Below are 62,263 nucleotides of genomic sequence, written 5' to 3'. Positions count from 1 at the left end.
AATCTGTGCGTGTGCATTTAACAGATGGAAATCGAGCTGTTTTGCGAGCCACGTCTTTAAATACTTCATTTGAATTTTGAGAATTGGGGCTTCCTGGGCTAGAGCTGCAGAAAGGTTGATAACGGCAACAGCAAGAGCTGCAAACAATGGCCGCAGTTTGTCTCCCCCAAGGTTGTTTTGAACCTTAATAAGCAGAGCTGATGCTCGTCTCCAGGATGTGAAGGGTAGAGAAAATGGCAGTCTTACACTTCAATTTCACGCATATTTCCTTTGTAACTAATGAGGGCCTTAAATATGGTGCCAGACCTGCGGGTCGCTCCGTTGACATTTTCAGACACAACAGCACCCTGTCATTTAGCATGAAGGGCTCCCACCTGCACAGCGCTTGTAGGACAGGCTGACGAGGAACATATTCAGCAACCGAAGCCGCTCTTCACCAGCGAGGGTCCACATGCTACTCCGCTCTCTCCTGGCTGCCAAACAACCGATTGGCGCCTTGAGCTACTCTTCACATCGGACGAGCATTTTAATTGTTAATCCATGTAAGGCAGTTTCACATTCATAAATGAAACATCATATTCTGCATAGATGCAGCGCAAACATTTTCTTTATAACATAATATGGATGTCAAGGCTAATTATTGAGTTATGAATAAAATCACGAAACTAACGTTGCCTTATGGTCTTACATGCAATTACTGTTCATTTCTAGTATGTAGCTTGGTGTCCACGTACCTCGGTAGGCTGCAGAGGTTTTCATGCTTTTACATTTGCACATAAACACGTATTATTGTTATGGGGGTTGGAATATCACATGTAAAAATTTAAAATGAAAGCCAATAGCTGCCAGAGGGGAAAAAACTGAGCCATATGTAAAAATCGGCATCCGTCACGCGCCCATCCCTCTCTTCCAAATGGCGCCCATTTACTTTGAGAGCCAGTGTCACAGGAGGTAATCATTCAAAGAAATTGAGACAGTTGACTACCAGGGTTTAAGACTACAGACAAGAGGCTGAATTATGGGTCTTGGAGGATGTTACCATATATTAAAATGCTCGGTACAAGGATGCAATGACGATGATCTACACAGATGTCAAGGGGCGTGTCAGCAAGTAACTTCATGGGAGTTCAGGAGTATATTCTAAAATTTTCACTAAAGGAAGGGATGTATTCCATTTCTCCAGTGTGTGTGAATGTACACACATGCATGAATTTTCTGTGTATACAGACTCTGTGCAAGAGTAACTATAGTTTTGGTAATAATTACGTTAATAGAAGTGAATAGTGCATATATGGTGGAGTATGGAACCAGGAATAAGTATATTCCATGTACAGGAGTGAGTACAGAGTGAGTAGAAGAGTGAACGTATTGCATGTGTAGAAGAGAGTCTATATCCACGATGCAGTAAATATGGCCTATGTATGTGGAACAATGGCAACACTTGTATTGCATGCTGTTGGTAAGATGCTCAGATCCTGGTGCTCCTGGGTCCTGCCCGCAGCACAGAAGCTCCTCTCCAGCCGTGCCGTGATGGGATGGCCGTCTGAACATTGTAATCTCGTCAGGCACTTATTACCCGACAGACATCAAGGACAATTTCATTTTAATGTGCTCATTAGCCACAACACACTATGGACATAATTGTAAGTCTGACACACAAAAATATTGCCAAAAAAAACAACATTTTTAATGCTTCAGTAGAAAAAAGGTTATATGGATTCATATAATGGGTGCTTCATTGTCAACAACAAAAACAGAGCACAGAGTGCATAATAATGTCTGTGCTGTTTACATGCCAATATTTTACACATAGAGTTTTATATGCTGTCAACTGTCAGTTACTGCAAATTAACTTTCAGAAACGAAGCGGAACTGTCAGTCAGTGTGCCGGTAACCATGGTTACGTTTCATACCCAACGAGATAAAGCCGCATAATGGAATTATGGGAGGACAATTAGAACAGAAGAAGTTAACAATCAAAAAGGACATTTTACAATATGAAACAAGCAAGAGTGCTTATAAATAAGAGGTTACTTCGTGGAATGCCTTAAGCTTAATAAAGTAACATCTTTTGTACAAATATTTAGGTTTCATGTTTAAAGAGTACAGTACACTTTTGTACTAGAATTTTAACCCTTTGAGCACAAGGCAGGAAAAAAAATGATGTATTTCCTCTCATTTGATCAATAACATTATAAAACTATTGTGCAAAACAATTTTTTTAACGTCTTCAAACATTGTGCACCAAGAGATAACCATAATCCTCTTAAATTAACAATATAAAATGATGCATAATTTCAGTCAGAACTGATATATATATTTTTATATACATTTTTACATTGACCTGAATTCAAAAGGCCCCTGATTTAAAGAAACGGAAACGGAGGCTGCAAATTGGAATTTTGCTTAGCGATACAAAAACCAGGACAGCTGCAAATGCTTATATATTGTTGTTTTTTTTCTGTTACATTCTCAGTCTTTTGCCAATTGTTAACAAAAAAATCCCCCCCCCCCCCATCATACTGGTTTTGAACTTGGAGAAGAAGCTCTTAGCCGTACTCAGAGGGTTAAATATTAGATGCTGGATCCAGCACACTTTAGTTGCATTTAAAAAAAAGTGCACTAGATTTTATTATAAAATGCATAACTAAACTGTCCATTAATGCATGCAGCATGTTACATCTGTAGAATGTGGGGAAAAAAAGGAATATAAAATTAAAACCAAGTTACAGAAACTCTAAGAAATACCTCTTCATTTTAAGCATTCTTTTTTTAACCTTCATCTTTTTCCATTTTCAGTAGCTGATTATACAGCACCTCCATATTAAACACTGTACAATTATTAAATAAATTTTAAAATAAAAAGGGGAGAAATGGGGGCCAGAGTCTCCTTTGGAGATAAATTGACATGAAACAGTAGTTATCTCCGTGCAGATTTATTTTACTGCACGTTCTTCTCCTTTCAAAAAAACGACACTTAAAAGGCTCCAGGGAGTACATGGGGTCCTAGGCCAGCTCTACTGCTTTTCAAGCTCACACACATACAAGAGGTGATCTTCAGGAGACTTCCCGTGGGTTTTGCTGAGATGAAGTTTGACGGCATGCTTGCTCGCAAAAGTCCGGTTGCAGAGCTTGCACCGGTACAAAGTGCCAGTGGCCTCCTCCTCCGGGGGAGAGGAGGGGGAGGAGAACACTTTGTCGGGCATGCCCTTGGCATGCCGTGTGATCTGGCTGCCGAGCTGCTCGCCTGACAGCTTGGCCAGATCCCTCAGCCTGAAGCCCAGGTGTGACTCCAGGTGGCTAATGTATGTGGAGGGAGTCCGGATCTGGGAGGCACAGTCGTTGCAAAAGAACACCGGGTGGCCTGAATCGAGATTCTTCAGGAACTTGGTTCCTCCTGTCCTCCTCAGCTGGTACTTGACGTTAGCCAACCAGTGGCTGATGGTGGTCATGGAGAGCCCTGTGAAGCGAGAGATGTGCATCCTCTCCTGGGGGCTGAGGTCTGACATGATGAATTTTCCATCAGACGTCTGCTGCAAGCTTGCAGCAAACTGGGCCTGCAGAATGAGAAGGTGCTGAGGGTTCCAGTTGGACTGCCGGCCCTTGCGTTTTTGGGCTGAGGAAATCTCCTCGGGCTCCTCCAAGGTCATGCCTTCCACATCAGACCTCTCAGATAAACTTGTAGGGGTGGAGGATTTTGACGCATGGCTTTCCGTCAGGTTCCTCAACATGTCGGAAATGTCAGACAGAGCATTCTCACGCAGAGGAGAACTTGATATGAATGACACCACTGCAGATGTCGTAGCCGTTGTCACAGTAGATGAGGGAGAGGCAGATGACGATGTCGAAGAGGATGACAGGAGAGCTGAACCCAAAGCGCTGTTTTTGTCACTCTTGCCTTTCGTCAAATCAATCGGCTGGTCGTTGTTGACGTGATAGAAGTATCGGTCCAGGGACTCTGATTTTTTGGTCTGTGTGGGCGGGGTGGCGATGGCCGCCTTTTCTGCTAGGCTGTTGTTCATTTTGAATAGCATGCTCATGGGATCCTGGGCTGGCAATGCTGGTTTAGCAGCTTTGCCCAAGTGGACATTCATTACTGACTGCAGTGCACTTAAGGGGTTGACAAAGGGCTGCTCTGGAGGGTGATCGGTTATAATGGCGGTGCTACTGGACAAAGCAGAGCCTGGGAGCTTTGCAGAGTCTGTCCCATTTTCGAGGGCCACCTTTTGAAGGTTATCGCTTTTCAAGTCCTTGTGACCGCTGCCATTGCTCTCTGGGGTCTTAACCCTCTTCTCTTTGGGGGAGTCCCCTCTCTCGCATTCCCCGCCCTCACTGCTGCAGGGCGATGGTGTTGCTTGTCTTAAGGGTGATGCCTTCACTTTACGGTCCTTCATCTTCTCCTCCACTTTGGCCACTTTCTCTGTAACCTTCTTGACTAGTTCTTCCATTGCTTGGAAGTTGTTTTTCGGCAGGGGAGATGTCTGTCTGCTGGGCGGAGGGACTAGGGGCTGACTTTTGTTGGGGAGCAAGATCTCTCCTCCGTTAAAGATGTTTTTCAGTGGGGAGTTTTTCCCCGAGGCACCCAGGGATAATTTCATTATGTTAGGCAGCTGGTAGGCAGCATGGATGCTGGTGTAGCCCCCCCAGCTTGGGGCACCATTCTGAGCTTTATTGATAGCTGACGTTACGGTGTTTTCCAGTGACTTAAGGATGTCGAAACCACCATTTGGACTCTCTTCCAAGTCTTCTTCAGTTAGGTAATGGTATTTCGAGGAGATGTGAAACTTCTCCTCTTCTTCATCTAGTGCTGTTTTGTCTTTCTCTCCACCCTCCTTGCTGCATTCCACCTCTTTCTCCTCCTTCTTTATCTCCACACAGAGCTTAGGGGAGGTGCAGGAAGGCGGGGGCACAGGTGGCGGCGAGAACGTCGTGGCTGCCAATGGCACAGACTGAACCTTCTCCCTAGCCGGTGTGACTGGCACCGGGGTAGGAGAGGACTCCATGATAGGCTTACCTTTCTTGATAGCTGAGTTAGTCACCTTAATGAAGTGCCCTGTCACCATCATATGGGCTGTCAGTTCCTGCAACGTGTCATGGGAACTCCCACACTCCATGCATTTGAGTATCTGGGACTTCCGCGATTCAAACTGCCAAGCATAGCTGGCACCGTTCTGGTGCCCGTAGCGGTTATTGGGAGTAATGTAGGGGCTGGAAGCTTTCTGCAAGGTGTCGCTGTGGTCCGAAGGTTTCGGTGTACCGGCAGAGGATTCTGGGGAACTAGGCAGATCCAGCTCGATAGGTGCTCTCTTCCGGGTGTTTGGGATTATTCTGGCTGCCACGGGAGCCACTGGCTCTTTCAGAGGCACTTTCTGATAGTGTTTAGTCTTAATCATATGCACACTTAGGTCCTGCAAAGACTCAAAGGAATGGCCACAGTACATACATTTAAGGACCTTCTGGGCGTCCTCTTTTCCTTCCATCTCCAGCAGTGAGCGCTTGCGTGGTTTGGACCAGCGCTTGGTGCCGTTGCTGTCGGTCTCATGGTTGTCATCGCGGTAGTGCCCGGTTTCATTCATGTGTACCGTCAGCTCCACCAGGGTGTCGTACGCAGCACTGCAGTCCTTGCAGCGGAACTTGCTGGCACCAGTGAATATGGACCCATAGAGCTTGGTACTCTGGCGGTACAGCTGCACGGTGCTCAGCAGGTTGGGCTCCGTGGGTTGTCGGTTCTGGGACACCTGCTGGAGGGTCTTGGCTATGGCAGACTGGTGCCAATCATAGCTTCCGCTGCCACAGCTGCTGCTACTGCTGCTGCTGCTGCTACTGCTGCTCCTCGGCTGCTTCTCCGGAGCCGGATGGGTGAGGTTCAGATTGAGGGATGACCAGTAGGAATTTGTCAGGAAGCTAGTGTAGATAGCCTTCATCTGCTCCAGGCTATCTGGGCCAGACGCGACCTCATCACTGGTCACTGGCAGTGCCTCTTTGACCACCTCCTCCTCATTTTTGATGGAGGCACTCTCGAAATCTGACATGCGGTCACTAGACTCGCTCAGGTGTGACTCGCTGTCCATTTCATGGCTGGAAAACTCAGCGACGGGAGAGTCCTGGTAACATGGGGGATCTTTCATGGGGGAGTCCTTCTCTGAAGACCCGTACTTTACAGGAAGCTCCTCATCCACAGCACAGTCATCCCCGTCCATATCCTCGTCCATTAATGCAGCCTCCTTCAGTTCTTCAGGTACATAGGCTGAAAAACAAGATAACCCAATTAGAGTAAACTTCACTGGATGACAAATACCCGCTTTACAATCTGCAAAACCCTCTAAAACACTTTCAATGGAAAAATATAAAATTTTGCAAATCATAGGTAAAATAATTTGTCAGAATAATTCATATGATATATTTTGTATCATTTCCAGTTATATTTATCAGTGTGTTTTATAGGGTCCTTATAGCTGAATGTGAAAAATTTCCTTCATCACACATAAATAATTTGACAACTTATCCTTCTCAAAAGGCAACAGAAACAGACTTGAAATTAAAACTACATTTGAAATTAATGAGAACATTCTGGAGGTGGCATTTGTTTTTAAAGTGATAAAGTGGTTCCATCAGCCTCAGAGAGAGCAGCTCCTGTCTGTCAACTAATGTCTTACCATGCCTTTGACTCTAATGCACTCCCTAAAAAATGGCATTTAAATTAAGCCTGTGTTTCACAGACCCAAAACTGGAATACTCATGAGTAAAATGAGAGAACATAAGACCTGAACAGAAAGCCCCTCCAAACATCATGCATATATGTTAATTTAAGGGATTAGGACATGTCGGACGGCAATTCTTTAATGGCATTATGGAGATTCGCTGGAGGAAAACAATTAGTTTTGTCTTCAGAATATATACTGAAATATAAAACTGTATAAAATACTAAGTCTTACACCAAAAGCCAGTAATAATTATCAATTCTTCAAAATTAGAATTATTTACATGTGTGTATGGAATGATTTAATTATGTCTGGATAAAAAAACACACGATAGTAAACGTGTGAGTAAGAGAGTTTAAATGCCTGCAGAGGGGGCTGATCAGATGGTGCTCTTTGTGCACGCGTGCAGACACACACGCACACGCACACACACACGCACATGTACACACACCCAGCAACATTCCGCGTGCCATCTGCTTTGAATCAGCTGAAAAGACAGCTGTTTAAGAGAACAATGATCTCGCTGACAAAGCAAACAGACCCAAACAGGGCTCAGATGAAGACGAAACACTCAAATAATTCAAGTTATTATAACAAATACATTTATACAAGTGTAGGTGATGGAATGAATGATTCGGCAAAGCAGAGATGGCAGAACAAGGTAGGTTTGGGGCCAATAGAGTTGTGCATACAAGCAGAGAGGAAGTAACCCCCCCCCCCCATGCACAAACCACACACACACACAAATCCATCAAAGCATATAACCCTGCAACACGTTAGCTTTAGTTTTTCTATACTACAGTACAATTTTCCATATCTACACTATGATTTTTCGGCAGTGTGACTCTAATAGGGCACCAGCAAAGTCTACCGAATTTGAAGAGAGCGAGGGGGTGTTTTGAAAGAGACCCAATGACCATCGACGCAGGCAGCAGCCGGAGCTCAGTGTGCTCAGGTGCTCATCCGATGGCCCCATTTAAAGGCAGTGCTTGGTATTGAATACTCACATCCCTATAAATGTAGGTAGTGTATGTGACAAATATTTAAAACATCACAAACATAAACATAAATTCTGAATTATTAATCGCATCCATTTCAGAGATAGATTATGATCGAACTTCTGCAGTTAATCTTTTAACTTCTTGAGGTTTAAATTATTTTTTTGTCATTTTTAGTCTATTTTAAAATGTTTCTAACTTTGTATTCATTGGATGCACATTTTACCCACGAACAACAGGAAACGGGACCAAAAAGTAAAGGAAAGACTGTTACAAACACTGTTTTAAGTTGTTATCTAGTCATTAGCCATTATGTTGGTCGGTATTAGACTTAATAAAGCATTTCAGTATATTCAGTATAATCATATGGCATTACATTGTTGATTCTAATACTTCATAAGCTCCAGTGAATCTCCCATCTATATTCCACTATAAATACTCTTCATAAACCATCCATAATGCATAATGAACATGGCTATAATGTTAATGTTTGTATAATGTTAATCCCTTTTTCTAAATATTTGTAGCCATGTCTATAATGCTTTATGAATGCATTATAATATGTCATGAATATGTTCATAGATTCTTACAGACATGACGCTCATAGAAAATGATACCAAGACTTGTTTATTCCAGAACAGAATGAATCAGAATTATAATTTGCATTATGCTGATTTATGTATTACTGGCTGAAAATTCCAAAAGGCTTTTACTTCACACTTGTTTAAATACCTTAAAACTGGAATGTTTAGGATTTTTCATTGAGAAGCACAAACTATGAAATACAATACTAGGAAAAAAAAGTTGCTTTCAAGATTTCTTACACGTAAACGTGGGAATAAATTTGCCATATTTCACCGTAACGATACGGTAATGTTACTGTGTGCTGCTCTTGTTTGGCTTATGATGTCATAGAGGGTTTGGGAAGAGTGAGAATTTTTAGTAATTTTATGTTTTTCAAAATGCTTTCTAGGGGTCTACAAAAGATCAGGAATGAAGCTTGTGGGGTGGAGGCAGTGATAATTACACCCGCTTTATTCAATATCAATAGGCAGAAACACCAATGTGATATTATCGGAGGGAAAATATACTCCATAACTGAAGCTTTCTCCCTGTGTGTATGTGCTATATATATATATAATATATGTGTGTGTGTGTATGTGTGTGTGTTGGAGCCAAAGACTGGCACCAAAAGACAGCGAGGAAGAGAACCATAGTCTCTGTAGGTATCCCATCGATCTAATCGATACAGACTCCCCCAGGATGCAGGAAAGGGGCAAGTCGCTGAGCTTACAGGAATAAGACAGCACTGACTGACTTTAAAAACCACATCTACTTAGGTGTGGATTGTGAAACACACTGAATACTACTAAAGAGTAGGATGTGAGACATTCCGATGGGTGACGATTGCTGACGGAGGCCTGGCTCCCTTTTCGTTATTCGTTATGCAGTTTAGCTGTTGGTTTGCTGGACAAACTCCCAGATGGGCCAAACAGCACGCACTGCACATGTTCTGAGATCCGACTCTCTGCTCACACCCTCAGATGGAAAAACGTAATAAAAAAGCTGCTAAGTGCCCTTTCTCGCCTGCCGACGCTCCAATCACAGTTTTTCGACAGTCTGGTTGCTTTTGTTTATTTTCTTCCGCATTTCTTAATTCCTCGTTTGTGATCAAGATGTTGACAGAGTGAGAATTCTGCCTAACGACGTGAATTTGCAGTCCATTTTTAGTCAAAGGAAGGATTCATATGGTATTCGCCACGGGATTAACAAAATTCTAAGACGACGAAAAATATTTGCGCAGCAGCTTGTTTTGCCTATGAAACGAAAGCTTTTATGTGTAGCATAAAAAGGAAGATCGCACATTATTTTTGATCTGAATAAAAATAAGGTGATAGTCATCAAAAACTAAAGAATATAAAACTACCGAAACACTAAAAATATATTCATGGTAGCCTGAGTAAACTGTGTAAGGCAATGTCAGTGGATTAAGCAAAACACTCAGTTTAAATGCTATCAATGGGAAGGCAGCAGCAGAGTGCGATCCGACTGTGGGATTATGCATAAACACTGAAAACGAACACTAATCACCTCCTTATGCCATTCACTTGAAGAGCGTTTGACAGCACATTCATATTGCGAGCTGCCGACTTTGCCTCCTGGCTGTGTTTGTGAGCGCATCTCCCGGGTCTTTATTCGGTGAACTAAAACTATTCCACTCTGTAGTGTACAATGTGAAAACATTTTTTTTTGTGTTATTCACATCATGGCATGGTATAAAACCAAAATTTTTCTAATTAAATCACTGCATTACCTAACAGTTACACATCAATTCTAAAAAAAAACTTTTCATAAAAGACGGTGATTTCATACCTATGGAAAAACAAAATGTATAAATACCCTATAATTATTTTTGGGTTTATCTATAGCTCATTGGCCTCATCCAAGCATAAATTATCCGGTACATACCCAAGGCAACATCTGAAGATCTTATCTTAGCATGTCAAGAACATCTTTGCTTGAAACGATGCTTCTAAACTGTGCTTTTAATTATGACTGCGGCAGCGTGGAGAGCAAACACACTGATCCGAGCCGAATTCTCATGCCAAGGAGGGCAGCTACCACATTCATCTCCCAGTCACCATGGACAGCATTACGGCTGAAGATCATCTTTTTCTGTTTTGCTTGCAGGCATCAAGAACAGATTGCAGAAGCAAACGAGAGGCACGCGTGGGGGAGGGGGGCTTATTTCAGCAGAGCATCAATAGGGTCAGTACAATAACAAAAGTTAAGAACAAGACCCCCCCCCCAACTGAAGGAGGGGCCCTCAGGTCTTTAATATATCTCCATCCATCATAATAGAAGGAGCCTAACAGAAGCGACATACTCATGTATGGAAGGACGAGGGGGCGGAGTCAGGTGTACATCTCCACAGGCCTTAATTCTCCATGATGCGTCATAATCGTGTTAAAGCAAATGAAGAAAAAAAGATTTCACAGCATCAGCAATTATACAGTCTGTTACACCACTTATTATATAACCAGAGATAAATTACCTGTGAGTTTTGCACAATGTCAGAAGGTGGCAATTTATATAACACACGCATACAAACACGCACAGTTACAGTCTGTAAACCACTAAGTTATCCACTAAGGTGTGTGTGTGTGTGTGCGGGGATTATGTTTATATTACATTGTGGGCACCAAATGTTCCTACAGTGTAATAAAAACCTGCTATTTTGATGTTGTGTGGACCATTTGTTAGATTTGTGAATGCAAACAAAAAACTAAAAATGCCAAAACTCTCATGTTTAGTTTGGTAACTTATGGTTAAGGTTAGGGCTGGGTGGGGGTTAAGGTCGCCATGTTGGGATTAGTTTTCCCCCTAGAAATGAATGGAGAGTCCCCACAAGGATATAATTACAAACCTGTATGTGTGGGTGTAATATCATTATGTAATGTCTCTAACTGCTTTTGAGAGGATGGATGAAGGTGAGAATCCTTTTCCTTAAGCTCTGCCTTAAAAAGAAAGGACAAATTACGACTTTTCCTTGAGAACATCTGATTTAAAAAAAACCTTACAAATAGGCTACCCATTAAAAGCTCACATTCAAGACAGAAAGTCTAACAAATATAATCATCTTTAGTGAGACCCTGACAGGTGATGAAGGATCTCCCAAAACCACCACCTTCCATCTCATCAATACAGATGCCGTAAAGTATTGCATTTCACAACCTACACTGTTTTATTAGCCATAAAACAAGCAGACAGAAGTCCGCCATGATATGAAGAAAACATCAACATAGCATAACCAAGGACTCTACCGATTTAGCAAATGCCGCAGCTGTGTCTGTCCCTAATACAGTCACATGGCAGTAAACGGAGGAGCAGCATCTTCATTATACAACAACCATTAAAAAAAGAAACAAAACAAAAGATGAAAACATGACATTATTATTATCACGACAGATAGTAGAGCCTCAAAGCTTATTTAAAAAAAGCGCGGGTACTTTCTGCATCTTTATGTAGCCTTCCCGCAGAGAACGGGTAACTCCTTGACATTTACAATTCACTAACAGGCACCATAATAAGGGGGTTGATTGCATCTTCTGCCGAGTCAGTCATTTAATAACTGTGATCGCTTGCATACGCGCACAATGCAAACTGTCTCCAGCAGCCGTGTTTGGGAGCATGGAGGAAGCCGGGGGCGGAGAGCCGTCACTCCCGGAGCAAGGCTCGGGCCTCTTCTGGCCCTTGGTGCAGAGCCTGGACATTACCTGGCATGCCACCCCCCACCCCCCATTTTTGGGGTGTGAGGCCATTGAGTGTGGTTTCAAACAGAGCCCCTCCCATAAACACACCGATAGCTAGACTAGACTATCCTGAATTGCGACGTTTTCAAGCTAAGAGTCCCTTTTCCCCCAAAGCTCGGCCTTGTTATTCTAACGCCTCTTCCGGGGGAAGTCAGTGAGGAGGCCCGTCTGGTTACTGCAGCAGGGTCCGACAGGCGGCTTTGACAGCTGCGTGTCGGCGAACGTGAGTTTAGCGCAGTGCCCCCCACCCCCCCCCCCCTTCACGTGACGGAAGGCAAGCGCCAGAGAGCGGAGGAGGGGGTAGTCACGCATAAGCAGCCTGTCATTTCCCCCCCACCACAAACCGGTAGCTCACCTAGACAGGTGATGCGTCGGAGGACCCTAGATGCCGGACCCCAAGACCGCATGACGGATCTGAAGGGACGAGCCCACGCCCCTCTCCTGCCAACCGCCCTCGCTGCCAATCACAGCTTCTCCCACAAATCTCCAGGAAGTGACATTTCCATCGAGCCCTGTCAGACACTGTCAGCCAAAACTGACTAGGTAGCACAAACTTCCCCCTGAAAAGCGCATGAGCATGCTTTTCATTGCCCTCTTTTCTTCACTCATCTTTCAACGGTCGCCACAACCTTCCATTTTTCATTCCTGTTTCGTATTTCCATTTATCATGCTTTTACCGAGCGGCTATTATCTAAACTCACTTATGGGCAGAAACACAAAGCAGTCACACTAACGTAGGTTTGTGTCTAGAAGTTACAGTGGGTCTTATTTATCTTTATTTATTTATGTATTTAATACCAACCTTTAACACACGAGTCGCCAACTGCTATCACAATCTAGGCACAAGACCATCTAATCACTTCAATTGATTCGACCCCAAAAAGGAATCCAGCCCATTTTGATTTTAGCCACAACCTAATTCATAAATCAAACCTGCATAAATGTAACTAACATTTGTATTAATTTATGTCATATACATTTTAATGTAGCAGGTGAAAATGCTTTAAACGCTTTTTATTTCCTTTTGGGGTAGCTAAATACTCAGGTCACAAGCGCGTCACAAGGGCGTCACAAGGGCGTAACAAGGTCGGCATGGCGACAATCCACTGCTGGCGATGTCACCTCCAATGCACACAGCATGGGGTTATGCACCAGGCAACTGCTATCTCCTAAAAATGATACGGCGCCTGCAGTTGTGATGTACCACTTGGAGCGGCGTAATTCTTATATGAGCAGTGGCATGGGGGCACTGAGAGGTCAAGGTCATTGTTCCCATGAGGGGTACAATGGGAGCAGGGAGAACGTGGAGCTTTGGGGGGGGTAGGCAGATGGGGTGGATTAAGACTGCCATGCCCTGGGATACGTCGTTGGAGGTGCTGCTTTTGGCTCTGCTTCACAGATCACATGAAAGAGGTCTCTCTTTTCTCACTGCCCCCTCCCCCCCCGGCCCAGAATCATGGGAGGCTGTCAATCTACCATTAGAGAGGAGTCGGGTAATGGAAATGAACAGTTGTGGCCCGCTGGGAGCCTCAGGGCTTGCCGGTCTCTGGGATGCGGCTGAATCTGACTTCAGGTCAGTCCCACGTACACATACCACCCTAACCGAGAAGTAACAGGGGAAATAATAGCCATTTTCCAACGATAATACACAATTTCGAGGACGCTGCTCATGTGATTCAGGTGGTCGGTGGATGTGTCAGGCGGGTTGCCTTTGCAAGGGGAAGCCCTTAATGGATAACTGGCAGGCAAAGGCGGTCTTATTCCTGCTCTAGATTTGGTTTGTCATTGGGGATCCATTACCTGCCATTCCGCTTTGATCTCTTTGGACAGGCCTGATCAAACGATGTCATCTGACCTACTCCACTTGGCAGAAACTTATCCCAGACTCATAAAAGAGGCCAACCTGGCTATAAATAAGATGACATTATTATTTTACTGTCCTATCATGTGGAAGAGACAATTATGATAATGCAGGGGGCCTGTCACGGACAGAAAAGCAAATGGGCGGCTCTCGCACAAATGTATAAGATTTTTGCCACTGGAACAGATATTTGCCCTTTATTTGGAAATGAAAGAGGGAAAAAAAGCTTCAAATAAAAGCTGTAACCTCAAGCAGCTCAGGCCAGATGTGCCAAAGGTGGGAAGCTCAACTGGTGACCTTTTCTGCTGCCCTTTGTCATCTCAAGGTTGGTTGAATTCAAAGTGGACGACGGGAAAATGCAAAGACAGGCCTGTACACTTTAGCCAGGAATAGCAATAAAACATAAAAAAATACATCTCTGGGGTTCAGAGGAGAGAAAAACCGCTTGCAATAAAGCTTGAGAATAGCACAGCTCCGAGGCAATTCTGACTGCAAAACACAAACCATTACGTTTCTGCATTATCTTTTAATTTAATCTTGAATGACTTATAATTCATCACGCAAGGCTTCAACCATATCCAATTATTCTCAGGGCCTTGATTGACAACAAAGGTGATTTATTAAGCTAATAAAAAGTGATATGCACTGGGCTTGAACTAAGAATAACCAGCTGGACAGAGCCATTCTCTCTTTCTTTTTATAAATGCTGTGATTATGCCACTTCCTGGGTAAAAATGAAATCAATCTGGCCTCCAAGGGAGTTGGCGGCTACCCCCAGCCGTCACCCCGACGGTTCCCTTTAAGCGAAAATTTCAGCGTTTCGGCTCGTGGCCCGAGAGAACGCAGGAAACGAAAAAGGCGCGTTTCATGGTGAGCCGTGAATGATTAAACGCTCAGTCTTTGGCCTCACGGATTCCAGCCCTTCGTCCACCAATGAGCTGCTTGATCATTCATTATTGTCGCAAACCCAAAGCCGAAGGCCTTTAACTCGTTACTTAATAAAAGCGTTTTGGAGACAATATTAGGAAATATTAAGCTGTTTATGGCAGAACACATGTGACAAGGCTCCATCCTGCAGTTCTTAACAGACGTCCTTCCCTAATCCTGTATTGGCTCTCGTACTGCAGGATATGCCTTTTCTATAGCTAACACACAATCAAATGACTTGCTGATGGACTTTGATATTGCACATATAGACATTTCTTGTGGTGGACAACGATGGATGGTTTTCTAGGGTTGGATGAAAAAAGAGAGAGTTTGAGATGCCCTGGTACTCTCGCCCCAGCACGATTCATTCCCCCATGTGGTGCTGACGAACTGGGCCACAATTATGGGGTAAAATGCCAGGCTGTGCACATGTACAGCCACAGCCACGGAGCCCTGCATGTGAGGTGCAGCTCAACGTTGGGCGGAAAGGCATCCAGATCAACAAGAGATGGAACGTAGACATGGAGGAGCAGCAGCGTATGGTGTCATCATCATGTCGTTAAGCTACTGCAGACTGGACCCTTGGGGCGTGAGGGGGAGCGGGGGGGGTTGTGATGAAGTGGTGAAAACACTGCCCTCTTCTAATGCTCAACACGACGGGGGGGGGGGGCTGGGGGCTGCAGTAGGGAGGGTGAAGGCTTCCACCACTAACGGTGCAATCAGAGACCACTCCATCAGACGCTGGGAGACAAGTTAGGCGTCAGAGCAGCATGAGGAATGATGGAAAGGACACTGCACTCAACGCTGGCGGTTAAGGATGCCACTTAACAATCATCCGCACCATCATGAAGGACAAAAACTTGCCATATTTAATATACTAATGCAAGCTCATTGGTAGTGGCACAAATTTTACTTTACATTATACATATTTAAGACTGTGTCATATTATTCATTGACAATGACTAAAATATCTGTGTCCAGCTAGCTGTGTGTAGAATGGAAAAGTTATTTAAATAACCTTTTATTCAGTAAAAAAAAAAAAAAAAAAAACAATTTGCTCGTTAATTAAAATAATAATATTTTAACAGGGAAGGGCATAAATGTGTTGGTGAGCCCTGGGCTCACGAAACACAAAACTGTATGTCTGTGTGAGGTCACAAGCAGAGTACCAAGCAGAGTACCAAGCAGAGTACCAAGCAGAGTACCAAGCAGAGTACCAACAGAACTAAAGGTCGATGCAACTAAGACACCTCAGATGTTTGAAGTGTTAAATCAGGGAGCTGCACATTTACCAGCTGCCATATGCAAAAATACAGAAAAACAGGCATATAAAACAACCTGATTTTCCTATCCGGAAAAATAAACTGACAAACAAAATGACAGTTAAGCTGTGATTCTTCCAGCACAAATGTTAACGAGGATGCGGGATTCAAGGGAAGATGCAGGCAGATAGCGGATCTCGAAACAGCCTCACCCTCACTTTACGTTCTCGACTCCATATTTTTCCCATCTATCTCTTTTCCGAATTTCTTACCATAAGTAGTATCACCTGCCTCATAAAAAAAAAATAGTAATAATAAGAAAATTAAACAATTAAACACCTATAGTCTGGAGCCTTTCATTGTAAGTATTGTCGTATTTTCTGTGTTGTTGCTGCACTGTGATTTGTGTGCATCTCATAAGGGGGGGTGTGGGGGAGGAGGGGACAGAACTATCACCGTGGGAGTCCCATGACATATCTTACAAGCTGAGATTTGCCAGTAGAGGCTTTGGGCAGCGAGGGGATCACACTCTCCCGTTCATCTAAATGCCGCCTCCCAACTGCCTCTGACCCGGTGTGTGTGTGTGTGTGTGTGTGTGTGTGTGCGCACGCTCACATGGAGGGGAATGCTACGTGCTGAAATTAAACACAAAAGGATGTAAACAGGATGCGTAATTAAGACAGTACCCAGCCAGACAACATGACTGCTGCATGACATAACACGTACGCGGGCCGAGTGGGGTTTCTGTGGAGGAGACGGAAAATATAGCAGGCGGAGGGAGGAGGTGAGACGAGGGAATGCTGCAAGGGCTTCCGACACAGTGGAGTCCTTCCCTCTCTCCGCGTAAAGGCGCGTTATGCAGAAGGGGGAATTCATCCCATTTTTTAATAGTTTTTTTTTCCCTCTGAAGCAAAAGGCCAGAGTCCTGTAATTGTGAATGACAAAAATCAGCCAAAGTAACCTGTAACTTCGGTCCCCAAACATTTGCTCTTGTCCTTGTCTTCAAAAGCCTAAGTGGCCAAGATAGATAGATAGATAGATAGACATAATTCAGACACACCAAATAGCAGAACTTAACTTACAAAAGGGAAATGTGCAAGGGAGCAAAAAGGCCAACCACCGATCCGGTTGCCTGTGGACACGTTTTGCCTAGCTGGTCAAAAACTAACCAACGAGCAGAATCACGAGACCACAGGTGCTCTCTGTCAGTCATTAGGCTGTCTAGATACGTCACGAGTATGACAGGTCTATGCTGTCCAGCAATCCGCAAGCATCAGGCAGCTTCGTAGCCTCCCCAATAAAGCACTAAGGCTCTTTTGCTATGCAGGAACAAAAATTTGTTCCCGCTCTTTCAAAACAGTTCATCACTTTGTTACAGCATGTAAATTATTTAATGCACTTGGTATTCATAATTATGTATCAAGTCTTACTAGACTTGGGGGAAAAAAGAACCTTCTAAGAGAATGTATTAAATAACATTTATTTTACCTATTTCGTTGGGTCAGAATAATGTGACCAGGAGATTTTCCCATATTTCAAAGAAATGTTAAGCAGGTCCTATTAATGTTTGGGCAAAAATTATTAATGCCGTATTGAATTTTTTTGAAGGATCACTTTACTTAAAAACAAGGACAAACAGGCACTGTAATATTAATACGGAACTGATTGATATATTACTGAAACAGACAGGAAGCATTTTTCTTTCTGCCAGCAAATCTGCAGCAAAAGTGCTCGCAAGATCAAGGCAAACTGGCATTTTTGTGCAAACTTTCTGGCTGTAATTTTCGCTCTGGGATGCAGTGTCACATTTCCACCTGCGCAAAGGCTGGGTCTCGCATGAAGAGATACTCCACCACGTGAGCAACCGGGGGCTAGATGCCCCATTCCATTGTCTACACCATGTTTTGTTTGATTCCCGTGGGCGAAGGGCAGAATCGGGGGCAGTAAAGGAGGGATGGGGGAGCTAATATGAGACCCCTGCCCTCTAGCTACCTTTTTTGCAAGGTTTATAGGTGGATCAAGCGGGCCCTTTATGCTAAAAAAAAAACTATTTTATATGTAATAATATTAAATAATAATACACTGATGCCAGTGCACACTATGGGCTTCAGATAATACAGATTATAGCTACTATAGATTTGCATTTCAGTCGTTTTTTCATTCACAGGAAAATATTTCAAAATGGCAACGGGGGTCAGATCCTGGACGTATTTTGAGTTTAACAAGCTTTGAAGATCTGGGATGAAATGCGGCAGTTTTTAAGGCTTAATTAGTGCCTTGGACTAAGTGGAGCTGCCTTTGAATTCAATTACCTGCCGCCGGGATGGTGCCAGAGGGGCTTCGCGGCACAGGGATGTGGCCGTAAAGGTCAGCCGCGCACCGGCAGGAAAAACAAAAGGCTGTCGTTGGCTGTGTAAACAGCCTGTTAGCCTCGGCGGTACTGCCAATCACAGAAGCCTTGTGACTGCAGAAGATGCTTAACTCCTTCAACCCCTATTGGTCCCTGTGTGGACACCCCCCAGAGACATGACAACATGTGGTACAATCTTTCAAAGACATACATACTTATTTATGCAGATAATCCAACTAGCCACTTTGACATAATCAGTCATATAACATGATTTTCATACACTCAGTAGCCACTTTATTAGGTATACCTAGCTACAGTAGTTAGCACTGACTACAACCCACTTTTGCTTCCAGAACTGCTTCAAGGGTAGATGAGTTATGTATGCAAAGAGGCCTCTTTTCCCACTACTATTGTACTGAGCTGTTAATTTTGCAATTGTGGCCTTCCTGTTAGCTTAGCAGAATCTGACCCTTCTCATTAACAAGGTGTTTTTGGTCAAACGTTGCTGATTGGATATTTTTATTTGTTTGTTACACTGTATCTCTGTAAACTTTAGACACTATTGCACATGAAAAATGCCAGGAATGTGGCTGTTTCTGAGATAATGGAACTGATATGCCTGGCACCAACAATCACTGCATATTCAAACCACAGGTCTTACAGTAGCTGGTCTAATGAGTTTCATTCACTCTTTGGAGGTGCAGGCTACGTTCGTTGACAAGCAGGTGTCCCAAGACTACATGACTGACAAAAGAAAGAAACCCTTACAATTCACTGGAATGATATACGCAAATTACACACACTGCGATATATTCGAAATAGCTCTGATAGGCTATGATGAAGGGGATTAGGGAAAGAGCTTAGAACCCTCCCTGGAAGAGTTAGACCTGCCAGAGCGCCAATGAGGTCAGACTTGTTGGGGATTGGAACTGATATAGTGCTGAGGCGTTGTCTGCTACACGGCTGCACTTGAGTCCAAATATGTAGTGGCCCATTCGGGTCGGTGCATTGGAACATCTTGTTTCTTTGGTATAATGAACATCTTCTTCGTTTGTAAATTTCACATCTCGGTATCAGTACTGCACATCAGTACACAGACCGGGGAGTGGTCTGATCTTTGTGGGTCGGTACACCTACCATAGGTCTGGTCACTCTGATGGCTGCCATACTCAGGGAGTAGCTGTTGCTCTGGCAGACTGACTCCTCCAAATGGTGTTCAATGTCTCTACTTTCATCAGGTGTATTATGGAATTCAGGCAAAGGCACTCTCTGGGTGTCTTGTCTGTTGTCTCAGTGTATGCTCCGACTGCAATGAGCAATGTTTTGATGAGGGACACATTTTATTTGCAACTTTGCTCAGTAGTTGAAGTGGCATAAGGTGACACTCCTCTGCTCATGGGTGATTTCAATGCGACCACTGGCATTGATAAGGCTGGCTATGAGGATTTTGTCAATTCCATGGGTCTGGCAACTGTGATGAAAGTGGCTCCATGTTCCTTGACTCTGATAAAAGATTCCAAGATCAAGCTGTTACTAACGAGTCTGCATGCAGTTTGTGTGAGGAATTTAGAGACTTGGGTGCAACTGCCAATTCTAATGTGATGTAGGAGACCTTCTGTGATAATACCCTGATGGTTGCTGTGGGTTGTGCTGGTGTTACCAGTCTTCCCTGAAGGAGGTGTTTCATCTCACAGGGCACCCTGAATATTATCAAGAGGAATTGCAGTATATGGCTTGATGGCAACTTCAGGCTGTACTGGGAACAGAGAAGGATGGTGGCAAGAGCCCTGAAGGTGGATATGGAGGCGTTTGTTAGAGGAATCTGTGAGCAGATGACACTCCATCTATGGTCTAGTGACCCACGTCCTGCTTACAATAAAACAAGGATAATATAAGCATTATGAATATCCAAATGTGTTCCTGGGAGAGTTGCGGTCAGGGTGGGTGATGGAACGGTCCTTATGGATGACACCGCTGGGCCGGCTACCTTGAGCAGCTGTTTGAAGCTGACCCTGCGACTAGGATGTTGGACATCTCTGGGTCCACAGATCTTGAAGCTGACCCTCCGTCTAGGATGTTGGACATCTCTGGGTCCACAGATCATGAAGCTGACCCTCCGACTAGGATGTTGGACATCTCTGGGTCTACAGATCTTGAGGCTGACCCTGTGACTAGGATGTTGGACATCTCTGGGTCCACAGATCTTGAGGCTGACCCTGCGACTAGGATGTTGGACATCTCTGGGTCCACAGATCTTGAAGCTGACCCTCCGACTAGGATGTTGGACATCTCTGGGTCCACAGTTCTTGAGGCTGATCCTCCGATTAGCTGGGAACCACCTAATCTCCCTGAGCAGGTGGTGAACCAGCTAGGGGTAGGGAAGGCCACGGGGACCTGTGGTCTCCGGGGTGAACTTCTCAGGCTTGTGGTAAGGCTGTCCTCCTGGCATTACGGGCAATCTTTGCATCAGTTTTGGTGACGGGCATCATCCCAACTGACTAGGAAATGGGACTTCTTGTCACTATCTGGAAAGGGAAGGGTGATCACCTGGATTGTGGCAACTACCAGGGGATGACACAGCCATCAGCAGTGTGTCTGTCTCCAGAGAGAATGTTGATGGCATTGAGAGGTTCACTTACCTTGGAATTGATATTCTTGTCTCTGGTGACTTCCTATGAAGTCAGTAGACAGATTGGGAGAGCATGGGGGTCATGAGGTTGCTAGAAAGGGGTGTGTGGCACTACTGGTATCTTTGTAAGAGGACGAAGGTTCAAGTCTTTAGAGTCCTGGTGCTTCCTGTTTTGCTGTAAGGCTGAAAAACATGGACACTATCCAGTGACCTGAGGCTGGACTTTGGTACTGTGTCTCTTCAGAGAATCCTTGGGTACCGCTGGTTTGACGTTGTGCGGGTACCTGAGGATGATCCGGCTTGCAGGACCAGGCTAAGGGGATGCCTTTTGTAACACCTGGCAGAAGCAGATAAACGGCCATTTCCAGAGGGTGGGACTGGACTACGTGTTGGCCTGGGGGGGGTCACCAACTGGAATCCCCAGGTATTTCATTGTGTGGTTGGTGTGGCAACATGCTATTTCAGTGCATGTTTGCCAACCTGACCTGACCTGACTGACCAAGATTTCCTACATTATTATTATAATATTCTCTAAATAGTTTTTAAAATCTTGAAGTATTTAGTTTTTTTTTCATCTGTTGGCTAAATTGCCTGTAGGAAATTAGATTGTAGTGAAAATATTAAATAGAAAATAGATGTTATAAATGATGATATTGATTTTGCTAGCTGGAGAAACAGGGACGTGTACTGTAGTGCGTCGCATGACAGGCAGTCATAGTTATACCTGCTGATGTGCCTCTTGGGTCACTGTTACGCTACGCAATGACGTGTGAAACACTCCCCTTTCTGAAAATGCGGCTTTTCGATATTGAGCTATCGAGACCGGAACCCCCTTGGGTCTGAGGAGCCTGGTAAGTGGCGCAGAGCTCACAGCAAGGGCCCACACCTACATTGTAACAAATTTCCAGTCATTGATCTCCTGTAGCCTAACACCACAAACGTCACACAGCTCCCAGGACTGGGAGGCACAACGACAAAGCCGGAGCGTTTCTGTTAAAATGAATTTGCAGGACATGAATCCCAAGCCCCCTCCCCTTCCACCCGCAGCTCAAATCCACAGTTTAGTGGTCATGTCCGGAACACTGTGCAAGGGGGTGTACCACAATACAGCTGGCCTCCTTGCGAGCCGTGTCCATTTGTCTGGAATTCCACAACATATCACGTAATTGATGGATGGAGATTTACTGCCCTCCCACACTCTGCTTCATCCCGCTCCCTTTTTTTCCTGAGAAAAAATTCCGCGGCTCTGGGTGTACGGGGCCTCAGGAATTTGTAAACACTGCAACCCTTGTTAGAACTGTCTGAGACATGCTCTCGCCGCGGACGTTACGAGCAGCAGCGTAAAGGACGTGCCAGGAGCAGCTGGGGGAGGGCGCCCCCTATCGTCAGTGATGGACTGTCCTGACATGGGGTCGTGACCTTGATGGGCCACGCTCTCAGCGTGGGTGACGGGAATGATGTCGTCACCTTGGGGTGAAGATAAGCAAAGAAGGTGTAGACGCAGTTTGGGGGGGGGGCATTTGCTCAAGAATGCTTTATTTTCACACTATTTTTATAGGGGAAGAGACTTTGAAAAAAGAAAATGACATAATTTACTGAAATCTTTTGAGAACAGTATTTTTTTATTAAAGTATTTGGTATGTGCAATGCTTTCATTATAATGTTTGCGAGTAGAGATGATTAAAAAAAGAGGGAAGTTCTCTGGTATCGGATAATGGCCAATCAAACAGGAAAAATAAGACACACAGTAAGCCAAGTAAGTCAAATCCTCATTGTATTTACCTAGCGGTTTGAATTGAGGCAAATTGTACAATATAATTCTTCCAAAGTGTACACTTGGCAATGTCGTTCTGATCACGGTTTTGGAGTAAGATTTCCTGCTTGCAACAGGGGTCTGACATCTCGCAAGCATCAAAAGCACAACAGCATCTGAGTGTAGTTTTTTTCTGGGTTTATTTTGCCTGTGATCACCATCATTTAAACGTTCCTGATCCAAAAGTAGATTCCCCCCCTTCGTCTTATAGTTCAAACTGAATGACACTGTTAATATTTCATGTGCGGCCTTGTGAGGCTCAGTACTCCAGAACAGGGAGATGGCAGGGAGAGAGTGAGTGAGCGAGCGGCAGGTAACCAGCAAATGCTTCTTGCCCTGGGCGAAGCTTTAGGCTAAATCGTTTTAAGCAAAGTACGGAACGAGGCTGTACTACACCTCCCGCGCTCCCATCACGTTATTTTCCAGTGTTATGACTATTCCCCCAGTGCAGCTGTGAAAAGAGAAACCTCAAATCATCCTGCAGCTTAATCTCCTATCAAATAAAATGGATGAGAGGCGGAAGGGAATGATGCCTACAGTTATCTGTAGAAAAGAGAGGAAAAGAAAGGATGTGCTGATTTCGTCAAAGCTATACCTGCAAGGAAGCCATAAGAGCATTGCTGTTGATATCAAAATCATAAAAGGGTGATTTTATCTACAATATGCTTTCAGTCTACTGCCCCCCACTGGTCGGCAGATATATATAAACCAGTCAGACTACAGTGAAGAAGAAGCTGTGCATAACTTTGATTCATGCACCTGAGTTCCCTCTAGCAGGTGTGAGATAGATAGAGGCAGGTGGTAAAAGAGGGGTGTACGCATCACAAGGGGGTTGACTCTGTTCCTGCCTCCTTATACAGCTCGTATACTTTCATCTGGTCCCCCCAGGAAAAACGCTAGCGGACCTCCTAACCTTCGTGTGTCATAAGAGTATGGATCTGTGCTTAAAAATTTCCAGGAGATTCACAGAGCTCCCTAATTAGAGGGTAAATTCGCCAAAAAAATCCTGATAGGTTACTGCTGGTGCTGGCTGCGGTGAGACGACCCCAGGGAACACTTATCTCATTTCTGTAAGTAATTACGCCAGCACCTGCTGTGTGGCTTCCCAGCCTGTAGTTGGCAGTGCCACACAATTCCCAGTGAGGATTTCAGCAGGGTTAGACTGCTCCTTATATTCACAGAAATCGCAAACCAAGAAGAGGTACTGAGGGGGGGCTTACAATACTTTATTTCTGTGAATAATTATATCCAAAAGCATACAGTTCTACTTATGTGTTAGGGAACAAATACACACACACACACACACACACACAGAGATTTGTAATGATATCTTTGGGGGACTCTCCATTGATTTCTATGGGGAAAACTCTAATTCCAACATGACAACCTTAACCATAAGTAACCAAACAAAATACGAGACTTTTGAAAAATGCTGACATTCTGAAATCGTTCACTGTTAATTTCCTCTAATTAGTTACTAAACAAAGCGTGTGGGTAGGTGGAGATTGTGCGATTTGTTTAATTCTATTTTTAAATAGTTCTCACTGTAAGGGAGAAGGACAGCAGATGCTGGGTGCCGCTCGGACACAGCGACCTCCCCCCCCCCCCCCCCCCCCCCAGCCCATTTGCAGAGAGCTTGGTTCGATGAGGTGTTGCTGGAATCTGTCTGTTTACACATGGTGCTTTCTGCAGGGGAGGTGGTGATGTGGGGGGGGGGGGGGTGAAGGTGTCAGCACTCCCAGGGAAACCCCCAGCGCGACGGCACCCAAATTACACCCCCAGAGAGCGCCTTCATTGGCCGTCCTCCGTGGCGGATTGTGAGGCTGCAATAAAAGCCCAGAGAATCCAATAAACTGAGACTGGCGGGCGGGTCAGACTAGTGATTCCGCGTCGAGCCGTTAACGCAGACCACCACGTCGAGCCGTTAACGCAGACCACCACGTCGAGCCGTTAACGCAGACCGCCACATCAAGCCGTTAACGCGGACCGTCGAGCCGTTAACGCAGACCGCCACGTCGAGCCGTTAACGCAGACCGCCACGTCGAGCCGTTAACGCGGACCGTCGAGCCGTTAACGCAGACCGCCACGTCGAGCCGTTAACGTGGACTGCCACGTCGAGCCGTTAACGCGGACCGTCCAGCCGTTAACGCGGACCGCCACGTCGAGCCGTTAACGCGGACCGCCACGTCGAGCCGTTAACGCGGACCGTCGAGCCGTTAACGCGGACCGCCACGTCGAGCCGTTAACGCGGACCGTCACGTCGAGCCGTTAACGCGGACCGTCCAGCCGTTAACGCGGACCGCCGCGTCCGCTGGCCTGCAGCTAACAAGATACACCCAGCTGAGTTGCACCGGCACGAAACAAAGAACGTAAAAACAATACAAGCCTTGGCATTACAAACTATCCCACTCATGCATTTCTGAACTCACAACACCTATTAGGAAGAACATACACTTTATCGGTGTCTAATTCTTCACACCGTCATGGCCTCCAGTCATTATCCCGCCATATACGGTATTTCGACGGTATTTTCAAGGGCAATGCTATCTCGGTATTATGAAATCTTGCCTATAAAATTCACCACCCCCATCTAACTCTGAAGCCAGGATTTTGGGCATCCCACGACACACAATATTACCGTAATGCCACTCAAGCCTAGAAGAACACTCTACCTTTTCACTATTCCTGCTCCCCAAAAAGCACGAACCTGAACCACACAGTATATCTATCAAGTTCTGTCCATCCATCCATCCATCCATCCATCCTCCATTTTAATTGCCAGGGAGAGGAGGAGCAAACCAATATGTGTCTTATTCTCTTCCCCCTCCGTTTTACTGGGGCGAACCTGAGCCAAGCTCTGGAAGAGGCTGTATCTTTTTTAATTATCTTTACCCACTTTGATTAATTAGGCTGTCTGACAATAGTGTGTTTCTAATGCTATTCACCTGCCATCCCTGACTGACAGACTTTCTGTCTGATTCAAAGTAAACAGCTGCTGCCATGATTGCCTAGCAACCAGGAGGTGATGGATGAGTCCCAAAGATGGATGGCTACAATAAATCATGTCTCCTCTTATAAAACTAGAAAATGGGGAGGGGGTGGCAAAACAAAACAACCCTTTTCTATTATGAAACTTCGGAAGAAGTATTCCCACTGACCCTCCGTCGACTCAGGCCTTGTGTGTTTTTGGTTTTGCATTACGGCGGAAGGTGGGGAGGGGTGGTTTTGCCGCTCCTGTAAGTCTCAGGGTGTGCTGACGAGACAAGCCGGTGCCCGGCGAACGTGGCGAGGAGGCGACTCGGTCTGCCGAGATTCAGCGAGACGACACCGGACTCCTGCAATGAAGCCCTCGCCCGGATAAAGCTGCGGCAAATTTGTACCGGCACCGAGCTGAAAGCACTGCGTAATCCATTTGCACCCCCCCTCCCCCCAGAGATGTGGAAAAAAAAACGAACCGCACAAACAAACCACGCCCACCCTTCACCCTCATGTGGCGGAGCTGCTTCTGAATATCATCAAGGCCGTTTTGGGATGAAAGGCTGGAAACAGGACGTTTGATGATGTGGCCTATTTGTAAAAGTCAACTAATCAAAACATAACAAAACCTAGAAAGCCCAACAACATTATGTAATTTATGAGGGTATTAAAAATACTAACGTTAAAAACTTTATAGTGTACATAGACTCTTGTATATTGCAGCACAGAGTACATATTTCTTGAAGTATCTACAAATGTAAATATTTTCACATAACCAAACAGCTACTGTATATTGTTAAAGAATCATGTTACACAAGTTTGTTTTTGTTTACCGAATGATACTTCGCTTAAATTAACACCACAACACAAGCCATAATACGCATGTAAACTTCTCAACTGTTTAGTTCTCCAATGTGTTTATTTCACAGCAAACAAAAGCTTTTTCCAACGAACATACCCAACATAATCACATCCAGCGAGGCATACTCAGTTTGTTTAAAATGTAAAGACACTTAAATACACTTCCAAAATGGCTACTTTGTAGTTTGACACCCTACATTTAAACACTTTGGTTCGCCAGTGGAAGTTAATGCGTAAGTGTGATGGCCCAAGGGGATTTAAGGGGGAAGAGGGGGTCCTAATTAAGCCCAGCTGTTTCAACTTCCTTTTCCAGCTTTGATGGTACATCACCCCTCCTTTAGCCACAAAACATCATTACAGAAAAAAAAAATTCAAAAAGGAAGAAAACAGAATTAATCGGCAACAAATCACAATTACCATAAGTAACTTTTATTTTACTTTTCAGGCTGATTTTCTGTATCTGTGGTGGGAAAAAAAAGGCAAATGTGGTTATAAAGCGCAGCTGGTTCACTGATATCCGTTAACAAACAGGCAGAGAGCAGAGCCATCCATCAAAGCCCTCACATCTCGGCCTCCGTCTCCGTTCCCACTCTTCCAACTCTCAGGTTACAGCTTTACATGGCCAGTCTAAATAATATTCAGAAATGATAAATGGTGCCTTAAGCCTCGTATCCATCATCAATCTTTTCTTAAGAAACATCCGTCTTCCGTAACGCGCCTTTGAATCTCGTTTAGGTATCCGGTAGCAGGCTGCTGCAGCCTATGAGTGATACCTGTCATGGTTGGGAACGCGATGGGGCAGGGTGATTCCACACACACAAACACAGACACACACACACACACACACACACACACACACACACAGAGACACACACACACACACACACACACACACAGAGACACACAAGAACCAATCAAGCTCATGTACATGGGTGCCCACACATCCCCCACAGGTGATGCCCACCTTCACATACTCTGACAGCCTTGACCAACACCTATCACTGCCCCCCCCCCCCCCCCTTTGTCTCTGTTGTCCCATAATGCAATTTCCAATCTCCCCAATTAGTTTTCTAAAAGCCACACGATACTTTAGGGCTCAGGCTGCCCTGCCCTCCACCTCATTCCACACGGATCAGCGTTCCCCGGACCTGGTGAATGACCCCCCCCCCCCACCCCACCCCCAATCAGCCCACATCCCAGACTCTCACGGAGGGGAAGAAGAGGCGCCCCACACACATGAACCGAGGTGTCTGCCAAGGCCCCGTTTTTGATAAATGACACGTGTCATTCTGTCAGGAGGGACGGAGCGGGTCAATGATGTATAACTCTGCTGAATAGGAAATCGACTGTTTGGCACCGAGCTGCTATTCTCCACGAGGATTCCGTCTCCGGACCCCGAAAATGAAATGCACCGCCTCTCCCCGTACACAGACCAGCCCGGGATTGACGCCTGACCCTGGGGGCCTGTTCCTCCCTCTCCCCCCTCGGCTCTCTAAAAAAAAAAAAAAAGAGGGAGAGAAAGGAAGGAGAGAAGAAGAAGAAACTACGGCTGGCTCAGTGCAGTGAGAGGGCAGTTATATCTATCAAAGTCTGCCCCTACAACAATGATGCCACTATTTCAACCGAAGTGCGTAACTCTGACGGATGCCCATAAAAGGGGGGGGTGTTGAAACACGACCGCCGAAAATGCACACATGGTACAGGATACATTTTTTTCCCCTCTTCCTTCTCCTCTCTTCCTTTCCTAATGCGCAACCCACGGCTTGACATCTGCAGAGTACATTTAAAGAAAAAAAAAGTGTCAGCCAAGCGTGATGCCCCCCCCCCACCCCCCCCCTTTTCATTAGCTCACTGGCAGGGTGGCACTTCTGAACCTCATTACAGAGCCAGGATTTATGAAGCTGAACCCAATGGCAAAGAAAAGGCATCTGTCAATAATTGCGGGGAGCTGCACTCCCATCTCGAGAAGCTTTGAAATCTCATTAAGTATGCAGTTATCAGGCATAAAGATCAAAAACATTACTCAACTCCGACAGACTCGTACCAAGGAACATTAATTAGCAACAGGGCAACAGGACCAAAACAGACTTCCTCTCACACCTGCCTGCCTTCACCAGGGGATTAAAAAACTGCCCTTATAAACAACAACCTCCTCACCCAGTCGCAGAACCAGCCGGCACCAGCTTTTCTCTTTCTCGACTTCCTCTCTTCTCCCTCTCATTTTGAACCAAAAAGAAAAGGGAGGAAAATAATTCCTAGCATCTGAGACTGATCAAGTGCATGAAACAAGGGGGGGGGGGGGGTCTAGTAGAGATAGTCTTGGCGGTGAGAACAGAAAAGGAAGAGGCTGTCAGATTTGAGAAGGATGTCAGCGCTGGCCTTGATTACCCTGGCTATACAGTTCCCAGTCCTTTCATCATGGCTGCCATTGAAAACAGTCTATGTGTCACATGTGGATGACTGATGGGTGCCAGTCTTAGTGTCCCTGCCAAGTCTACAAGAGGAAGGAGGAGGGAGGGTCTGTCTCTCAGTCATCCTGGCAGACGGGGGTCTGAGCTCTTAGGGGGAAGAAACCTAGGCACAGATCTCCATCCAACGACCAGTACCCCCCCACACATCCCTCCAAAGACCCACCACCACCCCCCCGGGCAACTGCCGCTGTACCTCCTCGACATGACAACAACACAGACAGGGATTATTCTGGGGAGCCATATTTCCCCTTCGTGGGGCTACCGGGAGATGTGATCCCTGTGTAACTGCCAGACATTTGAAAAGTGCGCTGACACCACACACGTCACAAAGAAAAAACACAGAGAGAGGGGGGAGGGGGCTAAACCCCCCAAGAACAAATTTAGAGGTGGGCCTAAATCTGAGCAGCATACTGAGGCGGGGGCCAAGATCTGTTAACCCCATTGGCCATCTGCTAACCTTTTAGACAGTTACATTTACATAAGCAACATGTATGTGCAGCCAACACCTGAATTTAAAGAATTTTGCGCTAAGTTTAACCCACCGATTATGATATTGGCTGCACCTTGACTGCACGGGGTTCTAAAATGGAGGACGTCAATAACATCCAACTGATTCACCCTTTGTGAGCAGGATTAGCTGAGGGCGTACCCCACAACCGCGAAGGGTCCACCGAGCTGGGGTGAGGCCGGGGCAAGACCAGGAGCATAGGGTGCTGGGAGGGAAGACGAACGGGGAATATAGCCAAGCAAGCCAATTTAACAAATAACTGCTGATACATCAGCTATTGACTATATGACTATAATGCTCAAGGCAGAACTGTGAATGAAATGACAGCATCAACCGTCTGCAATAAGCTGTGACCCGGGAGAGTGTGAAAGCCCTAATTGACAGCTGTTGAGCTAATGGGAATCATGACAGAAGCTTCTAGATTTAAAAAAAAAAAAAAAAAAAAAACTCTTTATCAACTAGAAAATCCATGGGAGCCACGACTTTCTTCCCTCTCGAAACGTTGTTATTTTTTTGCTCTCGCTCCTTCCCTCTCGTTTCCTCTTTTTTTCCACCTCCTTCATTTGTCTCCTCTGCTTTCTAAACTCCCTTCATTGTTGCTCACTGCTAGCGGTGAGAAAAGCTAAGGACATCCATAACGAATCATACTGTCAGCGGGCTGCTAGGGAGGATCTTAGCCGAGAAGAGTAATGCAGGGCAGGTCTGAGGGGGCACCAATCCGGAGAAAAGGGCCCCAAGCAGACACTGCTGTAGGAGAGAAAGAGAGAAGTGAGAAACCACTGACTACTGACCAGAAAACCCCAGGGCACAGCCGGCTGGTCCACGACTGGCACGCGGCGATGCTACCACGGCGAGACGGCAGCCATGCCCAGCAGAAACCCTAACCCTACTGGCTCTAATAATCCCTTTTGGCCACGGGATACTTTTCCTTCAGGGTCTGGAGGCTCAGGTTCTGTCTAAAGTTGCTGAATGAAACATAGCATTCTGTGTAGATTTCCTGCTGATTCTACATATTAAAGGCACATTACCAATGGGAAGGCTACACTCACTTGTACTGGAGTGTCATCAGTGATGTATATCCTTCTATCACTCGCAATCCATCAGTTGGACAAAAAAACCTGTTTGTTATATCTGGTTCACAGTTAATTTATTTTATGTTAACCATAACTGGGTCTGTCACCAATTTAATATTTCTATAAATCATGTCTGGATACTTATGTTCTGCTGATGCGGTACATTTTGTTTTATCCTAACAGAAAAGACCAGCAACTTCCACTGGGCGTCAGAGTATATCAAGATGACTAAACACCAACGCCATCGACCTATAAGTCTGGCTCAGAGAATGCGGCTTGGGGGAACCCGAAATGTCACGCGGCTCCAGTGTTTCTGCAGTGCCGTGAGAACGACTGTCCGCTGCCGTAACACGATCCGTCCCTCCGAGATGGCTGCTCCACACCGAAAGGATGAAATTTAAAAAATGGTTCCCGTATCGTCAAGCAATAACTGTAAGCCATCAAGGCTTCATTAGCCAGGCTCAGGTTTGGGGGATGCATGTTCTCCAGCAGCAGAGCCGGGAGGGAGGGGGAGCCACTATACGGCAGATGTATAGCGTGAACTTCTGTCCCTGGTCCTTCCTTCCTCTCTCTGGCCACCAGTGCCGACGTTTCTCCGTTGTCACTCTACTCCCCACCATTAAAAGCACCTTAATTCCCGTAAACATGATTACCCAGGTACCAAAGCCCATTTGTCACCTGCAGCAGAAAATTGAGTTAATGCACAACTAAAGGCAAGCAGGACTGTGTAATATCAACTTGATTACATCAAACTAGCTGCAAACCTAATTCGGCGGCATGACAGGGCGCGAAGCTTGTCATCTCCAATCATTAGGGCTGTCAGGAATCCATCAGGTTTACAGCTAATTAGGTGAACACTAATGAAGCTGGCAAAACATCTTTTCTTTTTCTACGGCTGAGTGGACCTTTCAGAACGGGGGGGATGAGGGAAAAGAGAGCGAGGGGAAGGCAGAGACAGAAAGAGAGAGAGCCTGGGTGGTTTTTCACATGAAATTCTCAAGGTTGCCGGGGAATGGATTTCCCAAAGTTCCTAATCAAGGTCCATCATCTGACATCTTTCCCTGCTCTTTTCCATCACTACAAAGCAATCAATTTGTCATCACTCTTTGTGTGCCACAAAGCAGTCATGGTGGACCTTATAACTTGCAGCTGTGAGGCCTGGAAGAGGGTGGAGAGAAAAGGAAAAAAATGACAGGAAGTTGCTGAGTCTCAATGTTTAAAAAAGGCCCCCCCTCTCTCACACACACACCAAATTTGTCTTCATCTGCTCATCAATGTAACATATATATATATATATACACACACATATATATATATATATATATATATATATATATATATATATATATATATATATATATATATATATATATATATATATATATATATGCAAAATGAAGCATTTTGGACATTCTTTAGCCTTACACCCCAAACCCCACACCCACCTCTTTCCTAAAAATGTCCATTAAGCAAACACAACACGATAGTTAAGCCCGGAGTAGCAAGTCGAAAAAAACGAATGAAAGCAGTCACTTCTCCAACTTCTGATTGACCATTAAAGCTACTGATAAATGGACCCTGTCAGAGGATGCACAATTGAATCATATTTGAATCAAAACTGTTCTGGCTGGCCTTTTTGAGGAATATATCCCATCTATTTACTAATTCTATGGTATTACCACTGTGGATACTGTTATTAACTTTGTGCATGATTTCACAAGCATTCTACATTCTACTGGCAGAGTTAAAACTACTTTTATTAGTTTAAATATCATGAGTATTAACACAACACAAGTAAAGTTTTGGAAAAGTTTTACCTGATGTAAATGTGATTTAAATGTATCATTAGTTTTGAATATTGTCCCCTTCTGAATACATATCTTTACATTTGCTGTCCGTCTGTGCTCCTGCTCCTAATGATACTTTTCTACTCTTTTATGCAGAATAGATTATCCATTAATCTGTGAAAAAAGTAACACCTTCCATCCATCTTCTAACTGCACATCCTGGTCAGGGTCACTTCAGGCCTGGAGTCTATTCGAGGTAGCAGAGGGTACAAGTCTGAGCATATACCAGCTCACCTACATGAACACACAATCATACACTGCCGGCAATTTACAGACCCTAATTTACTGCACATTTTAAGGGAAGCTGAAATACCTACCAGGTATCTATATAACACAGATATAGAACATGCAATCTCCACACACACACACAGAAGCAAAGGTAGCATATCAGCCCTGCAGCTGTGAGCTAACAGTGCTCACTGAATCATTAAGCCATCTCCAAACGGAACTCTTTCTTTTATATTAATTAAAACACATCCCATACTTTAATAACACGTATACATGATTCAAATTAAAGATTTCATTATAACATTTCAATATTATTTATAATATGAAATTTTTAGGGAAACATACTGAAAACGCAACTACAAGCTTTCGTTTTACCAAGACTATAACACAACATATCGTGTATTGCTTTTACGTCGTCGCTTGCAATGACAAAATGAAACAAAAAACCGTCCAAGGGGTGCAATTAAAGTTTGTTTTAATGGGTAGTTCAGAGCAGACGTGACGTAATAGTGGCCGGCGTTGCCATGGGGAGGGATTTATTGACGTTTATCGGGAATGAATAGATCAAAGGCGAGCTGGATGACAGGCAATCAATCAGCCGTCAAATCAAAGATGGCAATTGTCCATTAAAGCCTCTTCCAGTCCAGTTACTTCCATTGTCGGTTGAGCGGCACTTCATGTTTTCCCAGAAAAGGAAAATCAGCGTAGGAACTTGGCAAAAGTTATTCGGTTTAAAACGGCAAAGGCAAGTATCAAAGAGATCCGTGACAGTCAGCTGGCACGCAAGACCTTTTCCCTTCGCTTCTTCGTAAAACCCCAAATTATTATACTGTATATTACTACTGTTGTTATTATTATGACCATCAAGAATCCAACAAAGGAAATGGGGGGGGGGGGGGCAGAAACTGAAAGGAGCGGTGAAAATCACCTTCAACCCTCAAGTTCACTTTACCACCATCTGACACTCGCGATCTGCTTCAGGATAAGAAACAATAAAAATTGCCGAGGATTATTATGAAAGTGGTTCCAAGAAGCACTAACACCGTTTACCTAGAACTTCAGACACGGAAAACTTACAAATAAAAATCCAAACTGTGGAAAAAAAAACTGACTTATCTTTCAGTTACTTCAGTCGCAGGTTAGAAAGCGACAAAATTATTTCCCCGATTCCCTGTGATCGCAATAACGAATTTCCCAGCAAGGGAAACCGAAAAACAATAACTTAATACAGTCAACATCCCTTTCCCAGCAATACGTACACGACGATTCGCTTGTACAGTAAAAACATGCGGCCGAAAGCAAGGCGATTCCCGCAGCCAGTAATGATAAATAAAAATATAAAAGCGGGGGGGTAGGAGGTGGAAATGTGCGCCGACGTACCTGCTGCGCGCCGGGGCGCTTGCTGTTTCCTCCGCGGCATGCTTGGTGTCGGATCTCTGAAGAGTTTTCTTTTTTAGCTCCGGAGATACTGAGCTGCTCCGCTCCTCTTTGATTTCTGTGCTTTCATGCACGATAAACCCGAAGGCGCTTTTGGGGGGGGGTTTGAAATAGATCGGCAGTTTTCAAAAAAAAAAAAAAGACAGATAGTGGAGAAAAAAGGATAGATATGAAGAAAAGAGCGGATTTCTTCCCCCCCCCCAAGCTCGACTCTGATATCACAGTGGGCAGACGAGCAGGAACAGTGGAGGGGAAGAAAAGAAAAAACAAAAAAAAAAAAAACCTTGAGCCTGAGTGCGATCCTCAGTCCTCGGTGGGAGCTGCAACAGGCAAGCTAAAGGAAAAGGAGATGATGGCGTCACTCAAAGTCCGCAAACAGGGCAAACATCAAACACTGTCACGTTAACTCCTTCACCCCGAAACGGTCCGCCAGCAAAACCGTCAAGGGGGGCACCGTGCAGTCCTTCCCAACCGCGAGAATAACGCGGAATAACAGCGACTACTTCGCTAACTCTGTGGACAAAAACCGTCTTATCATTTCTGTGCGTGGCTCTCGGAGAAATCCATCTGAATTTTTTTTTTATCTGGAAATTTGTGTTTTTCCCATTCACGAAAGACCTTGAAATTAGAATAAATCAATGCATATCTATGTAAAAATGTAAATAAAAGTACACGTACCGTTTATGTAAAGTGAAAATTATAGTAATAATAGGAAAAAATGTTATTCATAAAAGAAAAGTACAATATACAAAATTATAATATTAATATTAAAAGAATACTATGCTTACTTAATCGGTCGTTTATCTGCAGTATCCATTAAGAAATGGTCCCAGAATTAAAAAGCTATTGAAAATGTTGCCGGATAGGATCTATACTTTTCTAACACCATTGTGTAAATATCTTGCCGAATGATTCCACGCGTCCTCCGAGTTCAACACGTTTTTTTCCTGAGTCCTTTTCAGATGCGCGGGAGAAAAGACAGATTTTGCAGGAAATGGGTGGAATTGTCTCTCACGCACTCATTTAGGTTGATATTTTTTCCAAAGGGATGCACTAAATCCATGGAGAGCGGCGAGAATCGATGAGATACGTGCTTGATTGGGTGTCCCTTGTTGTAATAATGTACATCAGAAGGAGGGGATGGACTCTTACTGTGTTTCAGCTGCTCTTTGAACATGGATCAGCAGCTATTGCCAAACACTTTCTTGGCTGCTAATCACACTTTTCTCCTTTGTGTGACTCACAGTAGGTATTTAAGATAGCAGCTGCAAATAAAAAGCTCTTTCCTTGCCTTCTTCACTTCAAACCAGTAAAGCACAAATTGCGTTGCAATTATCTCCTTTTTTTCTTATTACGGAGGGGGAACGCGCTCTTACTTTTTAACGGTAAGATCAAAATTCTCCACGTGTCCCAACCTCAAGATTACGGGACCATTCGAAGTGCTTCACAGTTTAATGCAATGTTTAGACGTGTATGTAGTCCACCGCTTCTTTTTTTCCTTTTCTAATCAAGTGACAGGAAAATCTAAATAGCTTCTTTTTTAAAGAAAAATGGATAAATTGTCCGTATTTTTCAGATTTCAAAACGCAATATCGCCCGATATCTGCTGGAAATGCTACAGCGAAGGGGCAAAAAATATTACTTGAAAACAAGAAAATGGTGAGTTGTCAAATACCTATTCTGCTGCCAAATGTATTCAATTCCATGTCAGTGCCATGCTTGTGGTCTCTTCTTTCACTCGCTTATCTGGGTACAGGAGGAACCAAAGACAGGAAAGTGATACGGAGCTTCTCGAAGCGAGCCGAGTATCCGATCTGTGTGCCAGCTTGCGTGGGAATGAAAAACAGAGCTGACTTTTTACTGATTCGCAATTTTTAAATCCAATCTCGTCGCAAGAGCATCGCATTCCGTTAGATCCGCCCAAACATCTGTCCGTCTAACCATTAGCGCATCCATCAGTGTCACGATCGCTGCTTATTGCGAGGTCTATAATACCCAGACATAACTGAGACGGAGAACGTCCATATATAATCGTTGCGAACCAGTTTAAGATCTATGAAAGCCCATATGCGTAGTATTAGGAAATGGGGTATTTAAACGTTTTTCCTGAACTATAAGTGGAATGGTTGATGGTCCTAAAAAACTTACTTTTAGCAGAGAGCGTATTGCCTGTCTGTCTGCAGTCTCTCTGATATTTTAGATGAACTTACGTATATTGCTTTATATCGGAGTTATGTTTTCTGTACAACGCACTGAACGAGGTATATTATTGAGAAGAGGTTCTCTCCGCATTCGACCCAAAGATGTATGTTATGCATACACATAACAGCAAATAATTACATCTTACAGGTTATGATTACAGCCTATATTTACGCATCCTTTACTATACCGTCATAAATAAATGTTAACAGCACACCGCATCTACTAAGAAAATGTACAAAAATCAAGCAAATTCATTTTTTAAAAACGCTGTAACTAGACTTTTACTTTGCACTGGATACAGTCTGAGCGCGTCAAAGTCCCGATTCCATCCAGCCACTGACGCCTGCTATTACTTTTTCTAACAAACAAGCGCCACTCGCTTCTCATGAAATACAGGGAAGGACAATACTACGCTTTTGCATAAAGGCTGTCGTTTAGGCTACTTGCTGCATTGTCAGTTCATATACGTGTGCCTGTTAATATAAGTGTGCTATAATAAGCGGAACACACAAACAGAGAAGGGCAAGAGAAACAACGAAGGAATAATATTTTATACATATTAATAAATTGTTTGAAGTCACTTACTAATCTTAAAAAATACCTGCCCGGTTCTGTTGATTTGCTGACGATAGGAGTATTACTCCAAAGTAGAATTTGTCAGTATGTACATATGTATTGGTGCGGAACTGACAAAAGTGTAAAGTTTGATTCATAAAGACTGGGCTCGTTTCAAATAGAAAGTATTGCAAGTCTCAGGTTTGTTCAGGTAAGTTCTTTTAAAACAAACCTGAAATAAGACACTGGTATTATTATTATTATTATTATTATTATTATTATTATTATTATTGTTATTGTTATAGTACTAAAGTTATAGAAAATCACAATTCGAACTATGAATAACGTAATTTCACTTCAAATTCAGTTCAAGGTCCTGCATTTTGAATGGGTGGTTGAGACGCATCGTATAATTAGTACCCTTATTTTAATTACGTGCATTGAGGTCGTATCCTGTATATGTTATTATAAATTACATTCGACCTTATTTGCCATTAAGACACAAATGGGAATATACTGCCGTTACAACCAAAATGGTGTAGGTGGAAGAAGCGTAAAACCTATATAATGTATAGAGTTTTTAACTTTTAGGAACACTATATTGCAAACCAACACAAAAATTCGTTTTATTTTGTGCATGAATTTATTTGTTTGTACATAAATTTCCGAGGCAGTACAGTACAGTTAGGAAAGATTTACTGTTTTGTTACATGCATGTGTTCATTTGCATATATGTTTATATGTTTTAAGTTCGCTATATATAAATACTACCACGCTTGGAGAGCCTTCAAATTGCTCATGCATATTCAAAGAAAATCTACCATGAGGAAATTCTACGGTACTAAAGAATGAGATTCTTTAATTCATGAAATTAGAAAGGCAGCGTGCGTTATGTTGGCTATTTACGCTTATTTAGCCGATACAACACTAATTGCTTGGTGTACTTAATAATAATAATAATGACGATGATGATGATGAGGATGATGATGATGATGATGGCCAACGCTATTAAGCAGATCTCTCAAATCTTGAAAAACTATTTCCCACAGAATTACTATTGTTCATGTTATTTTACATGTTGTATACGGATGTTATTATCTTCCGTGTTTTGATTATAAAATGCAACGAAATGTTAATGCAAATATTGCATTCTTTCACCTAAGAGGCGAGAGTGGGGCGAGGGGGGGGGGGGGGTGAGGACAGAGAGAGAGAGAGGGGGTGGGAGAGAAGGCGAACTGATTTGGGGCAGCCAGCATTTTCCTTGTCAATAACGTGCGATCACTTCGTTATTCTTAACTTGAGATGCTACAGTTGCAGATAAAAATGCAGATAAAAGTAATGTTGTAGAAATAGATGAATATTCCTAGTTAATGTTTTAGTTAACGATTATTAGTGAAATTGTACTTATACAAGTTTCCAGAGGATTTGTTTTAATGAAAAATAGTTTTTATAATAGCTATTTCTTTTTTAACCTCTATTAAAGGCTAAAAATTTATACTGGATCTCTTACACTTCGGTAAAATCCGGTAATAATCGCGAGCTTGTTTATCCTCGCTTCCTACTTTTTCGAAACTGTGTTAGATTTTGTATTTTTTGTTTTTTGTTGATTTTATTTTGGAAATAGGTTGAGCATTTTTAAGCGTTATTCAACTGTTTATTTCATATATATTATACACATTCTCAAGTAGTATATAGACCAATATTTAGACGAAATTGCTTTTAAATTATATTCGTACAATTGTAATTTCATACCACGAAAATTGATAGTATTCAATTTTTAATAACTGTATTAATTGAATTGTTCTGCTATACTTTTAAATTCCCTTTTTATGCAAAGTTTGACTTTACGGCACTCCCGTATCTAACATGGTATTAGTATTACCTTTTAATCTAAAACACTTTCTCACTACACGCTGTAAATTTTTATCAGTAGCACAGCTAATCAAGTTGTTTTGGTCTCCAGTATTTCCTTGTCTTTAATTTTCATTTATTTTTATTTTTTACACACATGTAGCATATTCTTCATGCTCAAACACATTTTCCTGGAAATGACATATGCCAATGTTAACCAAATGAATCAGTATTATCTACCATTTAAAACATTATCATCATCACCATTATTATTATTATTTACTATTATTATTATTAATAATAATAATAATAATAATAATAATACGCATTAGTGAAGTACATCAACATCTTCGGGACACTCAAAGCTGTCTAGTTTAATACTGCTTAACGGAATTAACCAAGTATAAAGATTATCATCCTGTCGTTATACGTATACCAATACGTGTAGGCCAATGCGAAGTACATGCAGAACGCAAACATTCCGCACTGAAAGGTTGCTGTGTCGAGCGGCCCTTTTTTCTTTATTATGGTTGACTGAAACATGATCATAAATATGAGGGGTTTCCATAAAGATACGCGGGTTTTGTTTTGCCTTTGTGTATGCCACAAATCTATCCTCTGCATTAGTACCGACTGATAACTTTAGACTATCAATTGAGCAGATAAGAAGTAGGAATAGTTTAATTGTTAATGCAGGGTACAAACGGGGTTCAGTAAAGCCTAAATTAGGGTGGTACTGAACAGCTCGTCCATATTTAACAAGGAGGGAGTAACATTTAGGCCTACTTAGGGTATGAGATCCATACATTGTTCATTTATTCCTATTGCACCAGAGAACAATCCGTATTAAATTGTGTTAATTATGAGTCCTAAACACCAAATCCCCCCAAAAGTCTTCAAATTAAAAGTTAATTGTACGTGATTATTATTTAGATGTTGAATGCGCTGGACACAGTTTGCCGCCCAATGCGCCGAACGGCGTAGGAGGACCTAAGTCTGAGTAAGTTATTTAGATGTAGCCGCGCATTGATGAGGTGGTCTAAGCTAAACTTTTTTGATATGTTGCAAAATAGTTTTTCAATCATAAATTACGTAAATACATTGCACTGCAAGTTTAAAACGAGGCACTTTTGTATCTGACCTACTCCAATTTGATTTGCCCTGAAGTAATTGTGTTAATCCATCCATCCATTTTTAGTAACCGCTTGTTCTATTCAGGGTCGCGAGAAGTAATTTTGTGTTATGTTTCACAACAATAAACGCCATGCAAATTAATGGACAAATAACTATAGGCTAATAAAGTTTTATGATCTCGGGATTAAATGCGTATAGCGAGTAACCGAAAATTTGCATTGAAGTTGGATGGAAGTTGCTGTTGAGTCTGAAGTGTCATTGTTAACGATTTGTTAGTCGTCGTTTACCTGATCATTATGTAACATTATGCATTCGTTTCTGTTTCTTTGTTTATATGTTTTTACAATTGTTGAAATTCGCGCTGCAACTAATTCGCATTGGAGTTGAATGAAACACCTGAGTGTGATTCGTTGTAGACCAGAGGGCGAGAATAAGATTGGCCAATGTTTAGATTCACTAAATGCTACGTAGATTTACTTATCAGTTTTAACTTCGGTTGCATTTTTGCAGACTCTGGCATCGTATGTAGGCAGTCTTCATTTAAGACTGATTTTTGGACTTTAAGGCCACTTATAGGTCAAACCACACCCCTGTCGGCATAAATATAGGCAATAACCTATAAGCAAATGGTAACATGCAGCAGATATTGGCGGTGCCAATAGTTTCATTATTTCAGACTACTGTCTAGCAATAGCAGACATACTGGAAGATCTTATAACTTGTTTTAAATATTCTGTACAGCTGCTTTCTTTTCTAATCCAAACTGATATACCAATAAGAGAACTGGCCAAGTACAGATGTCCAACAACCCCTGTAACCAGATGACATTCTATTGGAGTCTTATTGAAAATTTATATGGTAGAAGGAAGGAGGTTCTGTTATGGTCTGATTCTCATGTTTGCATTTCATTGAAATTGCTATTAAGGAATGTACAGTTAAGCATATATAAGCATACATTACATAACCAGATTGAACTGACCAGGTGTTATTGATTATGCATGCAGATATTTGCTATTTCACAGCAAATGAAATTTGATGTTCAAAGTTACAAAAATGCACCCAACTCATCAGAAATGAAAGTGGATGTGATGTTTTATATTGCTATGTGTTTGTCAAAATAAAAAAAAATCAGAGATTTAATTGCATGTTTCTCTGTTTCTTTCAGGAATAACGCTAAATGACGAGATGTCTACTTGTATAAGAACTCTTCAAAGTAACGGAAAAAAGACAGTCACCGGAAAAGTGTAGCAAGGGAGGAGTGTTTATATTTATTACATTCATTTCATTGCGCGTGCATGTGTGTTTTAATTCCATGATGAAGTCATGTACTAAAAGAAAATTTTTAAAAGACCAAAAAAAAAGCTTTTGTAAGTCGGCGGCAGGACCACATATGGTCATATGAGTGCGGTATAGATTGTATAGAAGGGGTACATGTCGCAGAGAAGAAGGGATTTATGGTATATCTAACCAAGAGATATATTGTATATCTCTGGTATTACCACTAATGAACAGCAGCTGTGAGTAAAGATTCCGCTTCTCATATATCATTCAGGTCTGAACCACCAAGACTGGAAATAATGTTTTCATCAAGAAGAAACCGACAACAGGAAAATAGCAGGAACTTTCATAATGCAAGCAATTTTTTTCTGTTATCAAATGCGTAGATCGGTTTGCCTTCTGAGCGCCAAACCTTTTTCCCTGCATGGGATGCTTGAGTTTATGAAGAGTAGCTGTCATTATACTATTAGTTGTTATTACATATTCATGACTTTCCCAAACCGATGCCTGAGTGGAAGTGTGGACTCAGTGGAAATGTGTTATAATTTCATTTTCCATTGTCAACATCTTTGAACAGTTCCCTGCTAAAACAATGAGAGCGATTATTGTTGAGGGAGGCATCTGCATGGGGAGTGGACGAATTTACAATATTGATAGCAAAAAAAACAGAAAGAAACAATAGTAATATTTAGAACAATGAACATTAACTGATCTTGAGGACTAAAACGAATAAAGGTGAGAAGGGAAAACAAAGACGATGTAGGACAGAAGTTTGCTTCACATACTGGCTGTGGTGCTGGATTGCAACACAGTCTTGGTTGGGTTAGGGAGCTTTTTACTGTTCATGATACGTAAAGGAATTTCTCAGCAAAGCCTAAGAGGAGAGCGTCACACCTCAGTTCCCCCATCAGTCTGCGTTCTTAGGAGTGATGTACCACTAATTTATCTGATTATGGGATATGCTGCCAAGTGCAAGACTCTCATTATAAAGGGGTGCAATTTGGCATCATAGAAGCGTTTACAACAGGCAGAAATGTCATCTGCTCTCAAAATGATAAGACGCTAAACAAACGTCGAGTGATGTGTTATGACACTGAGGGCTTTTTACTGCATCTTCCCCTCCAGCTCTTCGCTTCTGATCTTACTGTTGCTTTAAAAAGACTCAGCTGCTCATTCTAATGAGGATGTCAAATGCAGCTCTAAATACATAGATAGAAACATCATTTACAAGAATGTATGAAAGATATAATGAATAATGAACCTTTCTTTTGTTTTAAGTCCATCTCTGTTCTCAGAAGCTGATTAAATAAGTAAAATGGAAGAGTTTGTCCGACCACTTCACAAAGTGCATTTTGACAACGCCAACTCTTGACACAACAGTGTCTGTTGTTATAAAAGTGCGGTAAACCTTTCTAAATTTTAAGCAAACCTACTTTTTTTATGGTGCCATCGGATTACCTAGGGAAAAAATAGTCATAAGTTTTCTCTGCAGGTTTATCGGGGTTGCCTAAGGTAATGCAACTCAAAACAGAATGTGTTTGTTATGCTGTCATGCTTTTCACTTGTCTCACTTTGAATAAGTTAGGCTTGATGCTTCCTGTTAGTGCTGCCTTCTGAGTCATTCACGCAATGTCTTTAGTGCACTACCCAAATTTGCATTTTTGCTCACCTCCTATCCTACAATGCATCATGTATGAAAATTAGTGAGTAATAAAGACAGAATTTAAACTTAGGACCCCAAATCAAGGCATGTATCTAACAGACGCAGATTCTAAAATTATTTGAATTTAGGACCACAAATCAGGCTATATATAATTATTGCAGATACTGGTCCTGAAGTCATGGTACAAAGCGCTTACATCAAAAAACTAGAATATATAAATCTGAATATGTATGTATTGAACATTTACTAAAATCGTACAGAAGTCTTGCTGAGGATGAGATTTTAAATGAGATATTGCATAGAAATGGACACAGTGTTAATGAAAGTTGGCACATGCAAGCTATGTGTGGTTTGACATTCTAAATAGCATCCAGGCCACATAGTTTAGGATATTAATAGAAGCAATAATAATAAAGTAGCGGAGGTTTTGTTTGTCTTCTGGATAATGGTTTATATTAATGATGGGATAAAGATCAAAAGCTGGAGAGTTCAGGACTAACGCAGGCGTGCGTAACAGTCCTGTGAAAGTTGCCACACCATTCATGCAGAAATCTGTCCACCGTGGTTCAGATCCATCGCGTGGCATTAAGCCGACCTGGAGGCTGAAACAAGCACGTGCTTCTGCATGGCTCTGAGGCTGCATGTCCCGCGGCCCTGGAGTCGTCTCTGCAGCCCAGTGATTACTGGGCAGAGTGAGGGAGAGATGTGATCAAACCTGACAAATTCTCAGCGTTTCCTCTATGTTTTCTGTCTGTCCAGATTATTAATAATACTCATCGGCAGATACATACTTAATGTCCCCAGAAATCTGTTTTATATCTAATTTAGAGGGAAATGTATTTGGAGAATAGGAAATGCTTTCCGAGTCGCATCATTTCTCCTCTGTATAATCTTTTACTTTGCATCACTATTTTTTTCTTTAAATCCAATATTATATTAGCTTTTGTGTTTTATCAGTGCCTTAGAGCTGGTATTTCACAGATGTTTTCTAATCTTTATCTGTAAATACTTTTGACACCAACGTGACAAACCAAATTTTAAAAAGAGGCTTGATTGCTAAGTGATCTTATTAACTCTCTGTTTTTCTTTTGTCGTTCATGGATGACCAGCTCAGCTGGGGGTAAATCAGAAAATCCCTGATCTTAAGAGCCACTAATATCCTTGTACTGGGTTGGTTGGTTGGTGTGTGTGTGTGTGTGTGTGTGTGTGTGAGATCAAAAACTTTCTAGGGACATTTTTCAAGTCCGCACAATAAAATCCTAATAAAAAAAACAAATGTGTGAATGCATCAAAAACGTAAAAATGCCACAAGTATTTTGTTTTGCTTGGTTACTTATAGTTAAGGTTAGGGCTGAGTAGAGGGTATGGTTGTCATAGTTGGGATTAGGGTTATGCCCATAGACATGAATGGAGAGTCCCCACAAAGATATAATTACAAACCTGTGTGTGTGTGTGTGTGTCTCAGCGCACAATTGAAAAAGGGAAGTGAGAAGATCAGAGGTCAATAAGCAGGCTGACATGGGGAGGAGCAAAGGCGCTCTGGGGAGGAGCAAAGGCACTCTGGGGAGGAGCAAAGGCGCTCTGGGGAGGAGCAAAGGCACTCTGGGGAGGAGCAAAGGCACTCTGGGGAGGAGCAAAGGCGCTCTGGGGAGGAGCAAAGGCACTCTGGGGAGGAGCAAAGGCGCTCTGGGGAGGAGCAAAGGCGCTCTGAGGAGGAGCAAAGGCGCTCTGAGGAGGAGCAAAGGCGCTCTGAGGAGGAGCAAAGGCGCTCTGGGGATCTCCGAGAAGTGTTGGCTGAGCACAGCAAGGAGAAACTGTGACAGGAATTTACTTTGCAGAGGAAATCAAGTGTCAGAATGATCTCGCCTCGTACATCATGACATGCACAGTATAACAATGAAAAGTTTCTAAATATTGTATCCTTTGGCTTTTATTTTTAGCTTCCTAAATTAGTAAAGGGACTTAGTCAGTGAAGCACCAGGGCAAGAAGATGTCGCAGTGAGTGTCAGAGAGAGTTTTGCAGACAGTATAACAGTGCGATGAGTCAGTAATAGCTGCAGGTATAATTTCATCATATGTTGCCCCCTCTCTTGATTGGAGGAGGCAGAAATTTCACTCAGCTTCTGCCTTAAACCAATGTCATAAAACTTTCTCAGTTCTTCCAGCTGTTAGCTGTTCATGGGCAAGTACATGACAGGCAAGGAGGAGGTACATAAGAAATACATTACGCTTCCGTCTTTGTTTTCTACAGCTTTTCAGACGCCTTCAGGATTACAGTGCTCTCGCCAGTATCAAAGTGCTGGGTGTGGCTGTTGGAATCAGGCCTCAAATCCAAGCAAGCTCTTCACATAACACGTAGATGTGACGCCGAAATTCAATTTTCAAAATGTACAACACGAGAGACAAAAACATGATGTGGTTATTCTACCGCTGAATCGTACTTTTACCACTTCAATTTTTATTTCAAATATGCCTTTTTATTTCACTCTTTAAGCTCTTAAAGGCCTGCTGTGTGGATTCCACATGACCACCAGTCCTGTTAATCAATTACAGTGTGTGATGTTGCAGCATCTGATTTGCAGAGATGTGTAACGGACCGTTATTTGTTTTGGAAATCTGTAAAAAATATCTTAAAGGCTGTATATGTCTTTGTCTATTATTATTCATAAAGTGATCAATAAGAGTTAAAGAACAGAAGCTGGGTAGTAATGTAATGAGTAATGTATTAGTATGTAGGCATTGCCACAAAATCTGGCCTCAGCACTTAAGCTAATTTAAGCTAACAGCCATGTGTACATAGCTCATCTGCTAGTTGTGCAAATGCTTAAACTTTTTTCATTGTCAATGCATGTGGTTTTCATCATCATAAAACTCTTTTACAAAGCTAACACACTTGCTGGCTGACAGACAAGAGCTCAGCCTGCTTCGTATGACTTTTATTCAGCCCTTTGATATGAAGAATAATAAATGCAGTCAGTCTCTTGCACTGTGTGATCAGGTTTTAATTGCTTCAATAAAAAATAATGCTTCAAAGTATGGACATTACAATTCTTTTCTAATGTGGCGCTCAGTGTGATTGAGTGTCAGGTAAATTTGTATTTTTATTCCATTAGTATGTACAATCACTGCATCAGATGCAAAATATAGTAAATATTTTGATATTTAAAAAGCCTTGGCAACTGCAGTCTGTTGTGGTTACAGGGAAGGTTGTATGTTCTGTGTGAGCAGTAGCATTTGAGGAACAGTATACCTTTGTGATACTATTTGTCATCTAAATGAATCACAAAGAGTAAATAAAAGCATTATGATATTTCAGCATATGAGTTGGCCCATCATCTACAACAATATTCTAACTGTACAAAATAATTCAAATTTTAACCCTAAAATTATATTGAATTTGGTCAAAACTTTGCTTCTGGCAGACTTACCTTTTAATTACTGAGACAAGGACATTTTGCTTTATTTTGGCAAAATTTGGAAGATGTTATCATGCACATATTAACCACAAATCAGTTATTTGAAAATATTACTGAACTGCTTAACTGGGACATTACAGACTCTTGAGATTTTGTGGGGAATGTTAGTTTATAGCAGTGTTTCCTAATTCAGCGCTCAGGCACCCACAGTCAGTCCACGTTTTTGCTGCCTCCGAGTTCCCTGCCAGACAGGCCACATTTTTGCTCCCTCCTGGCTCCCGGTAAGTGAACTTAAACGTGGAATGTCTGGAGTCCTAGAGGACCGGACTGGGAAATACTGGGTTATAGGGTTGGTCCTTACATTCACTGCGGTCGGACCTTACAAAGTCTGGCAGCTGTAAGGAATATTTGATCTTGTTTGCCCCAATTCCTGGGAACAGACCAATTTTGGCAGCACCTATTTCTAAGGGCAGCAGAGACACAGCTGTGTGACCACGTTCATCTCTCCTCTTTGTAAACAAGCTGATGATGACATCGTTCATTGTTAAGGGTTAGAGGTACTTCCCTGGTGCGCGAATGATAGGGGAAATTAGTCAAAAACAGAAAATCAGGGCAGTTACATTAAACCCTTTGGAACATCCATGTTCCAGTTAACACTCCTGGATATTATGGAGGGCACCTTTCAAGCTGTGGTTAGAAACTTATACCAGGATTTTTCATATAAATGTCATTTCTAAGTTGCTATGACTTATTGTCACGTTTTGCACAATAAGTTACTTCCTAGTGTACTTCCAAGAGGATACATTTCAACAATGGTTTTTGAATAAATAAAATAATCCAGAAGTCATGGCTTAATACAATGCAGATGTGAAACCCAATCTGGAATTTATTAAATATGCAACTGAGCCCTTTCATTGTTTTTTCATTTCATTTCAGGGCCAGAACTTAGGTTCTGTTAAAATGCTATTTTATATATATAAACATATTAACTTTAAAGGACCTTAATCAGTGTTAGTTCTAGTTTCAGATTGGTAACAAGAAACTTATGACCACATTACTTTCTGATGCCTATGTACACACACACTGGTTTGTAATTATATCTTTGTGGGGACTCTCTATTCATTTTTAAGGGCATAACCCTAATCCCAAAATGGCAACCTTAACCCCCACCCAGCCCTGACCTTAACCGTAAGTAACCAAACAAAATACGAGACTTTTGGCATTTTTAGTTTTTTGATTACATTCACAGATCTTTGTGGGGACCTGAAAAATTATCCCAGCAATGTCAAAGCAACAGGTTTTTATTACATTGTGAGGGACATTTGGTGCCCACTATGCAATATAAACCTAATCCAGACACACACACCAGTAATGTTCAAACCCTGAACTCCCTGAGTAAATGCTGAGTTAAAGCTTTTGATAAATTCACTGAGAAAAACTGAATATACAGTAAGACAGTTGGTGTTATAGAGGAGACTCAAAACATTAACCTAAACACAAACTGTAAGAAACGCCCAGTGCCCATTCATTGCAGTGCCTCTGTATCCATCAGCCTATGGCTGAGTCAGTAATGGCCAGCTGGGAGCACGGTGACAGAGTTTAGGCTGCTGCGATCCCAGCCCCCTCCTGGGCGCAGCACTTCTCAGCTCACACAGTGCTCACGGAGCCCATTTGGACACGGATCTTCGTGGCTTCTCTTCAGGACGGAAACCCCCTCCCTCTTCGACACGGTGTTACCAAAGGCCTAACCTTTGTGCTGCACTCACAGATTTGTGAGAGATAATCAAATCAGTGTTGGGAAAAATCTGATTTGATCCCATCCATAAGAACCAAAAAGGTCAGCAGTAGTTGTTAAAAATGGAAGGAGCCTAATAATGAATTCAACCTTTATTCAATCAATAAAAATTTATTCTCCAGTATTAGACATAATATCGCATTTTCCATTAACCCGCTGGGCTTGACATGAACTGTATTGTCAAGTATGGCAGGTTTATAGTAAAGGAACAAACCCCCTGTCTGAAAGTAATTTCAGGGTGTATCTCACAGTGGTGTGGATCAAACAGTACATGCACAAGCTGAGAGTGAATAACCGAAAGGGCTATTTCATCTTTGGTGATATAATTTCTTTATTGGTTCAGATACCCCATGTACATTTCTTGTACCATCATCGCACGTGGACCTAATACTACAAATAGTACCACTTTTACTTGAGGGGGCACAAATAATGTTTACTCTTACTTAATGTATCACTTAACCAGAAAATCAGTCTTAGTTATGTACTGATCCCGTGTTGCTTCATCATTAATCAATCATAATGGTTCATATATGTCATGCATTTAATATACTTCAATGCTCATGAGAGTTTTGCTTACACAAAAATGTTCTGAGGGCAGAAGGAGAAATGGTTGAGAGAGATAACCAATCAGATTGCATTGGAGGTGGGTCCAACCAACCGAAGGAGGTTCATGGTTTGTACTTGAGTAGTAACTGAGTTGCTACCCTACAAGTTTTACTCTATCAATTACCATGGAATCTGTTGTCCAGCATGTTTTGTCAAAAAGGTTTATCAAAAGTCCAAAACTGTTCATGTGCTTGCTAGTCATTGTAAGACATCTGTCATCACAAGGCACTCAGTTAATGGAGCTTCTCCTGAATCTTATTTGTCTTTTTTTGTTTCATCATTTTTGTGGGTGACTCAGATTCTGTGTCAATGATGCTGTGACCCATCATTCCCCCCCAAACATATCTCTTGAATTCACTTCTGGGTGTTTGGGTATGGCTGCACGAATTGCACTGAATTAATAAATAAACGCATTACAACAAATGGGATCTGTGCTGTTCACTCAGTAAACAGTAAACAGTACAGCAAAGCATAACCAACACGACTGCTTCCTTCCTCGACTTTTCTAAATGTTTCTAAAGGGTTAAGATTACAATGAAAGTGGTACAGTATGAATCCTCTGACACACAACTGATAATGTGAATCTGGCAAGGAGAAATTGTTCTAAAGGTCACAGTGAACTATTAACCAGGGTGCCGTACAAGACAGAAGTGGAGACAATTTCAACAGGTTTCTCAGTGTCAGACCAACAGTCTTTAGTGAGGCTGCTGACTCAACTAGACTGGATATTTCACTGTGTGTTTTGTACGCAGAGCTTCAATTTCTTTTTATAAGCCTTTAAATTCAGTCTTTGATCCATCCATCCATCCATCCATTTTCCAAACCGCTTATCCTACTGGGTCGCGGGGGGTCCGGAGCCTATCCCGGAAGCTGATCCAATATAATCTGTTCTTAAACATTCCTTATAAGAGGCCTCCCAACAGATCAACAAACAGGTTAATTTCAAATATATTATATCAGTATTAGAGGTGGATCTTATACTGTTGTTGCATATGGGCGTCATTTCTTATCCTTGCTACCTTTCAATCTGTACTGACCGACTGCCCAGGCCCTCAGTGGGGTTTAACACTGGTTCAAAGTGACCTGCTCAGTTATCAATTTCTTTGCAACGTCTAGAAACATTTACTTCTGACCATTTGTCACCCACCCGGCAGAGGTAACCAGGTGTTTATCTAAGGTGTTTTGACCCTTAGTTCATGATGCAACTGACCTTAACATTAACACGGAACTCTAGGACCAGTGAAAGAAAAGCAGCACTATAGCATTAACCATCCAACACCCTGCTCTTTGCGAGGTATGATTGCCTTTTCTCCATATATATCTTTCTTTCGAGGTTTAACTCAAAGAGCCGAAGGGCTGACCGAGGCCCAGAACATTCCATCTTTAATTCCAAAGTCATTCATTTACTGGGCTGCAGGTTATAAGGATTTCCATTCATTTATGGTTGTATATCTGGAGCCTTGGTGACCCAAAAATGAAAGTTCTGTAATTCTTCTGTTTTGGCCGGTGTATTTTCCATTTCCTCCTGTGTGTGTATGTGTGGGTGTTGGGGGGGGGGGGGGGGGGCAAGGTATACTAGAGTCTCCTATCAAGCAATTTCACCACTGTTTGAAATTTAAATATCAAATTTTAGATTTTTATTACAATTTCTTGATTCATAAATGTCAAAAAAAGCTTATTGTTATTTATTAGTTTTCTATGGTGATCAGTGGCACACTGAAGTCCACCTCAGTTTCGTCTCCTTAATTTATTTGGCCACATGTGATCACATATACAGGAAAATACAAATAAGAACAAGGGAAAAAATGAAATATAATGAGAATTAGCCAATGGACAGCATGCAGACCACTAAGAAGCAGGCAAATAAATGGGAACTAGACCAGGGTGGAGCTGATGACCTGGTAGATGTGGGCGTGGCCTTTTCTATTACGAAGAATTGTGCCCAAAACAAAGATTTCAAAAAAGGCTATCAAAATAAACTGTACTAAAACACCAAAACTTTTATAAAATATCTCCAGAATGCAACCAACAACTACTGATTTTATCATTTTTAGTAATGTTGCAAGCCTTTTAATGAACAGCACACACGGCCCATACTCTTGTAAATGCTTGGAATTTCGCAGAATCCTTCTTTTGATCTCCTAGGCACTGAGGTCATTTATGAAAGCATACAGTCCCTCATACAGCAAATATACCTCCTACCTGCTCCTCACCATATGAACTGTGCATGAAATGCAGCTGACAAATGATTATGTCCAGCCATCTGAGATGAAAAGTGATCCCTGTTCAGTGCCACTTTCATAACATGGAATTATTAGAGGAGATTCCGGTTTAAAGTCTCTCCAGGAGAAATTAGATACATTTCCATCAATAAAGTTTCCCGCCCTGTGTTTTCCCACATTCCAAACAACTGGCTAACTGATTGACAATTTTAATGCTAAATTATGCTATGTTTGTCTCTGAGACACAGGGGAAAAACCTCTCTGTTCCAAAATTAACTAGGCAGTAACATAACATGTAATAACATGGTGTCAGATCACAAGAATATTGATTCACTGAACCTTGTGGGATTCACTATGATTTTCCCATATAAGGAGTTCCCATTATGTGCTCCAAGAGAAACCGTGAATCACAGATTGTACACAAAATGACACTGTTAGCAATTAGCCATAGAAAATACATTTTAAAATCTGGAATTTGTCAAGTCTCTTTCTTAAGTTCATTTGTTTTCCTTGTTAATGGAAATTGAGGCCGAGGACCACGGGCAAGCTAGCATTAAGAATCCTTAAGTCTGGAAGAATAACCTTAAAAAGTTGATCTTACGCTATTCATAAGTGACCTGAGATGCTCCAAAATGATCAGTTCTATTTTGTTATATAGCGGAAGAAATGCACATAATTACAAAATGTACTTTATACAAAAAATAACCAATGCATGCCTATGATATATAAATGAAAATGGAGGAAAATCTCATCTCATCAGCCTTAATAATCTGACCACAAGCACGACAATCAGGTGCTTAATTAGGAAGGTGAAGTAAATCATCGTGTCTTGCTGAAATGAAATATATGATGGATTCTATATAACCTGCTATGAACAGATGTATCCTTTCATCTTTAAAATCTTAATTACAGTACAATTATTATTTTGAATTTTAAAAATACAGGAAATATTTAGCAAGAGAGACTGTCATTAAGCCTGTTATATAAAAAAAATGTGTTAAATACAATGGTTTGTAATAACGAACTCACACACTACTTTGTGATGTGCGTGAAAATATTACCGCGATTTGTCAGAATGAAGTAAAGTACAGTACCTTACTCACGTACTTTTATCATTAGTGTATAATAATTACTATTAATATTATGTACTGTTTTGTTAGTGTTCCAGCTTACAAATTTGACTTAAAGGCGGCCTTATGGAACGGATCTTGTTCAGAAACTGGGGACTGTCTACATAAGGACATAAGGACAAAATTTCAGAACAGTGTAAATAAGAATAAGCTAGATGGAGTTAACTAACTGGTGAGTAAGGTCAGAATATTTGTATGCAGTATGGTTAGTAGACATTAATCTCGAAAGACCCTTGTGCAATCAATTACAACTAAGTTGTAATGCAAAGTAGTAGTAACAGCCTGAGTGGAATAAAACTAGAACACAAAAGGAAGCAATAATTCTTAAAAATATTTATAAATAAAGTCAATTGACTGCCTAATACAGAAGAATGCTAAGCTTATTCAATTCATAAGCCAGTGCACAGGCATTACAAGTAGAACTCAGAGCAGAACAGCGGTCTTGTGCTAAGTCCCCTGTAAGACAAGCCATTGAGGGTCAGCAGATTGTAGGTCAGACTTCGATTGTTGCTCCATCTGTTGTGTCGCATGAGGTTACAGAACCTGCAGCTCATGCTCACCTTGATGTTCACCCCGGGCACAAATAGCACCCAGGCACGAAGGAGGAGAGTGCTTTATAAATGAGGCGGAGCATTTTAAAGTCCTTCCACAGCTTGCCAGGAAGCCAGTTCAAAGGCATCAGAAAAGCTGTCATGTGATCACATTTTCTGCTTCACCTGTGAGATTTGCGCTTAGGCAACCACTTATGGTATAGACAAATATATGTATTATTTTTTTCTGTACTGTCAACAGACAGAAATCAGTATAGTTTTGCACTATTTCTGAGCTGTGGGAAGCATATCCTGGATAAGGAATTAACATTAATATTAAAAGACAGGTCTGTGCCTGGGTTTTGTGCAGACTCTGCAAAACAAAAGGTTAAGCAGTAAGATTTGAGCTGACAGCAAAGCATTCTCATCAATGTTGTTCCCTGCAAGTTAAAGACCTGTTTTTTTTTGAAGGGAGAGACAGATCTCTCTTACTCCTTCATTTTCACTCTTTTGAAGTTTGCCAGGGAGGCTACAGGCAGGCTGTCAGAACTGATTGACTGGTAGATTCGCATGACAGCAGCTTATGAAAGAAAATTTATTTTGTGTTTATGTAAAATCTTTGTGGCACATGGGACGAGGGGGAGGTCCCTGAAACAAATCCCTCTGCCTCTTCGTATCTGATCAGATTTCTGAACGAGGAAAACGACTTACAGTAGATATGATTATAGTAATAAATGATGCTAATTGACTTACGCACCAGATAACCAGGCATATTCAGAAAAGCATATAACACAAGCATTCCTATCCTAGCCTATCCAGCGTCTCTGCATCCATTTCCAGTCCCCCCCCCCCCCCCCCCAGCTGCAATGGGCTCATCCTGCTGTGGAATGAGAAGCGTAATAAAATACCAGCACTTCATATCCCCAGGACAGGACCCAGCAGCAATGCAGAGAGTGTGATTGGTCGGCAGGTATCTTATCCCACTTGTTTTGACATGAGGATTATTATAAAAGAAGGCAACTGTCAGGATTCAGGTGATTTACAGGCAGCCTGAACCAATCAATCTCAGAGTTCGGATTAAAAGTATAGGTTTCTTCTTTTTTATTTTAATCTAAGTGAAAATAAAGAAGCTTAAAAATCTCCCAGACTCCAGAAAGTCCGCCAAGTATTCATCCTGCTCCTCTTTCCTTTCAACATCACAACAGGAGGTTCAGTACATGACAACTTTATATATGATGCTCTCACTCGAAATGCCATAGAGCTTTCAAATGAACACTGCTCTATGATCTTTGAATACAAAAACACTTGTATCAGATTTTTCATATTGACATGTACTTGGCTAAAAAGTCATCCTGAAATACCAAGGAGCATATCATCTCATAGCAAAAGTCGTCCACATTTTTCCATTAAAAAGATTTCATTGAAAATAGAAATTCGGCGAAAGTGTATATTAATTAACATTTACAATTTTGTTATTAGCTTCTGAAATGTCATAAAAAGGATAGCTAGCAGTTAATGAGACAAAATACACAGTTAAACGTTTTAATTAATTTTTCAGAAGCTGTCAGGGTGACAGAGGCGTTTACAGGCTGTATATTTATGCAGACTGAGCAGGGTGTTGTGTAGCTTGCAACAAAGCCAGCCGAAAAAGTACAGGACTGGCCAAATAATGCTGGAAACTGAGAAACACCTTCAAAACAATTCTATGGTATAAATCAAGTTTATTATACTCCATAACAATAATCAACACAAATTCCATTAAATTCTTTATTTGTGTGTGATGGTAGATAGCAATGATGTTTTCTGAGACACTCAATGGTTGGCTGGGTCATTAAAACATGGCAGAATGTAACACACTTTGTCTAGAAGCCAGAAATAAAGCAGGATGTGGATACATTGTGGACTGAAGGTATAAATGAACCACAGGGGCTTATATCATTCATAAAGTGACTTTATGTACCTTATCCTGCAAAGGAGAGGGGTGGAACATCGCTTCATTAAGCCTGGAACGTCAGAAATCACAGAGTGGATCTCCTTGGAGGCTGCAGCTTCAGTGCATGAATGAGCGAGCCAGCTAATGTTAGAGCCGCCTGCTAATAATTGTCTATAGCAATGTTTCCCAGAAGACAAGGGTAGGCAGGATCCCAGGGCGCTTAATAACTGGGGCCCCATGAACATAACATTTCCAGAAGTTACATTTCAGGATCTAAGATAACATGATCATTTAAATTATAGCAACATGTATGTTATTTGCATTTTTAGCAACAGCTTTCAAGATCGACAAAGTTGCCCCCCCCCCCGTCCCGGCTGTAATGGACTATTCCTGTTTAGTGACTTCACACTACCCCACTCTCTTTTACCACTGGAGTCTATGGGTTGTTTCACTGCCAAGAGAACTGGCACAACGTAGCTGAACAGATGAAGAAAACGCACAAAGTTACACGACTAACGTTGCATCTCCAGTCTCTTTCATACTGTCCTGCCAGAGTGGTAGACAAATTGTGAACAGACGTGGAGGGAACACAATTAAACAAACATATGTAAAAGGTCAAGACTAACCTTAGCAAAAGGGGAAATGCATAAACTTCTTAAATTTGGCCAATCTTCCTCCAGCACAATACCCCCCCCCCCCCCCCCCCCCGCTTGGTGAACTTTACCAACAGCACTCCTGCCCCCACCCTCATCGCTAACTATTACCACTGGCACCCTGCACTCTGATTAGCATATTATTGATGTTCCACCGTTTTTTATTCCCTCTTGTTTCCCTTTCGGCTCCAAAAATGAGTCCAAATGCCCCCCCTAGCCCCCCCCCCACCCAAGTCAGCCTGGGGCCCCCAGAAAAGTTAGTCCATCCCTGTATCTACAGTAGGAGTTAGATTTGCTCCGTTTTGGTTATGGATCTATGTTCTGTTATTCAGGAAATGCTCTCACACACTCCATAGTTAAGCCACAATGTGCATGGGTGTGCGTGCCCAAGTTACGTTTAGTGTCCTGCGATGAGCAGAAGTATTGTGAGGGACAGGGCTACACTCATCCAGAAGAAGTAGCAATAACTGGGATCCAAAGGTAACCTATCACCAGTGCCCATTTTGGAACCCAACAGTATTTCATTCATGAATAAAACATGAGAGTCGAATTTTCCAGGGTTACAAAATGAAACACTGCAAAACAAATAGAAAGCAGTTGCAGTGTTATGCCATAGCAACCCTTTGGGAGAGGGTGGTCTATGCTAAGTTGAATTTTGCATGTTAATTGGATCCACCTGCACCTTATTCCCTCAAATACGTATAAATTGCGGTGTCGAATTTATTTTTGTGCTCTAGTAGTTTAGACCAAATTCTCGATGCAATTCCTTGACAGATGTTTTTCTGTCCATATATTTTTTTTTTTTTCCCCTTCGCATGTTAGCACTAGCATTAGCGCAGAGAGCAGTGTGTGGTTTTTCAATTTGTCTCTAACCTCAGCCCCCCCCATAGAAAGGTAATGAGGAGAGGAATACAATCCATGCAGCTCGTTATTTTATTTTATATTTTTTTGGAATTTGTGTGCTGTTAGACCCGTTTCTATCCTATCCCGTTTGCTTCTGAAAAGGACCCTAATTCGCAGAAAACTCCCTTTTCCTGCGGCGCCGTGTGCCGTCCTGACTGGAGACCATCCCACAGGCCCATTTTCACCCATTAATTGGCGAAGTTCTTTTGACTTCTGAACAGACACATATTAAGCTGGCAGAGGGTCTGATTCTTATGGATTACACGTCGCGTCACATGTCAGAATCCATCCAATTAAAAACGTAATACATGTCATCAACAAACAATTACAGTGCTAATAGCTCGTTTGAATGTCATGGCATCCTCCACTCAAGGAACTAGTCTGGAGTGGATCTATTGGCCAAATGTCTCAGTTTCCTGACACCTCATAGACTAGCAAACAAAGCTGATTGGGTATTTGGAAGTTATTACGTCGCCACAAAATGTCTTAACTGGAAATGTAAGAAAAGAAGCGACAATCACAAGTCAGTTACACATTATGCAAAACAAATCTCTTTCCTCTTCAAACTTTCTCTGATCCCCCCCCCCCCCCCCCCCCTTCTCTATATGTTTTGCTCAGTTGTCATTTCAAGAGACCGAAAGCCCTTCCGTGGGGGCTGGACAAAGTGACAAATGGTTTGTGCATTAAGATATCCGACGATTACCCCTGTGGTTCAGCACCAAGGATTCATGCAGACAGCTGGGACTCTGGGGGTCCTGCCTCCCTGTCTTCGCTCCTGTGCACCCATTAACGGCCCAACTGGAGAAGCTTAACGAATGCTTATGAGGAGAGCATCAATAATTCAGTTCGGGGGGGGCAGATATACAAACAAGTCCACTCCATTTAAGGTTAAGAGCAGGTCACTCTGGGCAGGACACCACACTTCCACAAGGACTCTGATCTGAGGGGAATTTGGACAAACTCCATTACAATGACAGCGTGTTTTGTGTAGAATTATGTCAACGTAGGAAGATTAGGCCCTGTGGGGGAAAAGACCCACGTGTCCCCTGCATGTTGCGATCTACTCCAAGTTTTCAGTTTTTTTTATTTTATTAAAGCTGCCAAATGGAACATGATTTAATGTTACTTCTTTAGACAGGCTTTTACATTAATGAAGTAATTATCTATCATACATTGGTGCAAAGTACATTATTATCAACATGCATTACTTTACTAGTATCTCTTTTGCATTGTCTCGTGTTTCTAATAGCATACATCAGTGTCATTATTTTAAATGTTTATATATTTTAAATGTTGTTAGGAACTTGCCTGAATTGTAAAATGGCAATAAAATTCTGCAGTATTACAGATGCCTGTGCAGCAAGAACTGTCGAAGAGTTTGGCTGCAAGGAAATGTTATGAATGCCCTCTGAGTCCATCCCCAGTTAAAATGCTCGAACACAACATTAAACTTTGGCAGGAATCCTGCTTTTAAGCTATCATTTGTAGCGGGGTGGGCAACGACAAAAGCCGGAAGCAAATGGAGAGAAGAGTGATATTTTCGCTGTTGTTCCAGCAAATGTGATCTGACAATGTGAAAAACAGGGCTGCGAGAAAGTGTGTGTGTGTGAGTGAGTGTGTCCGCATGCGTGATGGAACGGCGACATGCCCACCGGTCTGCCATCATCAAAGTGGAAAGTGCGCATCTATAATTAATTCCCAGCTTTAAGTCCCTCTCTGATCTGATGCTGCTCTCTCAAGGAAGCCCTGGCAACCCGTGGCACTGCCCGTCAGTCACGCCATGCCGCTTGGCAGCTGCTTAGCAAGGATCCAGGGGCCTGCCTTTGACGCCGGCTTCAGCGCGCTAATGCTAGCATCAGTGTGGAGAACAGTGTGCTTTTCCAACTTCTGTGTGACCTAAGAGCTTTACATAGAAAGACAAAGAGGAGTGGAACGCAATCCACACATAATGTACACTACATGCTGAGAGTAAATTACGGATGAGATATATTGTTTCATCCATGTTTTTACATAGTAAATGCATGGCAATGTGCAAGAAAATCTAAAGTAGTTTGATTATTATTGCAATGATGTCGAATGTACAAAACAGAGGTTGCTGAATCTGAGTGTTTCCATCATGTCACCCACTGGAGGCCTGTAATGGAGCTGCGTCCCTGGAGATGACAGAAGTGAAACTGTAATACTTTGAAAGATATATTAGCCAAAGTGGTTATTTACAGAGGCGGAGATTTCAGGTCCAGAAAGTAAAAATCCAAACCAGGATTTTGTTTCAACCAACCAGTTCAGCATAAAGAGTCACAGTCACAGATACTTAGCTTGGTTGGTTGAAACAAAATCCTGGTCTGGATTTTTACTTTCTGGACCTGAATTCTCCACCTTTGGTTATTTATATCGGTAGTGATCTGACAAATTTACATTGGGTCCTGGTTAATTTCTTTCTTGCTTTATACTGAGGCTGTCTTTTATGTTTGAAATGGGAACCCACTCTTAATGTTTTCAGTCTGTAATTTCCATACCGAATCAGGGCAGAAATTTGAGAGCTGGTGGGACTACATCTGGATCAGCAGAATACAGTGCAAATGCGGAGAGAGAAAAATATCTCAGCCAGATGTGCTGCGTCTGTCTGCTCTCCCTTCCTGGACATCTTTAACTAATAATGAGCGGAAATGATTTCTGTCTTGACGCCTGGTGACATTTTCATTATAGGAAGCATAATCCCAATTCTAATTTCATTTATTAGTTTTTTTTTATCAAGTTTACAGTGTATTAGTATCATTTCCTTGTGTATATTATGGTTCTTTTACTGTGAGGTTCTTCCTGTTTAATAAAACACACACCCACACACACACACAGTTATTCCTGCTACTACTGCTTCCTGTCCTTTCAGGCATGTTTCATCTACTTTGTGGATACTAGGTACATTTCCACATAGTAAGACAGGTTTGAAACTCCTGGTCCATGCATTCAGTGGAGGGAGAGCCCCCAAGCCCCGTCGACACAATCCACGGGGCCCAAAGCGGAATTTTAAAGTCTTTAATTTGACATGATGGTGGAATGAAATCCATCCACGTATAATTTAGCTGCTTATCCTGGTCAAGGTGGGCGGGGGGGGGGGGGGGAGGGGGGGGGTGAGGGGGGGGTGGGTATGTGAAACACTGACACTCATAAGTTACAAAAAGAAAAAACAAAAACAAATCTTTTGTGGTTTGCTTTTAATGTCACTGTTTACCTTTTATAATACCAATGAATCTCCAGCATTGTGACCTTTTTGTGCCAATCTGTTTTTTCTCTCTTCAAAATTGCCCATTTTCAGAGGGACATATGATCATAAATGCATTTTTATGCCAGTTATATGTCATATTTAGGTGCATTTTAGCTGCCCCCCAAATGCTGTACATGATACATTTTTGGAAGATGGATGATGAATAGATAGACATTTGTTTGTGTGTGTGATTTATTTGCATTTCAAGAAACCTTTCCAAGAAATTAAGTCTTAAATATTGATAGATAACTAATATAATTATATATCAAAACTGAAGAACTGGAAGCATGTTACATTAACAATATGATATATTCCTGTATAATTCTGTTTAATTTCATTTCAAAGCAAGTATATTTAATAAACAGTGTACTGCAAATGTACATTCATTGACCAGTTAAAATAAGGTGAGCAGTAATAACATACTGAGGAACAGAAATTGTGAAACTGGATACATATCTAGATGCCTTAATGACGTACTCTGTGAAACAGTTTGTGAGTCAGCAGCAGTGACTTAAATTGTATTTATTCTGAAATTCTTTTTGTGTGCAAGAATTCAAATTTTGTTTTATTCAACTGTAACTTTGTGGGGATTCTTGTAGCAGGAAGGAGATCCGTGGTGGACGTGTGAATGGAATTCTGCTATATTGTTTCCTTCAGATTTGGTGACAAATATATTCTGCTTAATGTACAGTAGCTTCACCTAATTTCCTACAAACCTGCACGAGAAGATTTTTGCACTGCAGTGCTGTGGGGGCCATTAAGGTTTATATGTTGCACTGCCTCATGCATTACGAATTCTCAGCAATGCACTCGTGCACAGTGATATTATTTTGGTTACAGTAAAGCCACATTATGTTGTTACTATGTACACAATAGTAATGTTAAAGTGACAAATCATGATCAAGGAATTACAAATATGTATACAGATACATGTATATACATACATGTATGTGTCTGTGTGTACTGTATATATATTATACACCCGATCCCTCATGTGAAGTGAATACTGTTCACTATCTCGTAAAAACAGCACGTGAAGGTTTGACAGTGCACTGAGCCCTGCTGTGCGTGAGGTGTCACGACCCAGTCTAGGGTTGGACCGCACAGGATGGGATGAAGGGAAGAGGAACCAGGACAAAGGAATGTGGTTTTGGGGTGATGTGATTATAGACAGATGTAATAATGAACAGATACAATGACAGTTGGCCATATAATGGGTACAGAACAACGGCGGTAGACTTCAGAGGTGACCCTGGCCAAAATAATACAGAAAACACAGGCTAAGTAATTCCAGAACTGTGGAAGCAAAGAAGAAACAAAAAGACAGTCATGACACTAGCTGTTTAACTACCAACATACAGAAATCAGACACTGTCAAAACTAAATGGCTGTCACTTCCTACACTCAGGGCACACAATCAAACACAAGGGAATTGGTGAAATTAGTGTTGTTCAAACTGCACAGTAACAGCAATCAAGCAATCCAAAAGACAATACCAAAGCGCTTAGACGAAAGAACTAAAACTAAAATACAATCAGAAGGTCAAAGATCAGAATCAACAAAACCGAAACAGAACAACAGAACAGCGAATGAGCAAAGCTGTTGTGTTGCAGATAGTAGCAAATTTTATAGGGTGGAGGAAAAAAGAGCGGGAGCCTGGCTGAAAACATGGACCGAATTTCCGAATAGGCTGCAGTGGATGAACATGACGGTCTGGAACTGTGGAATGAAGCTGCAAAGAAGAATATGAACATACAACACATAAAACAATGCAGGTTGTAACACACCCTTGCATAAGTACTGTATGATCTCCCAATTGGAACGGTCACATAACATAACAAACACTTCTCATCTTCTCATTGCCTTGAGAGAGTGTCCACCGGTATATTATCTATCTCTTTTTTATGCTGAATCACCAAGATGAACTCCTGGGTAATTAAGGACCAACACATTAATCTCTGGTTGTTATTACACACCCGGTGCAAGAACACGAGTGGGATATGGTCCGTGCAAATTAGCAGAGGGCAAGCACTGCTTCCAACATAGACCTCAAAATGTTCAAGTGCTAACAACAGTGCAAGGGATTTCTTCAGAATAGTGGAGGAGGCTAATTGAAACTTCTTTGAAAAATAAGAAATTGGGTGGCCGGGCATACTGTATTTGTCTCCTTCTGGAGGAAATTTGCCCCAGCACTGGTGTCACTGGCATCATTTTGTAGTTTAAATGTTTTACTGAAAACAGGTGTGGCAAACATAGGGGAGTTCGTACAAATTTAAATGCCTCAAAGGCCACTTGGTTGCTGAAATAGATTAGTTTATGGCACAATTATATCCAGATCGTTATTGAAGAAGCACCAGCAACATCTGGCCATACCAGGGAAACATCTTGTCTTAGGAGCTGGGAAGACACTCGTAGTCTGGACTTTGGCATCACTGCGTTTCACTGAACCATTTCTGACTATTGTGCCACGGTATGTGATAACCCACTTTCCAAGTTTCCACTTTCTGTAAATTCAGTATGAGCGACGTATTGCACCACCAGGAAGGCACATAACGCAGCAACCCATGATGTTCTTCCCAGGTATCGGAGTGGATTACCATGTCGTCAAGGTGGACCTTGGGACCTCACCTAGCATAATGGGCTTTAGTCTGTGGAAAGTGGGAGGCGTGTTCCGTAATCCAAACAGCATAACACTATACTGCTGGAATTTCTCCAGGGTGGCAGAAGCAGAAATCTCAGAGGCACATGCTGCGATGGGAACCTGCTAGTACCCTTTCGAGAAGTCGCGTTTAATCACATACCTCTTGGATCCAATGAATGTTCCATCCTTAGAATAGGAAATGAGTCTGGTCTCCTTTCTAAGGAAAGCATGTTT

At 42.2% G+C, this 62,263-nt stretch overlaps 1 protein-coding gene and 1 long non-coding RNA gene across 2 annotated transcripts; one reads left to right on the top strand and one right to left on the bottom strand.

The window, feature by feature from the left end:
- Window positions 1–1,663: 1,663 nt before the first annotated feature.
- Window positions 1,664–35,244, bottom strand: LOC125706222 (teashirt homolog 3-like). Its single transcript, XM_048972804.1, has 3 exons — window positions 35,044–35,244; window positions 34,199–34,589; window positions 1,664–6,247 (listed from the first exon to the last, which is right to left on the bottom strand). Exons 2-3 carry the CDS (start codon window positions 34,236–34,238, stop codon window positions 3,018–3,020), a joined length of 3,270 nt encoding a protein of 1,089 aa, XP_048828761.1. The 5' UTR covers window positions 34,239–34,589; window positions 35,044–35,244; the 3' UTR covers window positions 1,664–3,017.
- A 173-nt stretch (window positions 35,245–35,417) lies between these two features.
- On the top strand, window positions 35,418–41,380 carry LOC125706223 (uncharacterized). Its single transcript, XR_007381940.1, has 3 exons — window positions 35,418–35,640; window positions 35,832–35,914; window positions 41,163–41,380. It is a non-coding gene; the product is annotated as an uncharacterized LOC125706223 (long non-coding RNA).
- The last annotated feature ends 20,883 nt before the right edge of the window (window positions 41,381–62,263 follow it).

This window comes from Brienomyrus brachyistius, chromosome 13, assembly GCF_023856365.1.
Source record: "Brienomyrus brachyistius isolate T26 chromosome 13, BBRACH_0.4, whole genome shotgun sequence".
Lineage (NCBI taxonomy): Eukaryota > Metazoa > Chordata > Actinopteri > Osteoglossiformes > Mormyridae > Brienomyrus > Brienomyrus brachyistius.
Note: the sequence above shows the minus strand (reverse complement) of the source record. Positions and strands in the feature narration are given on the sequence as shown.

What these genes read in the sequence shown, in the direction of transcription:
- LOC125706222 (XM_048972804.1), bottom strand. Translation starts at nt 34,238, where the DNA reads ATGCCGCGGAGGAAACAGCAAGCGCCCCGGCGCGCAGCAG. An exon ending in AGCGCCCCGGCGCGCAGCAG is followed by an intron (nt 6,248 to 34,198) that starts GTACGTCGGCGC and finishes CTTGTTTTTCAG; the next exon opens with CCTATGTACCTGAAGAACTG.